General features: G+C 42.6%; 6 protein-coding genes and 1 non-coding gene across 7 annotated transcripts; 4 read left to right on the top strand and 3 right to left on the bottom strand.

Annotated features, from left to right (window-relative positions):
* Positions 1-14,115: 14,115 nt before the first annotated feature.
* LOC148725171 (protein CFDP2-like) lies at positions 14,116-14,880 on the bottom strand. Its single transcript, XM_088731461.1, has one exon. It carries the CDS (start codon positions 14,878-14,880, stop codon positions 14,116-14,118), a length of 765 nt encoding a protein of 254 aa, XP_088587587.1.
* A 4,820-nt stretch (positions 14,881-19,700) lies between these two features.
* LOC148725170 (uncharacterized) lies at positions 19,701-20,726 on the top strand. The gene has a single exon (XM_088731460.1). It carries the CDS (start codon positions 19,701-19,703, stop codon positions 20,724-20,726), a length of 1,026 nt encoding a protein of 341 aa, XP_088587586.1.
* A 118-nt stretch (positions 20,727-20,844) lies between these two features.
* LOC148725169 (uncharacterized) lies at positions 20,845-21,852 on the top strand. The gene is made up of 2 exons (XM_088731459.1): positions 20,845-21,202; positions 21,527-21,852. The coding sequence occupies exons 1-2, from the start codon at positions 20,845-20,847 to the stop codon at positions 21,850-21,852; spliced, it is 684 nt and encodes a 227-aa protein (XP_088587585.1).
* Positions 21,853-26,216: 4,364 nt separating this feature from the next.
* LOC148725168 (uncharacterized) lies at positions 26,217-26,816 on the bottom strand. The gene has a single exon (XM_088731458.1). The coding sequence runs from the start codon at positions 26,814-26,816 to the stop codon at positions 26,217-26,219; it is 600 nt and encodes a 199-aa protein (XP_088587584.1).
* A 5,386-nt stretch (positions 26,817-32,202) lies between these two features.
* Positions 32,203-32,864, bottom strand: LOC148725167 (uncharacterized). Its single transcript, XM_088731457.1, has 2 exons — positions 32,822-32,864; positions 32,203-32,699 (listed from the first exon to the last, which is right to left on the bottom strand). Exons 1-2 carry the CDS (start codon positions 32,862-32,864, stop codon positions 32,203-32,205), a joined length of 540 nt encoding a protein of 179 aa, XP_088587583.1.
* Positions 32,865-35,669: 2,805 nt separating this feature from the next.
* LOC148725166 (uncharacterized) lies at positions 35,670-38,549 on the top strand. The gene is given in 3 exon segments (XM_088731455.1): positions 35,670-35,837; positions 35,964-36,140; positions 38,265-38,549. Coding segments are annotated over 3 exon segments (576 nt in total). The 3' UTR covers positions 38,496-38,549.
* A 17,437-nt stretch (positions 38,550-55,986) lies between these two features.
* Trnaa-ggc (transfer RNA alanine (anticodon GGC)) lies at positions 55,987-56,059 on the top strand. The gene has a single exon. It is a non-coding gene; the product is annotated as a tRNA-Ala (tRNA).
* Positions 56,060-71,895: the final 15,836 nt, after the last annotated feature.

Below are 71,895 nucleotides of genomic sequence, written 5' to 3'. Positions count from 1 at the left end.
TGCAAAACTAGAAAGTTTTGTGTGAATCTTACAAAAGAATAGAGAATTAAAAAAAGAGGTTAGTTTTTCGAAGCCTTCCAGGGTTCAATTTGGGATTAGAACACAAAGTGAAGGTAACAGTTTTTAGATTATCACGCCAGTAAAAAATAGTTTGGGCTCAGCAAGACCAGTGCCATCTGGCCACTTGCTCCAGGGTGCTAGGGGTGAATGAGAATGCTTCTCACTTGACTTGTGCTAACCCTAATGGTAACCCAAGTGTACCCCTAGCCCTAACCTGTAGCCCTAATATCAAAATACTGCAGAAAAGGTCCGTGAAACTAAAGTGATTTCTGCAACCCCAACCCTAACCATAGGTTTAAGTCAAGACTCACAATGGCTATGCCCTGAGGGTGTCCAATACCTTAGTCATGTGTTTAAATTTTTTTTTTAAGGAATTAATTTATAAGATTTTCCTTTTCTTACTATATTCCTATCTCATGTCTCTAACTATGGAAGCTGTTAACTAGTTATGGTATTAGTAAAACTAGAAAGTGTTCTGTGAATCTTACAAAAGAATAAGGATTTAGAAGGGGAGGGTACTTGTCAAAAGTCTTGCAGTGCTGACAAAGTGCAGGTAACAGCTTTTAAATTATCAAGCTAGTGAAAACTTTTTTCGGTTTAGCTTCACCAGTGCCATCTGGCCACTTGCCACAGGGTGTTGAAGGGCAACTAGAATGCTTCTCACTCTACTTGTGCTAACGCCAACCCTCATCCAACTGTAACCGTAATCCTTACCAGTGAACCTAACATCAAACTACTGGATAAAGGTAAATGGAACTGAAGTGATTTCTGCAACCCCAACCCTAACCAAAGGATTAAGTCGAGACTCGCCATAGCTGTCTCCTGATAGTGTGAAATACCTTACAGTACTCGAAAAAATGGATTTTCGCCATATTTGCTCAGTGCAAATCTAAATAAATTTGGTGCAAACACATAGTAAATATAAGGCAAGGGTGGTAAATGCCACATTTACTCATAAATTGGACTAGGAAGCAAATGTATGAGAAAATATGTCATTTACCACTATTGCTCACTATTTGCTATATGTTTCCCTCAAATTGTCTTAGATTTGCACTTCGCAGATATGTTGTAAATCCATTTTTTCGTGCGGTGTTAGTCACCTGATTATAGTTTTTTTGTTAATGAATGAATTAATAAAATCTTCGTTTTCTCCTTATATTGCTATTTCATGTCTCTAACTATACAAGTTGTTAAATTGTTATGCTATATGTAAAACTAGAGACTTTTGTGTGAATATTACAAAAGATTAGGAATTTAGAAAGGGAATTTACTTGAAAAAAGTCTTGCAGGGCTGAATTTAGGGTTAGAACACAAAGTGAAGGTAACCGTTTTTAAATTATCACCTTAGTAAAAAAACGTTTTCAAATTGGCAAGACCAGTGCAATCTGGCCACTTGCCCCAGGGTGCTGGAGGGCAATGACAATGCTTCTCACTTGACTTCTCCTAACCCTAACCCTAACCGAACAGCAACCCTAACCCTAACATGTAACCCTAACATCAAAATACCGCAAAAAGGTCAATGGAACTGAAGTCATTTCTGTAAAACCCAAATCTAACCATAGGTTTAAGTCGACACTCACCATAGCTGTCTCTTTAGGGTGCTAAATACCTTAGTCAGGTGATTGTAGCTATTTTCTTTAGGAACTCATTAATAAAATCCTCCTTTCGTCACTATATTGCTATTTCATGACCCTAACTATGCAAGCTGTTAACTAGTTATGGTATTTGTAAAAGTAGAAAGTTTTGTGTAAATCTTAGAAAAGAATAAGGATGTAGAAGGGGAGGGTAGTTGTCAAAAGCCTTGCAGGGCTGAATTTAGGATTAGAATACTAAGTCCAGGTAACAGTTCTTAAATTATCAGGTTAGTGAAAAATATTTCGGGATCAGCAAGACCAGTGCCATCTGCGCACTTGCCCCAGAGTGCTGAAGGGCAATGACAATGCTTCTCACTTGACTTGTGCTAACCCTAACCTTAATCCTAAAACCTGTAACCCTAACATCATAATACTAGAAAAAGGTCAATGGAACTGAAGTGATATCTGTAACCCCAACCCTAACTATAGGTTTAAGTCGAGACTCACCACAGCTGTCTCCTGAGGGTGTGAAATACCTTACACCAGTGATTATAATTTTTTTCTGAAGAAAATAATTAATAAAATCTTCCCTTTGTTACTCTTTTGCTATTTCATGAAGTGATTCCTGCAACCCCAACCGTAACCATAGTTTTAAGTCGAGGTTAGCAATAGCTGTTTCCTTAGGGTATCAAATAACTTAGTCAGGTGATTAAGAGGGTAGTTGTCAAATTCCTTGTAGTACTGAATTGAGGATTAGAACAGAAAGTGCAGGTAACAGGTTTTAAATTATCAGTTTAGTAAAAAATCTTTTCGGCTCAGCAACACCAGTGCTAGTTACATTACTGAGTATTTGACACACTCAGGATACAGCTATGACTAATCTCAACTTAAATCTATGGTTAGGGTTAAGGTTGAAAAAATAAGCTCTGTTCCATTCACCTTTTGGCAGTGTTTTGCTATTATGGTTAAGGGTTAGGGTTAGGGTTACAGTCGGGTTACGGGGAAGGTTATCAAAAGCCAAGTGAGAATTATTCTCGTTACCCTCCAGCACCCTGGGGTAAGTGGCCAGATCGCACTGGTCTTCCTCAACCCTAAACATTTTTCACTAACCTGAGAATTTAAAGACTGTTAGCTGCACTTTGTGTTCTAGTCCCAAGTTTAGCCCTGCACGTCTTTTGACAACTACCCTCCCCTTCTAAACCCCCTTCTTTTCTGAGATTCACACAAAACTTTCTAGTTTTACTAATACCATAACTAGTTCTTGGCTTCCATAGTTAGAGTTATAAAATAGCAATATAGTGACAAAATGAAGAATTTATTGCTTAATTCTTTAAGAAAAAAGTTATAATCACCTGAAGAAGGTATTTGACACCCTCAGGACACAGCTATGGCCAGTCTACGATTTCAACCTATGGTTAGAGTTGGTGTTGCAGAAATCACTTCAGTTCCATTGACCTTTTGACAGTTCTCTTCTGTTAGGGTTAAAGGTTAGGATTAGGGTTACAGTTGGGTTAGGGTTAGGGCTAGCAAAAGTCAAGTGAGAAGCATTCTCGTTGCCCTCCTGCACCCTGGGGCAAGTGGCCAGATGGAACTTGTCTTGCTAAACCAAAAACATTTCCCACTAACCTTAGAATTTAACGACTGTTACCTCCACTTTGTCTTCTAGTCTTAAATCTACCCCTGCAAGGTTTTTGAGAAGTACCCTCCTCTTCTAAATCCCTATTGTTTTCTAAGATTTACACAAAACTTTCTAGTTGTATTAATACCATAACTAGTTAAGAGCTTGCATAGATAGAGACATGAACAAGCAATATAGTGACAAAAGGTAGATTTTATTCATTAATTGATTAAGAAAGAAATTATAATCACCTGACTAAGTTATTTGACACCCTAAGGAGACAGCTATGGCCGACCTTGACTTAAACCTTTGGTTACGGTTGGGGTTGCAGGAATCACTTCAGTTCCTTTGACCTTTTTGCTGTCTTTTGATATGCAAGTTACAGGTTAGGGTTAGGGTTACGGTTGGGGTTACAGGTTAGGGTTAGCACAGGTCAAGTAAGAAGCCTTCTTATTGCCCTCCCGCACCCTGGGGCGAGTGGCCAGGTGGTACTGGTCATGCTGAGCCCAAAACATTTTTCACTAACGTGATAATTTAAAACCTTTTACCTGCACTTAGTGTTCTATTCCCAAGTTCACCTCTGCAAGACTTTTGAGAACTACTCTGCACTTCTAAATCCCTATTCGTTTCTAAGATTCAGAGAAAACTTTGTAGTTCTCCTAACATCATAACTCGTGAACAGCTTCCATTATTAGGAACATGAAATAGTAGTATAGTAATAAAAAGAAACTTTTATAACTTAATTCCCTAAAAAAATTTTAAACACGTCACTAAGGTATCGGACACCCTCAGGGCATAGCCATTGTGAGTCTTGACTTAAACCTATGGTTAGGGTTGGGGTTGCAGAAATCACTTTAGTTCCACGGATCTTTTTGCATTATTTTGATATTAGGGTTACTGGTTAGGGTTAGGGTTACACTTGGGTTACCATTAGGGTTAGCACAAGTCAAGTGAGAAGTATTCTCATTCCCGCCCAGCACCCTGGAGCAAGTGGCCAGATGGTACTGGTCTTTCTGAGCCCAAAACATTTTTTACTGGCGTGATAATCTAAAAACTGTTACCTTCACTGTGTGTTTTAATCTCAAATTCAATCCTGGAATGCTTCTAAAAGCTAACCTCTTTTTTTAATTCCCTATTCTTTTGTAAGATTCACACAAAGCTTTCTAGTTTTGCTAAGACTATACCAAGTTAACAACTTACATAGTTAGAGACATGAAATAGCAATATAGTAAGAAAACGAAGATTTTATTGATTAATTCCTGAAGAAAAAATTATAATCACCTGACTAAAACTGCACGAAAAATTAGTTTACAAGATATTTGCGTAGTGCAAATCTATGCAAATTTGATGGAAAGATATAAGAAATACAGAGCAATAGTCGTAAATGCCACATTTGCTTATAAATTTGCTATTCGGTGGAAATTTGTGAGTAAATTTGGCATTTACCACCCTTGCTCTATATTTACTACAGGTTTGCAGCAAATTTATGTAGATTTACACTGAGCAAATATGTCGAAAATACATTTTCTCCAGCACTGCAAGGTATTTGACACCATTAGGATACAGCTATGGCGAGTCTCCAGTTAAACCTATGGTTAGGGTTGGGATTATAGAAATCAATTCAGTTGCATTGACCTTTTTGCAGTATTGTGATGTTACGGTCACTGGTAGGGGTTAAGGTTACAGGTTAAGGTTATGGTTAGGGTTAGCACAAGTCAAGTGAGAAGTATTTCCACTGCCCTCCAGCTCCCTGGGGGAAATGGCTTTATGGCACTGGTCTTCCTCAGCCCAAAAAATGTTTCACTAGCCTGATAATTTACAAAATGTTACTTGTACTTTGCAGTATTGTGATGTTACGGTCACTGGTAGGGGTTAAGGTTACAGTTGGGTTATGGTTAGGGTTAGCACAAGTCAAGTGAGAAGCATTTTCACTGCCCTCCAGCACCCTGGGGAAATGGCTTTATGGCACTGGTCTTCCTGAACCCAAAAAAGTTTCACTAGCCTGATAATTTACAAAATGTTACTTGTACTTTGCAAGGCCTTTAACAACTACCCTCCCTTTCTAAATCCGTATTTTTTCCTAAGATTCATACAAATCTTTTTAGTTGTATTAAGACTTTAACTAGTTAACAGCTTGCATAGTTCGGGACATGAAATAGCAATATAGTAGCAAAGGCAAGACGTTAATAATTGTTTCTTTTCCGAAAAAGTCAGAATCACCGGTCTAAGGTATTTCACACCCTAAGGAGACTGGTATGGTGAGTGTCGATTTAAACGTATAGTTAGGGTTGGGGTTGTACAAATCACTTCAGTTCCATTGACCTTTATCCAGTATTTTGATGTTAGTTTTACAGGTTTTAGGATTATGGTTACAGTTAGGTTGGGGTTAGAGTTAGCACAAGTCAAGTGAGAAGCATTGTCATTGCCCTGCAGCACCCTGGAGCAAGTGCCCAGCTGGCCCTGGTCCCGCTGAGCCTAAAATATTTTTCAATAACCTGAGAATTTAAGAACTCTTACCTCGACTTTGTGTTATAATCCCGAACTCAGCCCTGCAAGGCTTTTGACAACTACCCTCCCCTTCTAAATCCCTATTCTTTTCTAAGATTCACACAGAACTTTCTAGTTTTACAAATACCAGAACTAGTCAACATCTTGCATAGTTGGGGTCATGAAAGAGCAATATAGTGACAAAAGGAGGATTTTATTCATGAATTCCTAAAGAAAATAGCTACAATCACCTGATTAAGGTATTTAACGCCCTCAAGAGACAGCTATGGTTAGTCTCGACTTAAACCTATGGTTAGGGTTGGGTTTGCAGAAATGACTTCAGTTCCATTGATCTTTTTGCAGTATTTTGATGTTAGGGTTACAGGTTAGGGTTAGGGTTAGCCCAACTCAAGTGAGAAGCATTGTCATTGCCCTCCAGGACTTTGGGGCAAGTGGCCAGAGGGCACTTGGGTTGCTGAGCCGAAAATAATTTTTACAACGACTGGTGCCTGACTAGATGACAGAGTGGTGACTGAGTGGCTAACCGACTGGTCGACTTTATCGGTCGTACTTGACCAGCTGACTGATTAGTTGACTGACTTAATAATTCTTGACGGTTTTCTGATTGGTTTACTAACTGGTTGACTGACAATGTAACTAAGTTGCTGATCGACTCGAGACTGACTGGCTTACCAATTGACTAACTGACAGAAGACTGCTTGAGTGAATGACTAGTTGACTGACTCATATACTACCTGACCAGCTGACTGACTGGGTGCTTGACCGTTTGAGTGACTGGTTGACTTACTGACTTATTCATTAGTGACTCGCCTTTGAAGGGGCTGACTGACTGGTTGACTAGCTGACTGTACGCATTTCACTGTTGCCAGATTTCGGAGGAAACATCGAGTGTTAACTGGATTTTAGCGTCTCTTCACAGATTTCAATACAATCTCTTCCAGAAAATTGGTCTTTGGTTTTTTGCATATACTTTTATAGTTGAAAACGAGTTGATCCAATTTACTCTTTGGCCAAATTTCGAGGGAAACAGAAGATAGCAAGCAAAATTTAGTGCTTCCTTAAAGATTTCGTCACATCTTGAAATAAATTGGGTTTTTGCTTCTTTTGCAGATACGTTTTGAAATTCCGCTTTATCAGCTTGCTAGGTTAGACTTCACACATTTTACTCTCTGGCCAAATTTCCAAGGAAAAATTCGGTATCAAGCAAATTTCAGTTTTCCCTCACAGATTTCAAACCAATCTATTGAAACTACTGGGTTTGGGCTGTTTGCAGATAGATTTTGCAAGACCGTGTTTTCAGTGCTAGTTGAGCAAGACCTCACCAAATTTACTCTCTCGCCAAATTTTGATGGAAACATCGCGTGTCAAACAGATTTTAGTGTTTTCTTTTAGATTCCATTACAATCAAATCAAGAAATTGGTTTTGGCTTCTCTGTGGATACTTTTTGCAAAACCGTGTTTTTAGCCTGAGTTCAGCAAGACTTGACCCAAGTCATTCTCTGGCAAAATTTGGCAGGAAGCAGCGGGTGTCAAGCAAAGTTTAGTGTTTTCTTACAGGTTTCAACACAATCCATTGAAAAAAATTGGATTTGGGTTGTTTCCAGATGGGTTTTACAAAACCGTGTTTTCAGCGAGAGTTGAGCAAGATTTGACCCAATTCAGTCTCGCCAAATTTCGCAGAAAACATCGGGTCTCAAGCAAATTTTAGTGTTTCCTTACACATTTGAACACAATCTATTGAAAAAATTGGTTTTGGAATGTTTGCAGAAAACTTTTGGAAAACCCTGATTTCAGCACGAGTTAAACATGAATTCAGACTGGCTATCTTACACGTTAACTGAAGTGCTGAGTAAGTGGTGACCGAGTGGTTAGTTGACTGCTGACGGAGTGCCAGGTGGATTGACTGGCTGGCTGAAAGATTGATTGACGAAATTGTACTTGACTGGCTATCTGACTGGTTAACTGACTTGCTGACCGACTGATGACTGCGTAGCTTCTCGACTGCCCAATTAGAGGCTAATTGACTGGTTGAGTGGCTGGATGACCAAGTGGTTGACTGACCCAGTTGTACTTGACTAGGTATCTTACTGGTTAAATGACTTGCTGACTAACTGTTGACTGATTGCCTAATTGACTGGTGACTGACTCCCTAACTGACTGGCTGAAAGGCTGTGTCCCACTGGTACTTACTAACTTTCTGATTGACTGCTGAATGAGTGACTAATTGAATGGTGACTCGTTGACTTTCTGACTAATTGAATGCTTGAGTGTCTCAGTAATACTGAACTGGCTATCTGATTGGTTCACTGACTTGCTGGCCGACTGGTGACAAAGGGGGTAATTGACTGGTGACTGACTGGCGGACTGCTAGGTTGACTGACTGGCTGCATGAAACGTCGACTGACTAAAAAGAACTTGACTGGCTATCTGACGGTTAACTGAGTTGCTGACCGAGTTGTTACTGACTGGAAGACTGGCTGCTTAACGTACTGGATGACTGAATCGTTAGGTGATTCAGTTATATTTGACTGGCTATCTGACTGGTTAATAGAATTGCTGACAGAGTGGCTTATTGACAGCTGACTGACAAGCTGACTGTCTGGTTGGTTGAATACCTGACTAAATGGTTGACTGACTTAATGGTACTTGACTGGCTACTTAACTGGATAACTGACTGGCTAACCAACTTTTGACTGAGATGCTTGACTAACTGGATGACTGGCTGTTTGACTTACTGGACGACTAAATGGTTGACTGACACAGTGACACTTGACTGCGTATCTGACTGGTTAAATAGCTTCCTGAGCAACTAGGGACCGAGTACCTAATTGACTGGTTACTGACTGGCTGCCTGGCTCGTTGCCTGACCGGGTGGCTGAGAGAATGACTGACCCAGCGCTGCTTGACTGGGTATCTGACTGATTAACTGACCTTCCGACATACTGGTAAAAGATTGAGTAAATGATTAGTCACTGACTGGCTGAGTATCTGATTGACTTTCTGGCTGACTGAAGGGATGAGTGACCCAGTGATACTTGACTGGCTATCTAACCGATTAACTGACTTGCACCGCGACTGGTGACTGAGTGGCTAACTTACAGGTGACTGACTGGTTGACTGACTCACTGGTACATGTCAGGCTGACTGACTAAGTCTTCTTCACTGACTCAGTGATTGACTGTATGGTTGACTGACAGGTTGACTTACTGGCTAACTGACGTGTTGGCCGAGAGGTGACTGACTGGATATCTGACTGGCTAACTTAGTGATGACTGACTAAATAACGGATTGGTTGACCGACTCGCTGGTACCTGACTGGCTGAATGACTGGTTCAGCGCTTTGCTGAGTGGCTGCTGCTTCACTCCACAACTTACCAGTAGCTGAGTGTCTTACTACCTGAGTGACTTACTGGCTAACTCACTGGCTAACTGCGTGATTGACTGACTGGTTGACTGACTAGTCGAATGACTGGCTGAATGAATTGCTGAATCTTTGATGACATACTGACTTACTCATTGGTGACTGTCTGCCTGCCTGACTGATTGATCAGTTGACTGCTGACCTACTCGTGACTGACTTGATAACTGACTAAGTTACATTCTTGCTGACCGACTGGTTGATTGACAGGTGGACTGTCTTAATTGTACCTGACTGCCTGTGAAACTGCCTGACTGACTGGCTGAGTGATTGACGGAATTACTGCTTACTGACTTGTGCCTGACTATTGGCTGATGGATTCGCTGGTGCCTTATTGCCTATTTGACTTGTTTGTTGACTTGTTGACCGACTGGTGACAGAGTGGCTAACATACTGGCCAACCTACTGGTTGACTGACTCACTGGTACTTGACAGGCTGAGTGACTGGTTAACTAACCGCCTGACTGAACGGTTGATTGACTATATTAATAGCTACTGAATGAAGAATGACTGGCTGACAGACTGGCTGACTAATCGACTAACTCTTTGACTGACTTGTGACTAAGTAGCTATTGGATTGGTGACTGACTAACTGACTGACTGGTTGACTGACTCATTCGTACCTGACCAGCTGAGTGACTGATTGACTAACTGGGTGAGTGAACAGTTGATTGATTGATTTAATAGCTACTGTATGAAGAGTGACTGGCTTATCGACTGGCTGACTGGTCGACTAACTCCTTGACTGACTTGTGACTAAGTGGCTGTTTGACTGGTGACTAACTGACTGACAGGCTTCTCGACTGATTCACTGCTACCTGACTCGCTGACTTCCTGGACGATAAGCTGGCTGACTGACGGGTTGACTGACTGGTTGACTGTGTGGGTGATTGACTTGGTGACAGACTTATTATTTGCTGTCTAGTTTCTGACTGTCTGAAAGATTGACTGAATTACTGGTACCTGACCTACTGACTGACAGGTTGACTGACTTACTGACCGATCGGTAATGGACTGACTAACTCAGTGGTTATTGACTGGTTGACTGGCTTATTGACTGAGTGGCTGAGTGACTGACTGACAGAATTCCTGGTACTTGCAAGGCTAACTATCTGGTACGCCACCTGGCTGACCCAATAATGCTTAGTGACTAGTTGACTGAGGGGTGGGGTGAATGCGGATTGACTGGCTAACTGACTAATAACTGAGAGTATGAGTAACTGGGTGATTTAATGGCTAACTCACTTGTTGACTGCGTAGTTTCCTGACTTTCTGACTAACTAGTTGACTGATTAGTTAACTGACTATTTGACTGACTGGTGGACTGAAATCCTGACTGTTGGATGAGTTACTGACTTAGAAATTGATCACTGTCTGCGGGACTGATCGAGCAGTTTACTGCTGAGCAACTGGTTCCTGACCTTGGGACTGATTGGTTGAGAGACTTCCAGACCAACTGCTGACTAACTTGATAGCTGACTAGGTGACTTTCTTGCAACTACCTGGTCGACTGACTTATTGACTGACTTAATGTTACGTGACCGCCTGGCTAACTGGCTGACTGACCCGTTGACTTATTGACAGAATTACTGGTTACTGACTTGTAAGAGACTATGTTATTGATTGGTGAACAGACTTACTGGTGACTGATTAGCTAGTTGACTTGTTTACTGACTTCTTGGCCGACTGGTGACTGAGTGGCTCACTCATTGGTGACTGACTGGCCAACGTACTGGTTGACTGACTTACTGGTACTGACCGGCTAAGTGACTGATTGATTGAACGCTTGATCAATCAAGCGTTCAATCAATCAACCTCTAAGCTACTGAATGAAGAGTAACTGCTTGACCGACTACCCGACTGGTTGACTAACTCCTTGACTCACTTGTAACTATGTGGCTATTTGACTGGTGACTGACTAACTCACTTACTATTTGAATGATTCACTGGTACTTGACTCGCGGACGCCCTGGATGATCGGATGGTTGACTGACTGGTTGACTGATTGGTTGACTGGCTGGGTGATTGACTTGGTAATAGACTGGTTGACTACTGTCTGACTGTCTGAATGGTTGACTGAATCACTGGTACCTGATCTGTTGACTGACTGGTTGACTGCCTTACTTACCGACTGGTAATGGACTGAATAACTGAGTGGTTATTGACCGTCTGACTGGCTTTTTGAGTGAGTGGCTGAGGGACTGAGTGACTCACAGACTTGCTGGTACTTGGCAGGCTAACTATCTGGAACGCTACCTGCCTGACCCATAGTGCTTGACTGGCATAGTGGCTAGTTCACTATTTGAGTGCAATACTTGTATCTGACTGTGTATCTGAATGGTTGACTGACTTGCCGACCCATTGGTGAACAACGGAGTTTTCGACTGACAGAAAAGTGACCACCTCATTAATTGGATTACCATATTTTTAACCAACTGGTGACTGACTTGACAAGGGACTGTTGACTGACAAGCTAACAGAGTGGTGTCTGACTGGCTCACTGACTGGTCGACTTTCTCTATGGTACCTGACCAGCTGACTGACTAGTTGACTGAGTCACTGGTTCTTGACGGCTGGTTGAGTTGCTAACTGACAGGTTGACTGAACGGTTGATTGAGTGACTTAATAGCTACTGAAGGAAGAGTGATTGGCTTACCGACTGGCTGACTGGTCGACTAACTCCTTGACTGACTTGTGACTAAGTAGCTATTTGACTGATCTACTGAGTTGTCGATTGATGCACTGGTAATTGACTCGCTGACCTCCTGGTCAAAAGCTGGCTGACTGACGGGTTCACTGACTGGTTGACTGACTGGTTGACTACCTGGGTGATTGACTTTGTAAGAGACTTATTACTGGCTGTGTAGTTTCTGACTGTTTGAATGGTTGACTGAATTACTGGTACCTGACCTGCTGACTGACTGGTTGACTGCCTTAGTCACCGACTGGTAATGGACTGACTAACTGAGTGGTTGTTGACTGGCTGACTGGCTGACTGGCTTGTTGACTGAGTGGCTGAGTTACGGACTGACTGACAGACTTGCTGGTACTTGATAGGCTAACTATCTGGTAGGCTACCTGGTTGACCCTTTAGTACCTGACTGGCATAGTGGTTAGTTGACTAGTTGAGTGCATTACTGGTACTTGACTCGCTGATGCCCTGGTTGGCCGGCTGGGTGACTGACCGGTTGACTGACTGGTTGACTGGTTGGGTGATTGACTAGGTGATAGAGTTAATCCTGGGTGACTACTGTCTTACTGTCTAAATGGTTGAATGAATCACTGGTACATGATCTGCTGACTGACTGGTTGAATGCCTTACTGACCGACTGGTAATGGACTGACTAACTGAGTGGTTATTTACCGACTGGCTGGCTTTTTGACTCAGTGGCTAAGAGACTGACTCACTCACAGACTTGCTTGTACTTGACTGGTACGTTACCTGGTTGACCCATTAGTGCTTGACTGGCATAGTGGCTACTTGTTTAGTTGAGTGCATTACTGGTATTTGACTGTGTATGTGAATGGTTGACTGACTTGCCGACCCATTGGTGAATAACTTAGTTTTCGACTGACAGACGAGTGACCCCGTGACTAATTGGATTACCACCTTGTTAACCAGCTGTTAACTGACTTGAACAGCGACAGTTGACTGAACAGCTAATGCAGTGGTGCCTGACTCGCTGACTCACTGGTAGACTTTCTCTGTGGTACCTGACCAGCTGACTGACTAGTTAACTGACATCACTGGTTGCTGACGGCTGGTTGACTTGTTGACTCACTGGTTGACTGAACGGTCAAATAAGTGACTTAATAGCTACTGAATGAAGAGTGACTGGCTTACGGACTGGCTGACTGGTCGACTAACTCCTTGACTGACTTGTGACTAAGTGGCTATTTGACTAGTGACTGACTAACCAACTGATTAGTTGACTGATCCACTGGTTTTTCACTCGCTCACTTCCTAATTGGCCAGCTGGTTTACTGACCGGTTAACCGACTGGTTCACTGGCTGGGTGATTCACTTGGTGAGAGAGTTATTACTGGCTGACTAGTGTCTGACTATGTGAATGGTTGACTGAATCACTAGTACCTGACCTGTTGACTGACTGGTTCACTGCCTTACTCACAGACTGGTAATGGACTGACTAACTGATTAACTGGCTTGACAGGTTGCGCACTAGATAGTTAGCCTGTCAAGTATCAGCAAGTCTGTCAGTCAGTCAGTCACTCAGCCAATCTGAGTGGTATAATGCTACTCGGGCAAACAGCTTTCCAGCAATGTACAGAATTGAGATGCCACGGTAATGGTTGCGATCACTGCGGTCTCCCTTGTTCTAGTATAGGGTTGAGATAATAGAATCCCTCATCTCCCGGGGAACGTATCCGGCTTCCCAGCATTTGCAGATTAGCTGGTGGAGATTGTCGAACAATTGGTTTCCACTGCATTTGAAGACTTCAGACGGGATACCGTGAAGCCCAGGGGTCTTTCCAGACGATATGTGACTGATTGCATTTAAGAGATCTTCCTTAGTGGGGGACTCATCTAGTTCAAACATGATGGGAAGCCTTTCAATGCAGTCAAGGACAGAGGGTAATATAGAGCTCGATCTACCATACAGCTCGCTATAGTATTCCACCCGGCACTCCATTAGTCTTGATTTATCAGTAATGATTTCACCAGTTGATGTTTTGAGTGGTGAGGACTTGGACTGTGTAGGTCCGACCGCCTTCTTGATACCCTAAAACATGCCCCTAGAATTTCCAGTGTCAGCAGCTGACTGGATTTCAGCACAGAGATTCATCCAAGAGTTGTTAGCACAGATCTTACATTTTTCATTCGCACGACGCCTGGCCTCCCGAAGTGCTTCCAAACAGCTAGGTGATGGACTACGCTGGTAGTTCTGCAGGGCATTCCTCTTTGCTTCGATGAGCGGCTAAAGAGTCGCGATGTTTCTATTGAACCAATCCTTGCCTTTGCGTACATTCTTGCCAAAGGCCTTTAATGCTGCAGCAAGGGTGGTGTCCTTAATATGGCTCCAGTGGTCCTCTGTGTTAAGTTCCAGGCAGTCTCCGAGTTTCAAGCTCAGGATGTCTTTGAATATAGAGACAATTTCAGGGATGGTGGTGGCTGAAGCATTAATGCGAAGTGTAGCAGAATGTTTGACACGATGGAACTTCTTTGGACGTTGCTGGATCTTCGTGCAGACAAGGGAGTGATCCCTGTCACAATCAGCACTGTGGTATACCCTTGTAGTACGAATGTTACTAAGGTGTTCCCGTCTTGAGATGATGAGGTCGAGTTGGTGCCAGTTTTTAGATCTGGGGTACATGCACGAGAACCTATGGTGCAGCTTCAAACCAAAGAATTTGTTTGTAATACAGAGGTGATGATAGGTGCAGAGCTCCAGAAGGCGTTCACCAGTTTCATTGCATTTGTCAACACCAAACTGACCAAGACAATCAGGCCAGGAGCCTTGATCGCTGCCCACTCTAGTGTTGAGGTCGCCGAGTAGAATCAGTACTTCGTTATTTGGGATATGTTTGATAGCATCATCCACTTGGCTGTAAAAGGTATCCTTGGCATCAGTACTCGAAGTCAGGGTTGGAGCGTAGACAGAAAGCAAATTGGTGGGACCTAGATCGGTATTGAGTTTTATATGCATGATCCGCTCAGACTTGGTTGAGCCCGGCACCACCATCTGTACTAGTTTGTTGCCGAAAGCAAAACCAACTCCATGTACTCTAGGCTCATCTTCATCTCTACCCTGCCAGAAAAATGTGTATTCCTTTTCTGTTAGGCTTCCGCAACCAGCTATGTGCGTTTCCTGCAAAGCAGTGAGACCAACTTTGAGCCTTACCAATTCTCTGTTGATGACAGCTGTTTTGCGTACCCATCAATGTCGCGTATCTCCTTGGTAAGTCCGTTCAGCATCGTTCGGACGCTCCAGTAGTAATTGACTGGCTCTCTGACTGGTTAACTGACTGCGTGACCGCCTGGTGACTGAGTGGTTAATTGACTGGTGAGTCAGTGGCTGACTACGGGGTTGACTAACTGGTTGACTGACTGGTTAACTGACTCGTTGACCGACTGGTGACTGACTGTCTTACGGATTGGCTAGCTGACAGAAAACTGCTGGACTGAATGACTACTTGACTGACTCACTGGGTACCTGACCTGCTGACTGACTGGGTTACTGCCTTACTCACGGTTTGGTGACTGACTGGCTAACTCACTGCTACCTGACCGACTGAGTGACTGGTTGACTTACTGACTTATTAATTACTCACTGGCCTTTGAAGGGGATGACTGACTGGTGGACTGGTTGACTTGGCCCATTTCACTCTGGCCAAATTTTGCAGGAAACAGCGGATATCATCTGGAGTTTAGCGGTTTCTTACAGCTTTCAAGACAACCTACTCAAAAGAATCGCCTTTGTCTTGTTTGCAGATACTTTTTTCAAAACCATGTTTTCTGCGCGAGTTGAGCAATACTTGACCCATTTCATTCTCTGGCGAAATTTCGTAGGAAACATCGGGTATCAACCGAACTTTAGTGTTTTCATACAAATTTCAAAACAATCCATTGAAAAAAGGTGGTTTTGGGTTCTTTCCTGATACTTTTTCCAAAACCGTGTTTTCCGCGCGAGTTGAGCAAGACTTGACCCATTTCACTCTGTGGCCCACTTTGGAAGGCAACAATAGGTATCACTCAAATTTTAGTGTTTTCTTAGAAATTTCAACACAATCTATTGAAAACGATTGGTTTTGGGTTGTTTGCGGATGATTTTTGCAAAATCGTGTCTTCACCACCAGTTGAGCGAGACTTGACCCATTTAACTCTCTGGCCAAATTTTGCAGGAAACATCGAGCATCAAGCAAATTTTCATGTTTTCTTACAGATTTCAACACAATCTATTCAAAAAAATTGGTTTGGGGCTGTTTCCAGATACTTTTTACTAAACCGTGTTTTCAGCGCGAGTTGAGCAAGACTTGACCCATTTTACAATGTGGCCAAATTTGGCAGGAAACATCGCGCATCGACCAAAAGTTAGTGTTTTTTTACACATTTCAATACAATCTATCCAAAAAGTTGGTTTTCTCTTTTTTGCTGATACTTTTTGTAAAACCGTGTGTTCAGTAATTAAATAGACAGTAAGTCAACCAGTCACTCACTCGGTCAGATACCAGTGAGGTAGCTAGTCAGTCACCAAACCGTAAACAAGGCAGTAACCCAGTCAGTCAGCAGGTCAGGTACCCGGTGAGTCAGTCAACTTGTCATTCAGTCAAGCGCTCTTCTGTTAACGAATCAGTAAGCCAATCAGTCACCAGTCGGTCGGCAAGTCAGTTAACCAGTCATTCAAGCAGTTAGTCAACCAATCAGATATCCGTCAGGAGCCAATGAGTCAGTCAACTAGTCAGTCAGCTGCTCAGGTACCACCGAGAAAGTTGGCCAGTCAGTCACCAGTCGCTTGTCAAGTCAGTCACCAGTCGGTTAGCAAGGTTGTAAACCAATCAGTCAGCTGCTCACTCGTCGTCAGTCAGACAGTCACTTAGCCAGTCATTCACCAATGGCTCAGCAACTAAGTCAACCATTCAGATACACAGTCACATACCAGTAATTCACTCAACCATTTAGTCAACCAGTCACTCAGCCGGTCAAGTACCAGTGAATCAGTCAGCCAGTACGTTGACCAGTAATTAAGTCACCAGTTAGTTAGCCACTCAGTCGCCAGTCGGTCAACAAGTCAGTAAACAAGTCAAATAGCCAATCAGGCAACAGTGAATCACTAAGCCAATCAACCACATAGTCACGCGCCAGTCAGTAACCAGTAATTCTGTCAGTCAGTCAACCAGTTAGACAACCAGTTTGTCGGTCAGGTAGCACTGAGTTAGCCAGTCCGTCACCAAACCATGAGTAAAGCAGTAACCCAGTCAGTTAGCAGGTCAGGTACCCAGTTAGTCAGTCAGCTGGTCATTCAGTCCAGCAGTTTTCTTTCAGTTAGCCAATCAGTAAGACAGTCAGTCACCAGTTGGTCAGCAATTGAGTTAATCAGAAAAAAGACTTTTGCAAAAACTATCTGCAAGCAAGCCAAAACCAAATATTTTTACTACATTGTGTTTAGAGCCGTAAGAAAGCGCGAAAATTTGATTGACCCGATGTTTTCCGCGAAACTTGGCCAGAGAGTGAAATGCGCCAAGTCTTTCTCAACTCGCGCTGAAAACACGGTTTTCCGAAAAGTATCTGCAAACAACCAGGAACCAATTTTTTTGAATAGACTGTGTTGCAATCTGTAAGAAAACACTAAAATTTCCTTGATACCCGATGTTTCCAGCGAAATTTGGCCAGATAGAGATTTGGGTCAAGTCTTGCTCAACTCGCGCTGAAAACACGGTTTTGCAAAAAGTATCAGCAAACAAGCGAAAACCAACTTTTTTGGATAGATTGTATTGAAATGTGTAAGAAAACACTAAGTTTTGGTTAATGCGCGATGTTTCCTGCCAAATTTGGCCACACAGTAAAATGGGTCAAGTCCTGCTCAACTTGCGCTGAAAAGACGGTTTTGTAAAAACTATATGGAAACAGCCCCTAACAAATCTTTTTGAATAGATTGTGCTGAAATCTGTAAGAAAACACTAAAATTTGGTTGATACCCGATGCTTCCTGCGAAATCTGGCCAGATAGAGATTTGGGTCGAGTCTTGCTGATCTCGCGCTCAAAACACGGTTGTGCAAAAAGTATCAGCAAACAAGCGAAAACCAACTTTTTTGAATAGATTGTTTTGAATAGGTTGTCTTGAAAGCTGTGAGAAAACGCTAAAATCCAGATGATATCCGCTGTTTCCTGCGAAATTTGGCCAGAGTGAAATGCGCCAGGTCAACTAGTCCACCAGTCAGTCAGCCCCTTCAAAGGCCAGTGAGTAATTAATAAGTCAGTAAGTCAACCAGTCACTCAGTCGGTCAGGTAGCAGTGAGTTAGCCAGTCCGTCATAAAACCATGAGTAAAGCAGTAACCCAGTCAGTCAGCAGGTGAGGTACCCAGTGAGTCAGTCAACTGGTCATTCAGTCCAGCAGTTTTCTGTCAGTTAGCCAATCAGTAAGACAGTCAGTCACCAGTCGGTCAGCGAGTCAGTTAACCAGTTAGTCAACCAGTTAGTCAACCAATCAGATAGTCGTCAGGAGCTACTGAGTCAGTTAACTCGTCATTCAGCTGCTCAGGCGCCACTGAGGAAATTGACCAGTCAGTCAGACAGTCAGTGGGTCAGGAAGTCGGCTGACCAGACAGATAGCCACTCAAGTACCATCGAGTCAATCACTCTTCAAGTCAGCCAGTCAGTCAACCAGTGACTTACGCATCGGTCAACCAGCCACTCGTTCACCAGTCGGTCACCAAGTCAGCTAACTAGTCAGATACCCAGTCAAGTACCATTCAATCAGTCAACCCTTTCGTCATCCAGTCGGCCGACCATGCAGTCAGCCAGTCAGTCACCAATCATTAAGCCACTCAGTCTCCAGTCGTTCAGCCAGTGAGTTAACCAGTCATATAGCCAGTCACGTACCACTGGGTCAGTGAACCATTTAGTTAAGAGGACGGTAAATCCGCCACTCGGCCAGTCAATCACCAATTAATTAGTCACTCTTCACCAGTCGGTCAGGAGCTCAGTTAACCAGTCAATCAAGTACAAGTCGGTCAGCCAGTCAGTTAACCAGTCACATAGCCAGTTGATTACCACTGCGTCGGTCAACCATTCAGTCAACCAGCTACTCAACCAGTCAGTCACCAGTTAACTAGTCACTCACTCACTAGGCGATCAGCAAGTCAGTTAACCGGTGAGATAACTAATCAAGTACCATTGAGTTAGTCAACCACGCAGTCAGCCAGTAAGTCACAGGTCAATTAGCCACTTAGTCACCAATCGGTCAGCAAGTCAGTTAACCTGACTTCCTGAGTACATATCGGTCAGCCAGTCCGCTACCCAACCAGTCACATAGCCAGTCAAGTACCACTAGGTCAGTCATTCACTCAGTCAGGCAAACAGTCAACCAGTTACTCAGCGAAACAGTCACCAGTCAATTAGTGACTCATTCACCAGTCGTTCAGCAAGCCAGTTAACCAGTCAGATAGCCAATCAAGGACCATTGAGTTAGTCAACCTATTATTGTGCCAGTCAGTCAACCACGTAGTCAGCCACTGACTCACCAGTCAATTAACCACTCAGTCACCAGCCGGTCACCCAGTCAGTTAACCAGTCAGAGAGCCAGTCAATTACCACTTGAACGTCCGAACAATGCTGACCGGACTTACCACGGACATACGCGATATTGATGGGGTACGCAAAGCAGCTGTCATGAGCAGAGAATTGGTTAGGCTCAAAGTTGATATCGCTGCTTTACAGGAAACGCGCATAGCTGGTTGCAAAGCCTAACGGAGAAGGAATACACATTTTTCTGGCAGGGTAGAGATGAAGATGAGCCTAGAGTATATGGAGTTGGTTTTGCTTTCAGCAACAAGCTAGTACAGATGGTGGAGCCGGGCTCAACTAAGTCTGAGCGCATCATGCACATAAAACTCATTACCGATCTAGGTCCCACCAATTTGCTTTCTGTCTACGCTCCAACCCTGACTTCGAGTACCGATGCCAAGGATACCTTTTACAGCCAAGTGGATGATGCTATTAAACATATCCCAAACAACGAAGGGCTGATTCTACTTGGCGACCTCAACGCTAGAGTGGGCAGCGATCAAGGCTCCTGGCCTGATTGTCTTGGTCACTTTGGTGTTGGCAAATGCAATGAAAATTGTCAACGCCTTCTGGAGCCTTGCACCTATCCTCACCTCTGTATTACGAACACATTCTTTGGCATGAAGCTGCACCATAGGTTATCGTGCATTTACCCCAGATCTAAAAACTGGCACCAACTCGACCTCATCATCTCAAGATGGGAACACCTTAATGACATTCGCACTACAAGGGCATACCACAGTGCTGATTGTGACAGTGATCACTCCCTTGTCTGCACGAAGATCCAGTTACGTCCAAAGAAGTTTCATCGTGTCAAACAATCTCCTACACTTCGCATTAATGCTTCTGCCACCGACATCCCTGAAAATGTCTCTATATTCAACGACATCCTGAGCTCGAAACTCGGAGACTGCCTGGAACTTAACACAGAGGATCACAGGAGCCATATCAAGGACACCACCATTGCTGCAGCATTAAAGGCCTTTGGCAAGAATGTACGCAAAGGCCAGGATTGGTTCAATGCAAACATCGCGACTCTCCAGCCGCTCATCGAAGCAAAGAGGAATGCCCTGCAGAACTGCCAGCGTAGTCCATCACCTAGTTCTTGGGAAGCACTTCGGGAGGCCAGGCGTCGTGCGAATGAAAAATGTAAGATCTGTGCTAACAACTTTTGGATGAATCTCTGTGCTGAAATCCAGTCAGCTGCTGACACTGGAGATTCCAGGGGCATATTTGAGGGTATCAAGAAGGCGATTGGGACCCACACAGTCCAAGTCCTCACCACTCAAAACATCAACTGGTGAAATCATTACTGATAAATCAAGACTGATGGAGTGCTGGGTGGAATACTATATAGAGCCCTATGGTAGATCGAGGTCTGTCTTACCCTCTGTCCTTGACTGCATTGAAAGGCTTCCCATCATGTTTGAACCAGATGAGCCCCCCACCAAGGAAGATCTCTCAAAGTCAATCAGTCACATATCGTCTGGAAAGACCCCTGGGCTTGACGGTATCCCGGCTGAAGTCTTCAAATGCAATGGAAACCAATTGTTCGACAATCTCCACCAGCTAATCTGCAAATGCTGGGAAGAGGGATACGTTCCCCAGGAGATGGGGGATTCTATTATCTCAACCCTATACAAGAACAAGGGAGACCGCAGTGATCGTAACAATTACCGTGGCATGTCACTTCTGTGCATTGCTGGAAAGCTGTTTGCCCGAGTAGCATTATACCGCCTTCAAAAGATCGCTGAAAGGGTGTACCCTGAATCGCAGTGTGGTTTCCGCTCTAATTGGTCGACTGTGGACATGATTGTCTCTTTTGAGACAACTCCAGGAGAAGTGCAAAGAGCAACAACAGCCACTCTACATTGCATTCATCGACTTGACAAAGGCGTTTGACCTTGTCAGTAGAGACGCCTTTTCAAGATTCTACCCTTACTTGGCTATCTTCCTAAACTCCTGAGCTTCATCAAATCGTTCCATGATGGGTCTCGGGGTACAGTGCAGTATGACGAAAACAGGTCTGAGGCATTCGATATAAACAGCGGCGTAAAACAAGGAAGTGTGCTAGCCCCAACTCTCTTCAACATCTTCTTTTCAGTTTTACTGAATCATGCTTTCAAGTCCTCTGAAGAAGGCATCCTGATAAGATCTCGTTCTGATGGTAAACTCTTCAACCCTACACGCCTTAGAGCCAAGACCAAAGTGCGCAAGGTAGCCATCCGTGACCTTCTCTTTGCCGATGATGTTGCCCTCGTTGCTCACAGCGCTGAAAAACTCCAACTCCTCCTCAGACAGTTTTCTGATGCATGTGAGGCCTTCAGACTTACAAGCAGCCTAACGAAGACGAAAGTCATGTCCCAGGACAATGCAGCCATACCTGGCGTAGCGATCAAAGATTACATCTTGGAAGCCATTCTAACATGAAACACAACAATAATTGATCTGAAAAAAGTATTCATTTGACCATGTTCTAAGACCTTCACCGGTTCACTATGACAAAATTTTAACATGAAAGTTAATGAAAAGACTTGGATATTTGTTTAAATTGGATAACTACTGTAACAACTCAAGTTATACATTAAATACACAGCTATGTTTTCCATTTTTCCACTTATGCTGTAACAAGCTGGTAAATCTTTGTAATATATATTTCAACCCAACCATTTTGTTCACCCGTCCCCCTAAACACTGATGGGAGAAGGCAGTAAAAACATGAATTAAAAGAGGAGGGTGCCCATTAAATTCAGTTCTAATTGTGGATGGATCCTTGCTTCTCCAGATTCCCAACCTTTAAAACTCACACAATTAGTGATCAATTCCTTACATGTATCTCAATGCATAGTCTGGATATCAGCATTCGTAAGAAGACCATGCACTATTGAGAGCTTGAGCCTGAGTAATCAATGCCATCCAAATAACATTACATGTTGTAACATCGGTAACGACAATCTTGCCATTTACATTAAAACTTTATGCAGGTCATCACACAGTTGTAGAAGAAAAAAGTCATGTTACAGACTCCCCCGCTACAATTTTTGAGGCCTTAAGGTACAAGGAATAAGCTGGAAGATGGGCATGGTGACTCCTTCGTATAAAAATACGATGAGTTTTGTAAGATCAACTATAGGCCCGTAACTGTGCTCCCTGCTCTTAGCACTTTTGAAAGGCTTTTCTCTGAGCAGATGTACGAATGCTAGATGGACTCTTATGAGATTTCATAACCGCCTGTAGATAGTTCATAGCTGCGAGACTCCTTTGCTATGATTGATGGAGGACTGGAGAAGATGCGTGACAGAAGGGAGCTCGTTGCGTTAGTTTCTATGGATTTCTCCAAAGCGTTTGATGTAATTCAGTATCCACTCCCCCTTTCGAAACTAAGGGCCTAGGGTATAGACGACAAAATTTGTGCCCTAATTAGGAACTCTCTCTCTGAAGGAACTCAGAGAGTTAAAGTTAGAGGCACCTTTTCGACCCGGGAAAGCGTCAAGCGTGGGGTTCCGCAGGAGAGTTTGCTAGATCCTATACTATTTAACATTTTTACTAACGATCTTTTCTTCCATATCAAGAAGGCCAAGTTTAACACTTATGCGAATGATCATCAGGTCTACTACTCCCACGTCGATCCGGCAGCTCTAGAAGCATTCGTATTTCTTGATGTTGGGCGGCCAATCATTGGTACCATGAAAATGGGATGTTAGTTAATGAGACCAAGCACCTGGGTCTAGTCCTCGGTGATACGGAGTATGGTTTTTCCTTCCTGGTAAAGGACATGTGAGACATCAAATGTATGAAAAAAAGATTAATAATCAATTTAATGTCATGTTGCACTGTCGAAGACTCATACGCAGGGAAATCTTAAGCTTATACTTGACTTCATTTTATCATTTCTCTTCTGTCTGGCACTTATGTGGAGCACACGATGCGGATAAGCTTGAAGCACTAAATAAAAGTATACTTAGATCTATACTTGGAGATTACTTGTCTCTACAAACCACTCCTCTTTCAAAAGTCAATTCTACGTCGTTGTGCAGCATGCGCGTTCAGAATTTCCTCATACTGCTATATAAGAGTTTGTTTATCACTCATTTTCCTGCTTATATGAAGAATATGTTTTCGCTCTGGTCCTCGTCCTATAATCTTCGTGGCAACTACATTATGCTCTTAACTCCTTTTCTTACTTTTCATGCGATCAGCTAAGCAGTGAAATGCACTGCCGGACTTTTTTCGTTATCTCTTTGCTTATGACAGTGCAGGTCATATGGAAGGTACATTCCTGTATAGGAACGGACATTTTAATCATCTCAGTAGACTGTAATTGTCAGAGTATCAGACCAGGATGTAATTACTAGGTGCTCAAGTTTCCCAGTTAGTCACCTTTGGTACTGTCAAGTTCATTCCTTTTAGGTTGTCTTTAGCTGGACCATTCTGTTTCATGAGAAAACATCAAATGTTACTCACAAACTCAAATAGTTAACTGAATCAAAATTTTTTATAATCTACTTCCTTTGATTGTGCTCCAGAAACAGTAATTGATGTTGAAGAGAAAGGAATAAAGTTGTATGAAGGTGTTCCTTGCAGTAACAACCCTAGTTATCTAGTGGGTGGAAATAAGGCCTGAAAAAAGAATTCAGGCCCGTATGGGATTTGAACCCATGACCTTTGCTCTACCAACTGAGCTAACAAGCCAACTAGGTGCTGGCCAAAGTGATATCAGTAAATGGATTTTGAATATATGAAAATCATATATCTGTACTGCAGTTTCATGAAATACCAATCAACAGTAATGACCAGCTTCCAGATAATGCAGATGATTTGAGTGAAGAAGACATTCCCGGTGCGTCTTCAGAGGGAAGAAACCCATTAGAACTCAACGACGACGGCCTGAGGTCTTGGCTAAAATGCAAGGGACACAAATGCAAAGGGCTGAAAACAACCGGACTTAATCAACCTACAACTTCTCTAAAGGGTGAATATCTTAAGGGTCACGCTTAACCAGGATGCATTGCGTGAGTAGTTGTCTTCCTCGGTATTTTCTGTATTACAGAAAAGGGAAGCCTACCGTGTGTGTAATATCATTCGACTAAATCTTTACAATCTTGATCGGTGAGAATCTAAACGGCGCGGGTCGTGGGTAAACTGTCGCGGGTTCCGAAAATTGTCGCTGTCGATGTGTTTTCCTAAATGCAACGCTTCTCCCCACAAACGGCTGCTTTGATACGAACCACATTCCTTGTGCAAATACATTTTGTCACTAGCAATATCCCAACTACCTCTCTAAACTTTTCGCTCTTAGAAGTTCCCTGGCTCTGAAATTCTCGTCGATTTCTCGGTGAACATAATGAAATTGCTTTCAACATCATTTGTTAAGGTTTGTATGCTTTTTGCTAACCTGCCGTCAGTGGGCTTCTAAAAATAAAAATAGTTTTTAAGTTCAGTTCATAACTGCTCTAAGTTCATTTGAGGTATTCCGGTTTGACGTTCATAGCCGGCGGAAAAAAAACAGTGGCACACTTTTTCCAAAAATATAGGCTGTATCGCATAATAAATCAAGCTACGTAATCGGAAATGTGAACGGAAACCACAGCATCTTGTACCGTATTCATTGGAAACCCCGGCGATTTTCGTGCTGACACTGGCGTCATTGTTGATTTACTGCTACCTAATTGGTAGGCATGCGGTTCGGATGAAAGCAGCCGTTTTTGGGGAGGAGACTTAAAACGGTTTGTAGTCATTGACTTGTACGAACTGCTTGCAAGACGTCAGGCAGGATTTAAATCATGCAAGTACGGTACCCTTACCTCCAAAACGATCTTTCAGTCTTGATAGCAATATCGAGTGGTCTACTCAGTGTGTCGAATTCTGCAGACAGATCCAATAAGAGAAGTAAGATAGACTCGTTATTGTCCATTGCGCGCAAGGCGTCGCTCTGAACCTTCATTAAAGCTGTTTCCATGGAAAAGAAGTTCTTGTATGCCGACTGGAACACCTCGTCCAGGTAAGGTGACATGACGTGATCTGTGAGTTGTATGGCAACTGCCTTTTCAACAAGCTTTGATACTAATTTGAAGTTCGAAATCGGACGAAAATTTTGAAACTGTTCAGAGTCAGCGTCAGATCTCTTCAGCATGGGGGATAAAGACCAGTCGATAAGGACAAGGTGATATTCTTCGTAATAGTAGCGAGTTATACCGTGAAATAGCCTTTCAAAACTGCTGCAGGTAGAGGATCAAGTTCACAAGATTTAGATAACGGTTTCTCAGAAAACGTTTAAACCTCATCCCGGGTAACCTCAGAAAACTTGGAAAATAAAAATAGCGACTATAAAATGGATATTCTGGCTCATTTTTGGAGACAACCTTGACTAATGTGGTGGAACATATTTAACTTAGAGTACATTTGGGTTGACGCCGTAGAACATGGTTAACATAGGGTAAATGATTATGATGGTTTATTAAAAAGTACACACGGTGGCATAAAATTATGAATTATAGTATATTACGGGAATAGATAAAATTACACTTGTGTGTGAGGGACTGGGATTACAGGCTATTATAAATAATTTACAATTCAGAGGGAAATAAAATACTATAATAGAGATAACTAGACCTTATGATTAGTTAATTTTCGCCATTGCTGGGAAAAAACTAGAACCAAAGCGTTTTGTTCTATACTGGAAACGGCTACAACTGCTACTGCTCCTAAGGTGGTAAGAGTGGCACTCGGATCGCATGGGAGGGAGGAGATGGTGCAGCTGGCGGGCCGGATTATTTTTCATATTGTGCCACACTTTAAGACATGTGTCTATCCTCTAAACTGGTAATGTTGGCTTGAGCAAGAGCCTGTTGATAGTGGAGGTCAGGATATATGATTCGCATAGCCCTCTTCTGGATAGCTTCAAGCTGGTCAATGAGGAAGCGAGGAAGGCAAGAAGCCCAAACAACAGAAGAGTATTCTGCGACAGAGCGAACCAGGGCACTATAGATGGTGACAAGATCCGCCGGAGGGACTCCAATGCGCTTCAAGACCCCGAGAATGTGCAGTCGCTTGGACGCTTTGGAAACAGTATCGCTGGTGTTATCGTTCCACTTCAGTGTGTTACTCAGGGTCAGACCGAGTACTTTGTGAGATGATACAACCTCTAGAGGTAAGCTATTGATAGAGGGGATTGGGGAGACAGGTTTGGTTCTGAGTGGACAAATAGTCATGGTCTTACATTTTTTAGGGTTAAGATTCATGTTGTTCTTCTGGGCCCATTGCGAAATGCAGTCAATGTCGTTCTGCAGAGATGACACCTCCCCTAAACTGGTAACCTCAAATATTATTACGTCGTCGACATACCTCCAGTGGTTTGAGCGGAGGGCGAAGTGGGTAGCCAGATCGTTAATCATTATCAAAACAAGGATTGGACCTAGTTTGGTACCCTGGGGGACACCGGCAAATGTAGGTTAACATGTAATACTGAGTTTACTTCTTATCTCCAACGTATCTTTTTCCCTTTGGCGAAAACGTCCACCCGTTACCAATTGTGTTTAAGGATTCCCTGAAACAAAAACTCAAAATACCGCTGTCTCAAGGAGTTTTGATATCTTCGTCGCGTGTTTGACAAGACGCCATTTCATCTCTCCGATACTTCGAAAAGGGTTCACTTCTTCGAGAATAAATTACTACCCTAATTCTGTCGCAAGCTATCAAGTTACTCTACTCCTGAAGATTGCCGATGTAGAACCAAATCTTGGTACTTGTGTCGCCGACCTACATAATCCCAGTGAACAGAGAAACTTAAATTAAAGTTTAATGGCCTCTCGACATTTTATGCTAATCCGCAAAGCACCGCGAACTAAAAAAAAGGAGCAAACTTAACTTGACATTGCCGCCTCGCGCTATGATATCATCGCTTTAACCGAAACACTCTTGGACAACTCTTTCTCTGGCAGCGAAATCCTCCCTAACAACTATCTGGTATTAAGACGGGACCGCAAGTTTAATGGACGCCATGGAGGTGTGCTATCGCTGTGCGGGACCATATCAAAGCCATTCCACGCGAGTCCCTCCAGAGTGAATCTGAATTCATTTTTATTGATATTTTGTTTTCCAACAATCGTAAAATTACCTTTGGTGTCTTTTACCGATCTCCATACAACGAAATCAAATCCCTCGAAGATTTGCCAACTGCCCTTCAAGAAATCGCCCTGAGGGATGACCTGATTCTAGTCGGAGATCTCAACCTCAGTGCGTTTGACTAGTAAAACACCCGTGCGCTAAATAATTCAGCAAATTAATCTCTGCTGTTGGACATTGTTCCCTTTTTTGACTCAGTTAATGTTTTCTGCGAATGTTTTTCTTTCTCAGCCAATGTTTTCTGCAAAATCTGGCCAGCGAGTAACATGCGTCTTGCTGAACTTACGCTAGAAATACGGTTTTGCAAAAAGAATCTGCAAACAAGCCAAAACCACATTTTTCATTAAATTGGGTTGAAATTTGTAGAAAAACACTAAAATCCAGTGGATACCCCATGTTTTCTGCGAAAGCTGACCAAAGAGTTAAACGCGTTAAGTCTTACTCAACTCACGCTGAAAATACAGTTTTGCAAAAAGTATCTACAAACAATCCAAAACCACATTTTTTCATTAAATTGGGTTGAAATTTACAAGAAACACTAAAATTCAGTCCATACCCGATGTTTTCTGGGAAAATTGACCAGAGTTAAATGGGCCAAGTCTTTCTAAACTCACGCTGGAAATACGGTTTTGCAAAAAGCATCTGCAAACAAGCCAAAACCACATTTTTTCATTAACTTGGGTTGAAATTTGTAAGAAAACACTAAAATCCATTGGATACCCGATGTTTCTAAGAGGTTTTGCCAGAGAGTTAAACGCGCCAAGTCTTGCTTAACTCACACTGGAAATACGATTTTTGCAAAAAGTATTTGCAAACAAGCCAAAACCAATTTCTTCGTGAAAGTGGGTTGAAATTTGTACGAAAACACTGAAATCCAGTCGATACCCGGTGTTTTCTGAAAAATTTAGTCAAAGAGTGAAATGCGTCAAGTCTTGCTCTACTCACGCTGAAAACACAGTTTTGCAAAAGGTATCTGCAAACGAGCCAAAACCACATTTTTTCATTAAACTGGGTTGAAATTTGTGAGAAAGCACTAAAATCCAGTGGATACTCCATGCTTTTCTGCAAAATTTGGCCAGATAGTGAAATGTGCCAAGCCTTACTCGACTCACTGTAACGATAGGATTTTAAGTTATCGAGTTTTTATGCTAGCACTAAAAATATATAAAAATTCAACGTAGAAACTGTGAGATCTTGCTAAGCTCAGCAAAGCATAAATACAACCAGTTCCCATTCAGTCAACCGTAAACAGTCATTATTAGATCAACTGTAATTAGCGTTAAACTGTAACCGTCGCCTGTTATGGCCTATTGTGCAGTTGTTATCTACAAGAGCTTTTCGAAAGTGATTAATCTTGTAAAACGCGAAATTCCTGCCTAGCCAATCGTTATAGTAGACTACTTGATCTTTTAGATAATTCATACCATTACCTGATCCTTTGTACATTAGGCTTAAGTAGAGCGGTTTTGTAAAGCTTTCTTTGGTCGAGCCAGCTGTGCTCTAACTCAGTCAACCATCCAGATAGACAGTCAGGTACCAGTAACTCACTAAACAACTCAGTCAACTAGTCAGTCATCAGTGGGTCAATCAGTCACTAGTGGGTCAGCCAGACAGTGTACCAGATAGTCAGCCGGTCAAATACCAGCAAGTCAGTCAGTAACTCACTCAACAAGTCAGTCAGCCAATCAAGTACCAGTGATTCAGTCAGCCAGACAGACAGCCAGACACTAGTCAGCCACTAATAAGTCTGTCAGCAAGTCAATCACCCTGCCAGTCAACCAGTCAGTCGAGCAGTCGGTCAACCAGACAGTCAGCGAGTCAAGTACCAATGAATCAGTCAACCATTCAGTGAGCCAGTCAGTCGCCAGTCGAATAGCCACTTAGTCACAGGTCAGTCAAGACATCAGTTAAACGTTCAGTTAGCTAGTCAGTCAGCCAGTTACTCTTCAGTCACTAGCCATTAAGCCTGTCACTCAACCATTCAGTGGACCAGTCAGTCAACCAGTCACCAAGCCGATCAGGTAATTGTGAGTCAGTTAACAAGTCCGTTGGACTGTCAGTCAATAGTCACTTTGTCACTCAGTCACCAGTCGGTCATCAAGTCAGTAAACAAGTCAAATAGCCAATCAGGCACAAGTGAGTCAGTCAACCAATCTGCCACACAGCCACTCGCCAGTCAACTTATTAATTTATTTATTTAAGGATTTGTACCAAGTACTGGAGCAGAAACAATAGGACATGGGTCCCCTACGAGGTTTGAGCTCCAACAAACCCACCCATCCCACCCCAGGGAGGGGAATCTAACCATTTCTTTATGTTATAGAAAGGTAGCATATTCTTCTCAGTTTTTTTAAGACCTTGAGTGTTGGTCTGGCCGGGATTCGAACCCTTGACCTCCCGCACAACAGTCCAGAGCTCTATGCATTGAGCTAACCGGGAGGCGGTTAGCTCGATAGATAATCATTAACCAGTAATTCTGTCAATCAGCCAAACAGTCAGTCAACCAGTCAGTACGGCAGTCAGGTATCATTAAGTCAGTCAACCAGTCAGTCAGTAAGACAGTAGCTCGTCCGTTACCAAGTCGGTCACCAGTTGGTGTGCGAGGAAGTCAAGTAGTCAGTCACCAGGTCAGGTACCAGTAAGTCAGTCAACTAGTCAGTCAGTCAGGCAGACAGTCATCAATCAGTAAGTCACTCAGTCAGTGAAAGGATATTAAGCCAGTAAGCCGATCAGGTACCAGTGAGTCAGTTACCAGTCACTGTGCCAGTCTATCAGCTAGTCAGTTAGCAGGTCAAGTACCATCGAGCAAGTAAAGCAGTCAGTCAGGCAGTCAATCCTCAGTGATCCAGTCAGTCATTCATCAGTCTGACAGTCAGTTGGCCAGTTATTCAACAATCCGTCAGCAAGACAGTAAACTAGTCAGATAGCCAGTCAGGTACCAGTGAGTCGATCAACCAGTCAGTCATCCAGTGAGGTACCAGTGAGTCAGCCAGTGAGGTATCAGTGAGTCAATCAACTCGTCAGTTAGCCAGTCAGTCACTAGTTATTTAACAAGTTAGTCAACAAGTCAGTCAGTCGGTCACATACCAGTGAGTCAGTCAACCAGTCATTGAGCCAGACAGTCACCAGTAGGTTAGCCAGTTAGTCACTAGTTGGTAAGCAAGGCAGTCGACCGATCAGTCAGCTAGTCAGCCATTAGTCAGTCAGAGGCAAATAACTCAGTGGCGCCGGTTTGCCAAAAATATCTGGATACAAGCCAAAACGCACTTTTTTGATTAGAATGCATTGAAATCTATAAAAACAAAATTAAAAAAACCACCAAGTCTAGGTCAAAAGCAATGTTTTCAGCGAAATACGACCCAAGAGTGAAAAACACTTATTTTGCTCTAGCTCAAATTGGGCTTAAAAACACGGTTTTAATAAAAATAAAAAAAAAAGGCTCTGCAAAAAAGCCAATACGCTCTTTTTTCACTAAATTGCGTTGAAATATATAAAGAAAACACTAACTCCAGGTCAAAAGCAATTTTTTTTCAACGAAACTAGGTCCAATAGCTAAAAGTCGCTTACTTTGCTCTAACCCTAATCGGGCTCAAAAACACGCAATAAGTTTTTGCAAACAAGCAAAAAGTTCCTTTTTGCATTATTTTCCGTTCACACCCGTAAGAAAACACAAAAACCAGGTGAGGTGCAATGTTTTCAACCAAGTTTGGCCAAAGTGAAAATATCGCTTATTTTGCTCTTGCTCAAATCGGGCTCAAAACATGGTTTTGCAAAAATTCTCTGCGAAGAAGCCAAAACGTACTTTTTTCGTTAGATTAGGATAAAATCTGTAACAAAACACCAAAGCCAGGCGAGTGCAACGTTTTTGGTGAAATATTCCACTGCCTAGCCGGCTGACTATTTTGCTTACTGACTAGTGACTGACTGGCTGACTGCCTGTTTGAATGATTAACTAAATAACTGGTTGACTACCTGGTTGATTCATTGTTTGACTGTTTGACTTAATAGTGACTGACAGGCCGAGTGACTGGTTGACTTACTTTACTTACTGAATGGCTGTCGAAGTAATATCTCGGTATGCGAACACTGTTCAGCGTTTGAAGTTCGGCGATGAGTGAATTCCATTTCATCAAGTGTTCTTCGTTCAGTTGTTCATCCCAATCGGTGCGCTCATTACAAAGTGCTTGAAATAAAGCCTTCCACCATATAGTGAATGAGCTTAACATTCCAAGCGGGTCAACTATTTTAGCCGAGATCCTCAGCAATGACCGCTCAGTAGTCGGAGGCAGCTTGGATTGTTCTGGAAGATCAGATAAGTCGAACGTGAATTCATCGGTTGTAATATTTCAAATTGAGCCCAACACCTTGACAATATTACGCTTGGCGTTCTTGTCGTCATTGACTGGTGGTCGTGTTGTGGTCTTTGCATAGAATTCGTCTTCTTCTGTGACGGACTTCGCGGCTTCAGATACAGATGGGGCGTCACTCTCTCAGTTGATCGGTTGATTGCCTCTCGTACAACGGTCGAGTTAGTGTTCCACCTTCGCAAATTCAATCCACCTCGCTGCATAATTGATTTGGACTTCAAGTACAAATCTAACACCTCATCGTCGTTCGCTCCTGCGGTAACGAGATCATCTAAATACAGGGAATTCTTTAACGCTCGATCAATTCCATATTAAACTCCTCTGATAGTTGCGCATCTAAGCGGTGTCGAATCGTCGATCCTAAGGTGGCTGGCGATGGTCTCAGTCCAAACACTAGTCTATTAAATCTCAAATCTTCAATTTCGGAATTCAGGTCGCCAGGATCTTTAAACCACAAGAACCTCAGCATGTACTTGTCGGTTTCGCCAATTCCAACCATCAGAAAGGCATTCTCGATATCGGCTGTCAGACCAAATCTGTGCCAGCGAAATTTAACAAGAGTGTCAAACAGCTGTGGTGTATGATTAGGACTAGCTTGAAGACAATCGTTGAAGGAGTGGTTGCGTCCAGGTGGTTTAGCTGATCCGTCATATACAACTCTCAGCTTAGTCGTCTCTCGATCTCTTCGAATCACACCATGGTGTGGTAAATAATGCACAGTTCCGCTTTCGTTGGATTCGCTTTGTTCTGCGGGAACCCTTTCCACGATTCCCTGGCCAATTTGATCTTCAATGATTCGATGGTATTCGTAAATTAAGTTTGGTTACTTCAAGAATCTTCGTTGCAGAGATTTGAGACTTTCAACACTTAGTTTGTAATCACTCGATATGACAGGGCGATTCTCCTACCATAGGAGTTCCACTTCGTAACTTTCTCCATTAAATTGCACATTGTCGTTCAAACAATCACTTGACTGCTCGCAGTCCAATTCTCCCCTTATTCCGATGGATTCAGTTTCCCAGAACCGCTTCAAAGTACCCACAAGGGGGTCTTGGGTGTGGTCGAACAAACCATTGCTGTTGCCCGATATGATCAGGTTTGTCACAGTTGTTCAGTTCAGAATTAGTAGCGAAATCCGTTGGACCTAAGAGCAGCCATCCGAATTTACTGTTGATTGCGGTAGGACCAAGGTCTCTACGCACGATTTCATTGGTTACGAAGTCCCAGTAGTCGTCAGATCCAATAAGGGAATCTCAACACCTTTCTCCAAAGGTGTTGAGATGAAGGTTTTCCGTCCTTGTTGGTTTCAGGCCAAGCCTAGACTTAAGACTATCCATTAAATACGAACGTTGGCTTCCACAGTCGAACAATATTTTCACCCTGGTAGATTTTGAACCATCTTGATTTGTTGCGAGTGCAGTTGCGGTTTGCAATAAAACGTGTCCCTCCGTTTTTATTGTGAGGCGTGAGTAGTCCAGTGGTCAGTGCGCTGGACTCTGGGTCAGACGGCCCGGGTTCAAGTCCTGGCTGGGGCTTGACGTTGTGTCCTTAAGCAAGACGCTTCACTCACATTGCTTAGTCTTCTCGAATAGGACGTAAAGCCGGAGGTCCCATCTCCTGCATCTGTCAATTAGTTAATTTGGTTAGGCAGGGGACGTTAAAGAACCCACATCACGAGACTACTGTGAGGTGGTCTGGCCTGTATACTAGGAATCTGGGGGAGGGGGCATCTGTAAAATTTCTTCTTTATTAATTGTAAACTGCAGTTGGCAGTCTGGAAAAGTCCCCCACACAGTGTGGTAAAGCGCATTAGAACATTGCATGGTAATGCGCTATAGAAATTGATATTATTATTATTATTATTATTATTATTATTATTGTTGTTTCAGAACTGGCGGCCGTTGTGATTCTCTGAGTTTGTGTGTTCGCTACATGACCATTCGTTGTGTGACTATTTGTTACGTCACTCACAAGAGTCTGCGTGTTCTGCGAATACTCACTTGGGCCGGATGACTCTCTCGGTGAATTCATTTGGCGACACAAGGACTGATGATGTTTTCCGTGGCAACGCCGACAGTCCAAACTACAGGAACTGCTTCGATGACCGTATCGCAAGCAAACAAAACATCTTCGTTCTCTTCGGAGGATTTCCAGACGAGCTTGCAGGCCAATAACACGATCACAAGAAGCTGAATAATGACCGCCACGACAATAAGCACATTTAATTTGGATTCCATCTGACGAGGGTCGAGTGCCTTCATTAACGTTAGCGATAAGAGCTGCAGAAGACGGTGTTTTCATCTGATTGTATGTTGGGTTAGGCGTGGGTCGCACTTGGCAAAGTTTGGTGTGAATGTGGTCACTTTGGTGTAAAAACCTGTCATCGGGGCACATTGCCTAGTGCGACCCTAACTTTTCCAGTTCGCAAAAACTTTGAAAACCGGCCAAAACATCAAAGACGCCGTAGTGCTTGGGTGGGGCAGGTAGATTTCGGAAAACTCGGGCTAAACAATAGCTATCACAGCGGTAACTGTCATCGCTTGTCAGTAAACAGCAAACGACTCGACTGGTCGCAGAACTGATCAGGCATATGGCGCTCGAAGTAATCTTCGCTGACGTCGATTTCTCACTCTCATCATAGCGGCAGTCAAAACAGTTAAACAGGCGCTAACCCATCTTTCATAGATCATACGAAAGACAAAAAAGTGCTCGTGATTTAACTGAATAAGAAGAATAAGCATCACCGTGATCGTTATCAACAATGCTTCAACGGGACGCATTTTTTTAACGTTTATTGTCCTTTTTCAGCTCACTGCTCTCTCCCTATAGCACGTCGATAAACGTGTATCTGGTTTATCAAAGTGTCATCACTGACATTTTTTTCACCTAGTGCGACCCTGATAGTTGAAACCAAAAGTTTGCTTTCCGATTGCAGTTTCAAATTTTCTGTGTTTTTTTTTGCCGGCAAAGTTGAAAACTTCGCCCAAGTGCGACCCATATCTTGGGTTTGTCAGCGTTCAACTTTACACCTTCGCTAATCTCTCGAGCCTCAACTTGTCATGATTTCACCCCATACTCGGAGTGTTAAGAATCTTCTTTCTCCTGACATCATAATGAACTCGGGGATTTTAATCTGATTTAAAACTCTCAGAACTAACCTTCCAAGAAATGAATGCTAGTGAGTAGGGAGATTTAGCATATTGATGTAGGAACTCCGTAGAGGGTTCTTGTTTTTACACCACTTTGATTGACTTAAAGTCTGCACATGCCTTGTCAAGGATATTTCCGTTTACAGAGTGTCTTCCTCCGTTCCTGGTTTGATATCAGTGTCGACGAGAAAACAGGTGCTCTTGCCACTTGTGCCTTTTTTTACCAATTTTGGTGGATTAACTCCTTATTTCCAGGTTTGTTTGTAATTGTTGTAACTTGTACTTGCCATTAGTCTTAGGAAATTATTCGCTACCTGTGTCTTCGATCTTTGAAGTTAGTGCACGATCTGTCGGCAGCATGGCTTGCAATATACATTTATTTCAAAATTTCGTTCGACTTGCTCTATCTCGTTTAACACCTATGGTTTTGGCACTTTTTGTCTTATATAGGTACTGAATAGTTAGAAACAAGAAAGACAACGAGCCAACCCACTGGTTTCCGAAGTTTAGGCTTAAGACACAAAACGACCTTTGTAAGATTATTTCTTCAGTTTACATTTTCTACATTTTCTTTACAATCTTTGTCTTTTGGTTTATTTAGATAAAAATGAATAAACAACTGACGTTCAGAATTCAAGAAGCTGGATTTCAAGTATGCTACGATCCTCCTAGGGATGGGGGCTGTTTTTATCATGCAGCTGCTCGTCAGTTGGGTTCTAGCTGCGAGGCTGCCAAGAACGAAGTGTTTGAATACTTGAAAAGTAATCGTTTAAATGTGAGTCGTGATTAATTTATTGATCCCAATACTGAACATGTGTTTAAATCATTGAGAATGTATATATGTATATTAGGTATTTCTTCGATTGACATACAGCTGCAATTATTGATTGCTTTTATGTAGGCGCGAGGAGACGGCCGCATTGATTTTATGTGTGAAGTGGACCTGGGAAATCAAAAGGTACCTTCTGATTGGCATAAGGCCTTGGCTGTTCTCAGGAAAAATTAAGTCACCTCCATGGTGATCTAGGCATTTGCTGACTGTATGCGACACAAAATAGCTATTTTCACCGAAAACGGAGTAGGAAAAACTTAAATACATAAAAGACATTCAGCAACATGATTTCTCATTTGTTAATAACAGTTGACAGTCTGCATCAATGCTTCTCAGAAATTTACAAGCATACAGGTCATACAGGTCATACAGATAAATAAGGATAAGGGAGACGGGATGATATGACTTTTTAGAACGGGATACAGGATGAAATTGGTGTGTAGCTTTACAAAGTCCACGTTTTGTTTTTAAATTAAACCTCAAAAAACTGGAGAAAACAAAAAAAACCACAGAAGAGACATTCTCATAAAAATATATTGCGACATGATTTCTTTGTCTCAAGCTACAAGTGGCTCCTTTTTACCACATCATCTATTATTATTATTATTATTAATCAAGAAAATGATAAATATAGCTATTACATCAGCATGTTTGGGGACATCCCAATAAGCTTTAACATTCTCTGACTCATACACGGGCTTGGGCTTGTCGGGTGAGTACCAGGGTGGTATCTCGTCTATAACTCCCTCATCATACAACAGTTCGTAAAACAGTACCTTCAGTGCTGCGTCGTGTCTAGAGAGATACTTGTTCTGGGCTGGCGCACTGCATCCTAACAGGATATGAGCCGCGCTCTCTGGAGCCTTACCTTATTAATATTATTATTATTATTATTATCATTATTATTATTGTTATTATCATTATTAACGCTTAACTCATACTGTCATTGGGCATATCGACTGGACCGGACTATTTTTTGGACGATTTTTTTGGACGATTTTATAAGGGGGGAGGCACATCTTTAGTACTCAGGGAGGGGTAGGTACAGTCGACAAGTACTGAGGGAGGGATGGGGGAAGAGTGTTACTACTCAGGGAGGGGTCGTAGGTTGTTATGGAGCTTGTACTCCAACGTAATTATTTTAATCGGTTTTTCGACTGACTTCTCCTACATCAACATTTTGCGCTGGGCCGCGGCGTTTCTTTAATTTTTTAGCCATACGAAAGAGAAACTGCCATGTAAATTCTGGACTTTAATTATTATTGAAAATATCGTGTTTACGATCCTCCACTGTTGAGTTACCAGTCTGGCATAGGTTATGCGTGTGCCTTTTGAGTCGACTCAAAGTCGACTCACCATCAGTTTTCCTTTGTGTAATTACCAGGTTTATCTCTCTTTCTTTTGTCATTGACGTTATCAGACGAGATCACAGAATTTCCATTCCGTTCCTTCCTTCCTTCCTTCCTTCTTCGTTCCTGCGACTTGAGCCGCAAATATAGAATTCACAAGCGCTATCGCAATTTTGTTTGTACGTTCACTATATGAAATCATTTTTGGTACAATCATACAAAGCAATATTCTCTCAGGTGTCTCGTTAAAACAGACCTCGAAAACGCAGACCGCAGAGCGCACAACTCGAAAACGCACATCTCGAAACACGTGTATGCATTGTGTAACTACCAGATTTATCTCTCTTCCTCTTGCTATTGATGTTATCAGACGAGATCTCGGAATTTCCGTTATGCGAAGGCGAAACTGCCAAGTAAACACTGGACTTTAATTTATATTTAAAATGCTGCGTTTACGATCCTCCACTGTTGAGTTATCCGTGTGCCTTTTGAGTCGACTTGTGTGTGCACTATCAGTTGCTTCACGTTTTCCTTTGTGTGTATACAGTATATTACTGAATTTATCTATCTTCTTTTTGTCAGTGATCTTATCAGACGAGATCACAGAATTTCGCACTACACCGAAATACCTAGTTAAACAATAGAGTGTTTCTGTCGAGGAACTGTCGACTGATAGTTGCCCCGCGGAAATTTGTGTTCTAAAAACAAATATGCTGGTTTTAAGAACATCAAATTTCCAAGGGGCAACTATCAGATTGATAGTTCCGAGAAATAAAAATTCTATTGTCTTTATTATTAACCACTAAATTTTCTTCCTCGCACCAATCAATAATTATCACGGTCGAGTAAAAGCTCCATTAACAAGTAGTGCTTACAATTACAACCACCAACCACCCCTCCCTGAGTAATAGCACTCTTCCCCCAGCCCTCCCTTAGTACTTGTTGACTACACCCACCCCTCCCTCCTGAGTACTAAAGGTGTGCCTCCCCCTTATAAAATCGTCCAAAAAATCGTCCAAAACATCGTCCAAAAATAGTCCAGTCCAGTCCATATTTTACACTAAGTGCTGTCATTGTAAGTGGTTCCAAAACACATTTTTCTTCCTTGCAGGATGAAGATTACGTCAAGATCATAGAGCCGGAGGGGATATCGGTGGGAACATTGTACTTTGGGCATGGTGGGCGTTATAGTATGGAGATGTCCTGTATTGACTGTCCGTTTGTTGTGAGCCCTCGAAGTATGCAGCGGTAATGTTACCATGTGCTCTTATCAATATAATCTTGCTGTTGACCCGCCATCTTGTGTGTGTGTGTGTGTGTATACTCTTCTGCAACCCCAAAACATAACATATCTGGCGACGAATACGGGATCATGCGAAACTTAGGCAAAATAGAAGAGTTCGATCCAACCTCCACCAATATCAATCGTTATTTGGAGCGTTTGGAGCAGTATTTTATCGCGAACGGCGTTCCAGCGGATACAGGCGAACGATTAAAACGCAGAGCAGCCCTGATCTCTGTCGTCGGTTCCAAAGCTTACGACGTCCTTTCGGACCTGTGCTCCCCAGAGGCTCCTTCGGAGAGAACTTACGGTAATCTCGCAACCATTCTCAAGAACTACTTTGCCCCGAAGAAACTTCTTATCGCAGAACGATACCGATTTCACAACTGCATTCAACTCCAACGAGAAAGCGTTTCCACTTTCGCCGCTACGCTCAAACACCTCGCTTCTACCTGCAACTTCGGCACACATCTAAATGAAGCTCTACGTGATCGCTTGGTCTGTGGACTTCGCAACAAGGAAATACAGAAAAAGTTGTTAACCGAGTAACACAACTTTGACGAAGCTCTCAAAAAAGCGCTCGGCGCTGAGGCTGCTGAGACAGATGTCGCTGCATTCTCTCGAGAAGACGCCACTCCGATAAACAAGCTCGATTCTGTTGGCCGTCAGACATATCGTCCGCGCAGAACACGCAGGCCTACATGTGAGGGCCGAGGCAAAAAGCCACTTAACCAGAATCAAAACAACAGCACTTCTGAATGTCTTAGTTGCGGCAAAACAGGCCACGCACGTTCACAGTGCAAATACAGGAACTATACCTGCCATTCCTGTGGGCGATCGGGTCATATCACAGATGCATGCAAGTCTAATTCTCAGAAGATCCGTATGGTTGAAGAGCCAGAAGCGTCACAACTCGACCCCCCTTCAAATCCATTTTCTTTCTATCTTCAGCACAGAACAATGACATAGAAGTCCCCGTCGAATTGAGCGGAACCCAAATCTTAATGGAATTGGACACCGACGCTGTATTTTCAATTATCTCCCAGAAGACTTACAACAGGCATTTCAAGGAGACCCCACTCCAACCCTCTGATACACGCCTGCACACCTACACAGGGGACCCAGTCCAAGTCTCTGGTCAGTTCCTAGTAGAACTCAAGTATCAAAATCAGCGTGTCAGTGTGCCACTCCTTATAGTTAAAGGCTCTGGACCATCACTCTTTGGAAGAAATTGGCTCTCTCGTGTCAACCTGGATTGGAAGAAAAATTTAGCATCCATGTCTCAGACCCAGGTCTCGCACCAGAGGTCGAGTCACAATTGCACAACACAGTCCAGCGCCACTCTAATGTCTTCAAGCCTGGCCTTGGTACTATTCAGGGAATTACAGCTAAACTGGAGATGAAACCGGATGCCCAGCCAAAGCTCTGGAAGGCCCGCCCAGTACCTTACGCTCTCCAGGAAGCGGTACATGCAGAGTACCACCGACTCGAATTCGAAGGTATTGTGGAAAAGGTCGAATTCAGTGAATGGGCAACACCCATGGTTCATGTTCTCAAGGCGGATGGCACCACACGGTCATGTGGAGACTATGCTGTTACTGTCAATCACCAACTCAATGTCCCTCAGTATCCAATTCCCCTGCCTGAGGATGTATTTGTCAAGTTGCGAGGCGGAAAACGATTCACCAAGCTTGATTTAAAGAATGTTTATCAGCAACTCCCATTGGATCTTGACAGCCAGCAGTTCGTAACCATCAACACACATCATGCATGGTCTAAATCGTTACAAAAGGCTACCGTTTGCATATTGCCTCATCCCCAGCAATTTTTCAGCGGACCATGGACATCATTCTTCAAGGTCTTGAGCATGTCGCAGCCATTTAAGATGACATTCTGATCACGGGCAAGGATGATGAACAGCATATCCAGAATCTGAACACTGTTCTCAGTCGCTTAGACAGTTACGGCTTGCGACTCCAGCTCAACAAGTGCAAGTTCATGCAGCGGTCATTAGCCTATATGGGCTGCGTCATTTCTGCTGAAGGAATCTCCCCAACGGAGGATAAAGTTGAAGCCATAAAGAAAGCACTACGCCCTGAAAACTGCACCCAATTAAGGGCTTTCCTTGGAATGATAAACTACCGCGGGAAGTTCATCCGCAATATGAGCTCAATTCTTCAGCCACTCAATCAGCTCCTTCAAAAAGATCAAGAGCTCCTGTGGTCCCCCCAGTGCGAGGAGGCCTTCAACAATGCAAAAGAATCTCTCTCTTCCTCCCATGTGCTGGTGCATTACAATCTAGACTCCCGGTGATTCTTGAAAGCGACGCAAGCCAATATGGTATAGGGGCTGTCGTACATCACCGTTTCCCCAACGGAGACGAGAGACCAATCGCATATGCCTCAAGGTCCTTAAATTCATCTGAGAAGAATTACAGTCAAATAGAGAAGGAAGGCCTAGCCATCCTTTTTGGTTTGACCAAGTACTGCTATTTGGGCGCAATTTCACACTTCGAACTGATCACAAACCTTTGCTAAAGATCTTTGCACCCGACTCTGCCACACCTGTCTTGGCAGCAACGCGTCTTCAGCTTTGGTCCCTGCTCCTTTTGTCGTACCAGTACGAAATTGAGTTCAAGCCTTCTGCTGAAGCAGCCAGCTCTGATGCCCTGTTTAGACTACCCCTGGAGTACAGGAAGGATGCCAGTGTCGAGGACAAAATCTTCCAGATCTCGGCAGTGCAATTACGCAAACACCCTGTTTCTGTCTTAGAAACTGCCAAACTGCTAGAAATCCAGTCCTAGCTAAGGCTCTTGCAATGACCCAAAATGGTTGGTCTGCCTTTTTCAAAGAAAACTCCACTCCTGAGCTCAGGCCATTCTTCCTCCACAGGATGAGCTATCTGTCGAGCAAGGCTGTCTGATATGGGGCCTGCGAACCGTCATACCTCCCTCCTTACAGAAGCAGATTTTAAGTGAGCTACACAAGGCGCACCCAGGAGTCGCACGCATGAAGGCAGTTGCCCGCAGTCATGTATGGTGGCCTGGGATAGACAGCAACATCGAGGAGAGAGCACGTGGGTGCAAGCAGTGTTTCCAAATCAGAAGGGCGCCTCAAGCAGCACCACTTTCCCCTTGGTCATGGCCTACAGCTCCTTGGCAGCGCATCCATGTAGACTTTGCCACCCACCAGTCCAACCACTATCTCATTATGGTTGATGCTCACTCAAAGTGGCCAGAAGTGATTAGTCCCATGAAAACCACCACCGCTGAAGCAACAGCCAATGCTATGCGCAACATTTTTGCAGGATACGGCTTTCCAAAGCAAATCGTTAGTGACAACGGTCCACCTTTTCGGTCTGCTGAGTACGAGGAATTCTTCAGACAAAATGGCATCCACAAGATATTGGTTTCCCCGTATCATCCATCTTCAAATGGTCTAGCTGAGCGGTTTGTGCAAACCTTCAAGCGCTCTCTAGAATCCTCAGCATCTGATCCATCCTGCACACTGCAGCAGAGAATTCAGAACTTCCTTTCGTCTTACAGAAGCACCCAGCATGCCACACCCGGCTCGTCCCCAGCCATACTGTTTCTTCAAAGAGAATTGCGCACAGGTCTCTCTCTAGTGAGACCGAACCTCGTCACTCATATCTCCCACCAGCAAGTAAAGACAAAGTATGCTAAATTGCGAGAAATTGCTGTTGGCTACACAGTCCTTGCGCGCGACCACTTGTCAGGGAAAAAGTGGCAACCTGGAACCGTGGTACAACGCCCCTCTTCACACTATTGCCAAGTTCACCTTGATGATGGGCGAGTTTGGAGGCGACATGTGGATGACGTCTTGCAGAACAACTCCCACTCTACAAGAGCTGAATCTGGTGTACCATCCTTGGAGACGGCAACCCCAATTGTTCTAGAACCCAAACCGGTTAGCTCACCTGAAACCAGTTCACATCCACCAGATAACTCAGCTCAATCGGAGACAACTCCTGCCTCCACAAGTCCTATGCTGCGTCGATCGTCCCGCTCTCACAGACATCCCTAGAGATTGATTGAGGAGATGTGAACTGAACATTATTAATGAACACTTGTTGTTGTTGTTACTGACTGATCGTTAGTTAGCTGATGAATTCACAGAATACTTAGTTCCAAGGACACTCAAATGGAGACTCGTTAGTACTTAGTATCTGTTTATTTTGCTTATAAGAGAGTTATTCTTAACAAATCTCCAGGGGTAGGTGTTATAGTATGGAGATGTTCTGTATTTACTGTCCGTTTGTTGTGAGCCCGCGTAGTATGCAGCGGTAATGTTACCATGTGCCCTTATCAATATAATCTTGCTGTTGACCCGCCATCTTGTGTGTGTGTGTGTATACTCTTCTGCAACCCCAAAACATAACAGTGGGGACCGTTATGTGGCTCTCAGACCTATGCAAAAAAGAGAGAAATTTATAATAATTTTTTAGCAATTTGTCTTACGTTACCCCTTTCGTGTATTCTTTCCAATAGCGTAACACGTTATCGAAGTATTTCAAACCATCAGTCAACTCAGTTGACAACATTTATAGTCTTCTAGCAAGGTAGTGAAAATCACACCACTCATTTTCTGCATGTGTATGGGTTGTATGCCTCGATTTACAGTTGCCATCAGCTGATTCAATGTTTGTAATTTTAAGTTATTATCTAACATCATCACATTGTTACTCGAGTTATTTCCATAAAATAGTTTATCTTTTTAAATTACTTGATAAAATTAATGCGCACTGTTAAAATCTTAGAGCCCTGATTTGGACTTTCCGATTATGGAGTACAAGAAAGTTACTGTCCTGGAGTGAGTGTCGTAAGAGGGAAGAAAATTGTTTTGGATGTGGACGATGGCTGAAAATACCGCCGTTTCAGAGGAACAGGTGCCAGTCTCTTATCAGGTATTTACAGTGCAGCGACAATCTCAATATTTAGATAGATAGATAGATAATAATCTTTAGACAGGGTGCATTCTCACAGAAGTGGTTTTCAGATACGGCCCTGTAAGCACCCACCCAACCCACCCCAGGGGAGGACATCCATCACACAGTATACTCGTGCGTGGGAAATTAACGTCTCCTACCCCTAACCCTACAGGACGGGACCTCCATTTATTCGTCCCTATCCGAGAAGACTAGAATATCTAACCATTTCTTGATATTACAGAAAGGAAGAATATTCTTCTCAGTTATTTTAAGACCTTGCGTGTTGGTCCGGCCTGCGAAGAGACGCTAAAAAATAAAAATAAAAAGTTTCAACGTTAACGAAAAAATATATCCCTCAAGAGCTTAACATGTGCAATCTCTTGCAGAGGTACAACTGTGATCATTGTGATCAGCTTGTTTTCATAATCAAGTGTGCCCTCTGGCTTAAATAATACCAAAGAGAAACGTTTGGCAAAACATCTGTCAACCTCAAGCGCTTATTAGAGAAGTAAACTACAAACACAAATCCTCAAACACACCGACGATAAAAAGCACAAATTCAAACATTTGTTTTTCTTGTCAATCTTTTGTCAGACGTTGCTAAAAGCCTCTCCATTAGCGCACGACAGGAACATATCTTTTCGATGTTATGTCATGTTTGAGAAACTTTTATTCCAGCTCATACACTTAGTATTGTAAACGTTAACTCACAAACGAAAATTGTTTATTCAGAAAATTTTGATTTTGTCGCATTCCGAGATAAAAAATCTTGAAACATACCATCGATAAAAATAATAAAAAAAATACTGAATCAACAAAAATTTATACGTTTTTCTTGTCAATCTTTTGTCAGATGTTGCTGAAAGCCCCTCCATTAGCGCATCTCTGGTTGCGAAATTATTTTTTATTTGCTGTTCCTCAGTTCGGGTTTTTTTTGCTTAGGACTTCACGGTGGATGGAAACCCAGAAACTGCGAGATTTAGGTGCTTAAGAGAAAATGATATTTCGATGGACGAATTGCTTAGTCACGCTTTCCACAAAGTTAACCTTGACCTCGATCAGCCGGCATCTATTTATTTGCGATTGCGGGTGCATTTGTGGAAGCTGTGTAAATGAAGCGTGAAAGTATATTAAAACAAAAAGTCACAACATGTCTGGAATCTATTCATATGTAATTTCTGAGTTTCCTCTGACATTTCATGACATTTAATTTTTTTTAAAGTTTACAATTTGTACTTTTTTTATGGACCCTCGACACTTTTCTCCGACCCTCGACACTTTACCCTCGACACTCGACATTTTACCCTCGACCCTCGACCAAAACTCAAACTCTCTTGCGGTAATCTGGACATAATTACGGAAATTAACAAGCTTCCATACTGGCTAGAACTGACACCAAGGGACTCCAAACCGGCTCGTTTACGATAATCTTGTCATACACAAATTGGAGCTGTGAAGCCTTGTCGCTAGTACACCAAGGAAATTTTAGCAACTCATCCATGTGTGTTGAAATTATCTTCTGGAGCCTACCGAAACAATTCTGCAAAAATTCGATAGCCGATTGATAATTCGCGTCCGTTCGAGTCAGTCATTGTATAGCGCGGGGTGCTTGTCCTTCCAACAACGAGTGCAAATGGTTAAATTTATCGATCGGGCTTAGATGAGGATTTATTGGAATGGAGCTGTTAAAGCTATCCCAGAAAGTCTGTCATTGAGTAACTACACCTCTAAACTTCGGTAGTACGAGTTTAGGTAACTTTGCCTTTGGATTAGCTAACGAGCTAAAGTTAGTTTGTTCAACCATACCTGCATGATCAGTGCTCTCCGACAATTGCGTGTTTCCAGCGTGTAGTGTGTTCGCCTTCGAGCTCCCCGACGCCTGAATTGAAGGAACTCCAGAATCCAAATTTAACGTTGCATTTGCGTGTTGATCTCCAGAAATAGGAGGCACCTTAATTCCACCAATTTTCGTGATGTCGGACTTGTTGGCGCCCGTCTCGACAGCGGCTGACGTATCCATGATCCTTCGTCGTGTTTTCAACGCTCTTTCGTTAATCTCGTACGATTCTTCTATCTCGGATTCGATATCTTCGACCTTACACGTTTCGAGAATCGCTTCGTCGAGGGATTTCACAATTTCCAACTTCTCTAATGACTATTCCATCAGAGTTTTCAATCGTGGTCGATTCAAGACCTCATCCTTCAGCAAATCATGTGCTTCGTCCGCAAGCTTCGATTACCACCACGTTTAGCGCGAGACCACACTAATTCCTCGCTCATTTCGTCGTTTGTGTGTTGACAGCCCCACGTTGGGCGCCATCTCAAATATTTCGAGTTCGTCCACAACCAAATTCAAATTGTTTACGTATGATGCACGATCCTCGCAGTAGATAGCGCTATTTAAGCAATAGCGAAAATCAGGCCTGAAAAAAATCAGGCCTGTACGGGATTCGAACCACTGACCTCTGCGATACTAGTGCAGCGCTCTACCAATTGAGCTAACAAGCCAACTGGGAGCAGGCCGTTAAGTTGATTCGTAATAAACCCGTGAAAGTGATAAATCAGATACAATGAAATATATGAAGTTCATATATTTTGAACTGCGGTATTAGATACGTATGATGCACGATCTTCGCAGTAGATAGCGCTATAGCGCTATCTCTATAGCATGACTATAACATATATCTAACATATATCTATAACATATATCTCTATCGCTATAGCGCTATCTCTAAGGACCAACAGGCAGCTAAAAGTTCTCTTTCAATGTTGCTGTAATGGGATTCTGTATCGCTGAGTGATCGGCTTGCATAGCACACCGGCTTACCGTCTTGTATGAATACACACCCAAGTCCTTTTAAGCTTGCATCTGACTGAATCACATTGTCTTTTTCTGGATCATAATAGGCCAGCACTGGTGCTTCGGTGATTATTTGTTTGAGACTTTGAAATGCTTTGTGATACTCTGGTTGCCATTCAAAGGGTGTGCCTTTCTTCATCAGTTGCCTCAGGGGCTCTGAGGTCTGGGCCATGATCGGGGAGAATCTGTTCAGGTAGTTGACCATCCCCATGAAGGTCTGCAATTCGGCTAGATTCTGTGGGGAAGGCATGTCTCTGATAGCCTTAATCTTGAGATCATCAGCTGTTAGACCATCTGGAGTCCACGTAAACCCAAAAAGGATGTTTGGTCTACTTTAAACTGAAACTTATCCGGGTTGAATCGTATGTTGTTCTCCCGTGCTGTGTCAAGGACATTCAGTATGTGCTGATCGTGCTCTGCTTCGCTCTTGCCGTAATGAAAGGTATCGTCTGCAATACCACTCAGGCCATCGAGGTTTCCAAACACATTGTCCATTTTTGGAACACGTCTCCGCTGCAGGTAAGTCCGAAAGGCAGCCTCTTCCATCTGTATTTGCGCCATGGAGTATTGAAAGTGCAAAGTTTGCTTCGGGCATCGAGGATACTAAAGTGGGAGGCGCCACTGACCTTGGGTATCACATCATCTATGGTTCTCACACAGTAAGGGGTGCGCTGAATGGTTTTATTGAGGTCACGGGGGTCTAGGCATAAGCGGATCGTGCCGTTGGGCTTTCTTATGACCACGGTTGAATTGACCCATGGTGTATACTCATCATGTATTTCTACTAAAATGCCTGCCTGTGTTAGCCGTAGAAGTTCTTCTCGGTAGACACTTTGCAGGTGAACTGGAATCTGCCGTGGGGGGTGTTGTACTGGGGGAATATCCGACTTAGTTTCTCTATGGTATAGGGAGCCAGGGAAACAGCCAAGTCCAGTAAAGACATCTTTATTCTCTTTCAGAAGGTATTCTTTCGTCAGTGGGAAGGGATGTGGCTTACCACGTGCGTCGAATAGTTTAAAGGACTGACTGGTAGATTTGCTGCTACTTTCAACGGCGACGGCCCAATTAAGTTTCAGAAGATTGAGACTTTGGGCTGATATGTTACCAATGATGGGAGGCCCATCGACATCTACAACTTCCGCCTGGACTACTTTGGGTTTTGGGTTGTTAGGGCCCTTTACGTAAACTCGGCAGGAGCCCAAGTTCGGGATCTCAGTTCCACCATATGCTGTTAGCTTGGCAGAGTCTATCTTACATAGGACGGGTGTCTGTTTTCCTGCTTGGCTCAATGTTGGGGAGACTTCCAGGAGGGCTTTCTCTTTAGAGGAGATGGCATGGACACTACTGGTTAAGGGTGTTACACCAACTGGGCCCAGAAATATGTGATCATTAGGGTCTGGTACAGACTCGCCTGCATCATTACTTGTAGCTTCAATGTCATGCACATCTTTCTTTTTTAACTTTGATAGGCACACCTTAGCTAGGTGTCCTACTTCATGACAACAATGGCATGTGGCATTCTTCGCTGGGCACTGATCTCTGGAATGAGGACCCCGGCCGCAATTCTTGCAAGCCTGGGATCTACCTGAACCAGTGTTTTGTCGCTGATTTTTGGGGCCTTGGTATCCTTTAGGTGCATTGATGGAGTGTACCTCGGTATTCATTAGCTGAAGCTGTTTTTCTGCTGACTCTTCTGACTTCGCCATCTCGCGTGCTGTGTTTAACGTGAGAGCATTTCCAACCTTGAGACAATCCTTACGTAGACGGTCAGATTTCATACCCAACACAAGAAAATCTCTAAGGAAACGATCGTTGTGTTCGGCTGGATAGTTGGCTTCCTTCACAAGAATTCTTAGTTTCGCAATAAATTCCTCAAGAGAGAGAGTACCTTTTCGAAGGCTATAAAGCTCCCACGCTGCTATTAACTCATTCGAGTGTGGTTTCACGAGGTGCTCAGATCTTTCCCATTAGTGGTCCAGCTTTTTCTGCTCGTCTGCAGAAAGATCCCAGCTGTTGAACAGTTCGATACCTTGCTCTCCTGACCAGTACATCAAATGTTTACACTTGATTTCCTCGTCAATTTTAGCCATCGGCCCGGTGAATAGCAATTCGTATCTTTGTTTCCACATTTTGAACCGCCTGTATAGGGTTTCGTTTGTACTCCAGTCAATTGACGGGCCTTTGTCGATGAAGGACGCAGTCGCCATGTTGTCTGTTTCACTCGTTCGCTGAAGCTTTTAAGACTTACGCCAGTCACCTGAGCTAAATTGTTGTCAACATCAACAGTGAGAATTCTTTCTTTTCCAATCCCACTCCTGACACCATGTAAGAGGATATGCTGCTTTTGGCAATTTTATTTAGTTATCTTAGATGAAGGAATTTAAACTTAGTGTCCCGAACATGTGCTTAGTCTCCTTGCTGCGCATGCCCTAGACCATTGCGTAAGCTTAGCTTATGCAATATGTAGCTTACGCAATATGTAACACTTATGACGATTTTTTCCAAATGCGATGGCTGCTAAAAAAGCTGTTTATTAGTTCTTTGAAGTTGATGTAATTCTGTAGCCGCCAAAGCTGTACAGATGAAAGCCTTGGAATTTCAAGGCGTGGAACAAATCCATTGCGGTAACGGTCTTTTGTTTGGCAAGAAACCTTTAAGAACTCTTCGGATGTCTTCGTAAAACAAGCCAAGAAATGCAGTTAACACTTCCCTGCTCCGTCGGTTTGCTGGCCTCGTGACTCCCTGGATGTTGTCTCGTAGAGTGTTTTCAGGACACATCATTACGCTCTTGACCAGTTAAATCTAAATCAAGTCCATTCAAACAAATAAAATAAATATAGTTGGAATCGGCTTGGTTTCCCGGGAATTTTATTGACACTTCAGGAATAAAAGAAACATCGCTGTTATTTTCATTTCCCTCTCCTTTGTTCGACGATGGAACTTGTGAAATTGCTTATGTCTCTAACAAAGAAAAGCTCCCCGACACATTTGTAGCTTTTTATGGTTTCGCTGTCAGATATTTAACTATGAAGAATGCAAATTGCATATATTTCACTCTTACGTGTCAAGACGCGTGGTAGTAGTATGTCCCCTGATAATAGATTTTTCAAACACGAAGGCGCGCTATATACATACATATATACATACGTTTATTTCAACTCCCAAGCTGGGTTTTTCAGTTACAAAGCCTACATTAAATTATTGTAACATTATAGTAACATTTATTTAGTAACATTATATTTATATATATAAGTAAATCTAAAGCTAATACAATATAAATACAAAAGGCCAGTACACGTTAAAAACACTAGTGAACTAATACAAAAATTACACAAGAATAGAAGATAGAAACGATTCATCTTTGCGCAACATTTCCATTAAGGAGCGCATTCAGTAGGCGGAACTTAAAGGCGTTTGCATTCTTAGCTGCTTTTAAGTCCTTTGGGAGGTGATTCCATAATTTGCATCCACCATACGTGGATGCACGTTGCCCAGAGGACAGGCGGCATCGTAGGATGTGGAGCAGATTACATGATCTTGTTACCCTACTGTGAATACGAGATCGTGGGACAAACGTGTTAGCCAGATATTTAGGAACTAGATTATTTACACATTTAAATACCATTACAGCATCTCCTTAACAGTGAGCCAATTAAGAGATTTTATGCCTTGAGAGATGTGGTCGAATTTCTTAAGACCTAATACAATACGGGCAGCGAAGTTTTGCACTAGCTGAAGCTTCTTTATATTTCTTTGACAAGTGTTGGCCCATACAGTTGAACAATAATACATTGTACTAAAAACAAAAGCGTTCATGAAAAGTAAGAGAGTTTTCCTGTCCAAAAGGTGTTTGATCCTGCTGATCTGTACTAGTTTGAAAATACAGTTACAAGTAGTTTTAGTAATATGATCGTTATATGTCAAGGACTGGTCGATGTAGACTCCAAGGTCCTTTGCTACAGGGACTGGTGTTATTTCCTTTCCCAAGAGTGAAATTGACGTTGGAGGCAATTTCCGCAGTAGTTGAGGAACACCAACTAGTAAGATTTTAGTTTTAGCTGGGTTTATTAGAAGGGAATTCTGACAGCACCATCGGCAGATTTCATTCAAGTCTTCGTTCAGATAGCCAAATACGCGAGCGATGTCAGTTGAGCGAAAGGATAGGTATAATTTACAGTCATCGATGTAGCACACAGACTTGCAGTGGGTTGGAACGGACAAGAGATCATTTACATAGATGGTAATCAACACGGGCCCAAGAATAGAACCCTGAGGAACTCCATATTTAAGAGGGAGAGGGTCTGAGATAGCATCCCCAATGCGCACTCTCTGGCTACGACCAGACAGGAAATTATGAAACCACTCCAAGCTCGAAGAGGCAGCACCTATACTCTGTAACTTCTGAAAGAGAATATCATGTCTGATACTATCGAATGCCTTAGACATATCTAGTAGCACGAAAACGGACACTTCACTCTTATCAATAGCCATGAGAAAATCATTTGTTACGTGTAAGAGAGCAGTTTCCGTCGAGTGACATTTTCGATTACCGCTCTGATTTTTAGATAACTTCTTGTTGGTAGTTATGTAGTCAACGAACTGACGGTGAGCTAATCTCGCAGACACCTTAGATAGTATTGGTAGTAATGAGATGGGCCGGTGATTACAGGGATGAGTTATTCATAATGCTTGTAATAATTGGTACTATGACTGGCAAACAGTCCTTGAGGACGCGGGTAGTAATCTTGTCACGACCTGATGCTTTGTTGGAAGAGAAGCCCTTAATTACATCTTCAACATCCTTCTCCATTACGGGGTGAAATCGAAATAAGTCAGGGCAATCATCAGGCGTTCGTAAGAGGGTTGGTATAGTGGGATTGATATGATAACTATGTACACAAGCAAGATCGTAAGCTTCCTGAGCTGCTGAACCTCCAACAGATGTAAAATATTCATTGAATCTTTCAGCCAAGGAAACTGGGTTGTCAGGAATAATAGGGCGGCCTTTGCACTTCTTTGGCAGGCAGTTGTTAATCATCTTTCATATTGCATTAGTGTTTCGTTTGTTTTGTAATAGCTGAGATCTATATAAGGAAGATCTATATAAGGAAGTCTTCCCTGGGAAGACCTAGGCTCATTTGTCACTGACCGTTGACGTGAGCGGGTCAAATTTAAATGCTGGTAGACGAACAAAAGGAGCTAATGAGATATGTATTGTTTACTTCCACCAGCATGGTGGCATGAGGTAACGTGCGAACCACCTACTTTGATCTCAAATTTACCGCCCCAAATAAAGACAGTTTCCATTGGAGAAAGGAAATACAAATCTCAAAAATTTTTGCATTGTGATGAAGACATAGAAAAATTTTGAGGAATGCGCCCGCTGTTCACTGATTCAGAGTAGCTGTAGCTCAGGCTAAATTGACTCTAAGAGTTCTACTGCTGTCATTAACCACCTCAAGTCAATATTTGCAGAAAATGGGGTACCAGAAACCTTGATATCTGATAATGGCCCACAGTACAACAGTCAAGAATTTGCAGTCTTTTGTAAGCAGTGGGGCATTGACCATGTGACAAGCTCACCGCTGTATCCACAAAGCAACGGCTTCGTAGAGCGGTCAGTCCAGAGAGTAAAGAACCTTCTACGAAAAGCAGAAGCCTCGGGACAAGACCCATACTTAGCATTGCTGACATACCGGACCACGCCTGTAGACAGCAACTTACCGTCACCTTCTCAGCTGTTGAACCGTAAAGCTTACCGCACACAACTGCCATGCAGTGGCCACCTCCAACGTTCACAAGCTTTTGATAACCACAGAGAGCAACTACAAAATCTACAGGACACCCAGAGAAACAAGTACGACCGCCAAGGGACACATACGCTTCGACGACTAAGTCAAGGCGAGCAAGTAGTCGTGTTCCAACCACAGACCAAGGAATGGATTCCCGCAGAGGTAAAGGAAGAGAACAGTTAACCAAGGTCCTGCATAGTCAAGACAACGAGTGGGTCTGAGCTAAGACGCAACAGAGTCCAGCTAAAGCCTTTACCTTTCCAGAAAACACCAACAACCTGTGGAGAACAAGTTATTAGCAACCAGGAGAGTACACTGCCGGACAGCCATGAGACAAAGCCCTTACCTCTTCAGACGTCATCATCAGAATTATCTAAGGCGCCTGCCAAGTCACAGTTACCTTCCAACCAAGGCAGTGACAAGTTGCCTATGACAACTAGGAGTGGCCGCATTGTAAAGGAGCTATCTAAACTAGACTTATAAGCTTCTTTTTGCTGTCCGAACGCTGATGAAGAAACACTCAGAGAAACACTTATAAACTCTGTTTTTATTGTTATTTTTGTTGTTTCTGTTTTCTTTTTTCCCTTTTTTTTTTGTCTGCCTATTACTTTTTGTTAGAAACTTAAATTTCCGTTTTTAGCCTTTCTTATGGTGGAGATGTTACATTAGCTAAGCTTACGCAATGGTCTAGCGTATGGGCAGCGAAGAGACTATGCACATGTTCGGGACACTAAGTTTAAATTCCTTCATCTAAGATAACTAAATAAAATTACCAAAAGCAGCATATCCTTTTACAATAAGCAGCAATGATAGCGAAACCTTCAAGTCCAATGGTGTTTATACGTATAAAAGAAGTCAAGAAGATATTTTATTTTGTTTGAAACAACAAGCATTTACACTGTTGTCAAGCTTAGTCAAAATCTTTATATCAGCACTAACGCAAAATGTTTTCAGTCGTCTGTCTCACAATAAACTATATATGGACACCAAACTAGTTTCTCGCTCTAGGAAACAGGGATTGTTAGGAATAGTAAAGGTCAGGGTGGATTTAGAAAATGTTTTTATCAGCGAACGTACTAAAGTCAAGTGCGTCTTGATACGTTGGAGCGAAATATATGCAATTGGCAATTTTCACACTTAAACAAAGTGACAGCGAAACAATAAAAGGCTGCAAATATGTCAGACACGAATGCAATCTCACAATTTTTACCGTCGAACAAAGGAGAGAGAAATAAGATAACGGCAATGTTTTTGATATCGTTACAGTTCCAATAAAATGCCTAGGAAACCAAGCCGACCCCAACTACATTTAATTTATTTGTTTAAATGGACTTGTTTTAGATATATTTCACTGATCAGGAGCCTAAATTCGGGATGTAATCTTGTTTCAGGAAATTATGAAGTAATATACTGAAGTATAATGGTGTTTATATGTCTAAAATACATCGAGAAGAGATCTTACTTTGTTTGAAACACACGTTTATACTGTTTTCAAGCTTTGTCCTAACCTTCATGTTAGCCCCAACACAAAGTGCTTTGAGTCGCCTGTCTTAAAATGAGCTCTATCTGAAAACCAAACTACTTTGTTGCCCTAAGGAACAAGGATGGCTAGGAATAATAAGGTTTGGAGCGGGTTTAAAAAGGTTCTTATCAACGAACATAGTATTCAAAGTCAAATGCGACTTGATACGTAAGAGTGAAATATACGCAATTTGGAATTTTCACACCTAAAAATGTGATAGCGGAACAATAAAAGGCTGCAAATATGTCGGGATGCTTTTGTTCGTTAGAGAGATATACAATCTCACAATTTCCACCGTCCAACTAAAGGAAAAGCAAATGAGACTAACGGAAATGATTTTTGTATCCTTAAAGATTCCATAAAATGCTCAGGAAACCAAGCCGAACCCAACTATATCAATATCATTTGGTTGAATGGACTTGCTTTAAATTTGTTTCATTTAGGAAGATCCTCAACAAGGGATGTAATCGACTGGCGCAGATTACGCATAGCTATCTCATTCGGCGAATGACTGATGAGAGGTGTACCGTGACAAACTCTCTCCTAAAGGTGATTTGCTACGAAACTTCAGTAGCGTTAAAGGCTTCCCTTTTTTTTTCCGAAGCTGGAGAAGAAGGAGGAGTGAATGCTCAGGCTGTTAACTGTCATTGTTGAAACATTTTCTTCAATGTCATGCTTCCCGAGAGAGCTCAAGCCACACATCATAGGATTTTTCCAGAGCCACCAAGTTTTCTGTATCTGCTGCATTATCCACATTCCAAAGCTTAGTTGCAAAGTAAAAAATAAGAACGACAAGGGTAACAAGAAAAGAAATGTCTGGATGCGGTAAACGAGGTAAACATTAGGAAAGGGAGGCACCAAGCGTCATGGAAACCTTCTACGGGACTCCAGGGAATCACCAAGCCAGCAGTCCGACGGGGCAGGGGGTGTTAACTGCATTTCTGGGAATTTTTACGAACAGATCCAACTAGTTCTTAAAATTTCTCAGTAAAAACACATTTGTGACGGCGACCTACGCCCAACATGCCAAACGAAAGGTTGATTCCGCAATGGATGAGGGTCTCAAAGAGGTTAACTATTAACCGTCAAATGGCAAAAATATTAACCGTCACTGTCAAAAACGCAGTAGTTTACCATCAACTGTCAAATAAGCAAACCGATGTTAGCCGTCAAATGTCTTAGATATCCTTAATTATGAACTGAACGATTACCTTAATTGGGGTCAAGTTCGGGTGTTTATAAATAGAAGTTTTGATACATCACAAAAGTACAGTTATGTAAGTTCTTTAACTTCTAGTCGCGAGTAAAACTGGTTAATGAAAGAACTGAATTCCAGTGTAGAAACACGTGCAATGTCGTAAAACTCTGGTCACTTATTTATAAAAGGTGTTACAAGTTAACAGTTCTTTATAAATGCGTGATTCCGAAAAAATACAGCCAAACTCCGGCTTTTAGTTCGTTTCATGAACGACATTCCAAAACATTAGCCGTCAACCGTCAAATGACTTGAAATTTAATCGTCAACCGTCAAAAGGGCTTATTTCTAACCATTAACCCTCAACGTGACCCCCCCCCCCCATTTAGACCCTTATGGATGTGCTCTACGCCTTTAAACGCCAAGGCTGTATCCTTTATGGCACCGGTGACTAAAGAATTAAATCACGGCTCTTAACAAGAACAGGCTGCAAGTATGTCGGGGTACCTTTGTTTCTTAGAGACAGCAATTTCACAATTTCTACCGTCGAACAAAGAAGAGGTAAATCAAATTAACGGCAATGTTTTTTATATTCTTGAAGCTTCAGAGAAATGCAAGGAAAGCAAGCCGACCCCACCTTAATTTATTTCATTTGTTGAAATAGACTCTCTTTTAATTTCTATAATTGATCAGGATCCTAGTTGCGGGATGTAATCTTAGGTCTTAGAAACATTCTACGACACAACATCAATGTAATCACCAAGCCAGCAATCTTGCAGAACAGGGCGGGGTTAAATGCATTTCAGGGCACTTGTACGAAAACATCCGAGGAGTCCCTACTATTTTGTCGGAAAAAGATGTCCGTGACGGTGTGATCTATGCCCATCATGCCCTACAAAAGACCGTCACCACAATGGACGTGCTTTACGTCTTGAAACGCCAAGGCTGTATACTTGACAGCTCTGGCGGCTACAGAATCACAGAAACCTCGAATAACCGATTAACGGCTCTTTTAGAAGCCATTGCATTTGGTAAAAGTCGAAGTAATCAACTATGAGAGTGAAACCTTCGAGTCTAAAGTCTTAAGTCAGAAGAGGTTTTATTTTGTTTTCAAACAACACCATTTATACTCCCAGCTACCAGTTGGCTTGATAGCTCAGTTGGTAGAGCACTGCACTGGCATCGCAGAGATTATGGGTTCGAATCCCGTACAGGCCAGAATTTTTGTCAGGTCATAATTTCACTCTTGCTTAAATAGTGCTCTTCACTGCGAAGATCGTTCTCATATGGGTTACCATTTATACTTTTCTCAAGCTTAATGCTAGTCCTTATGTTTACGCTAACTCAAAGTGTTTTGAGTCGCCTGTCTCAAAATGAACTCTGTCTGGAAACCAAACTAGTTTCTCACTCCAAGGATCAAGGATGGGTGGGAATAATGCAGACTGTGGCAGATTTTAAAAAGGTTCTTTTCAGCGAGCGACCGTTCAAAGTCAAATGCGTCTTGATAAGTAGCAGTGAGATATATGCAATTTGCAAACTTGACTCAGCGAAACAATAAAAGGCTGCAAATGCGTCGGGGGGCTTTTGTTTGTTAGAGACGTGTGCAACCTCACAATTTCCACAGTCGAGCAAAGATGAAGCAATAACATTAACGGCAATGTTTTGATCTTCTTGAAATAGATTTAACGGCAATGTTTTTTATGTCCTTGAAGTTTCAATAAATTGCCCTGGAAACCAGGCCGATCCCATTATTAATTTAGTCCATTTTCACTGCCTTAAGTTTTGCAGTGGGGAAGGACTAGAAAGGAGCATAGGAACCATTCGTGCTAGTCCACCCTCCCAGCCATGGATGTCCTCCCCAGGGGAGGACATCCATCACACAGTAATCACACAGTAATCACATCCATCACACAGTAATCTCGTGTGTGGGAAATTAACGTCTCCTACCCCAACCCTGCAGGAGACGGGACCTCCATTTATTCGTCCCTATCCGAGAAGACTAGAATATCTAACCATTTGTTGATGTTATAGAAAGGTAGCAAATTCTTTTCAATTATTTTAAGACCCTGAGTGTTGGTCTGGCCGGGGCTCGAGCCCTCGACCTCCCGCACAACGGTCCAGCGCTCTATCCATTGAGTTAACCGGGAGGCGGTTATATTATATTTATTATATTTATTATATTTATTTCATAATCTTGACTGGACTTGGTTTAAATTTTTTTAATTAAGCAAAGGCCCAAAGGATGTATCGACTGACGAACATTACGCATACCCATCTCGAATCACTGATTAAAGATGTACTGGGACAAAGTTTCCTAAAGTCGGTTTCTTACGAAACTTCAGTTAAAAGTCACCTTTAACTGGCCCATTGTATTGTAGCGTTAGGCGATTACTCATGGGTACCCCCTCAGTAACTATTGTAAGTCACGTGACGTATGGCGCAATAACCATGTGCTCGTTTGAGTTTTAGAGAAAAATTAGATATCTCGAAGTTGACATATTAAAAGTTCTGACACCGTGTTTTATTGTTAAATTGTGGTGTTACATTGGTGGCAGCGGTGAACAAAACAAACTTTACGCCTACCTGTGGCAAATGGAGATATTTTGATGGTTTGTTCGAAATTTTGGAAATTTTGCTTGTGTATTTGATCTCGTGGTTTCGCTAGTTGCAATGGCGGAAAACTCAATCGTGGAGGCCGCGGAATTCAAAGGGATGAGTTGATCGACGCCAGTTAATCTTTTTAAGCCGGGGAATTCATTTACCCCAGTCTGATTCATCTCTGGATCCACCAGAAAATTATCTCGGAAGTGTAAGTCGCCGATCTCACTCTACAAACCCGTTCACGCCAGAGAACGAATCGGATGATTATTCAGATGATTTCTTTATAAACCACCGGAAGTTTATGAAACCTTTTAAAAATCCTGTGGATTACGATGGTACACAGTCACTACGAGATTATTTGAAACACTTTGAGCGTTGCTGTGTTGTTAATAGCTGGAGCAAAGAAGAAGCCGCTGTATTCCTGGCTGCAAGCCTTCGCGGGGAAGCTCAAAAAGTGCTAAATGGCCCGTCTGTTACCGACTGTAGAAATTACGAGAAGATTGTTGGCAGATTGGAGCTTCGGTTTGGTGTTGAAAAGCAATGCGAGTTGCACCAGGCGCGTCTGCATAGCCGTACCCAACAGGAAAAGGAAAGTGTTTGAGCTCTCGCTGCAGATACCCGATCTATGTCCAGTCTAGCTTATCAGGATTTGTCTCCCGACACTCAGGAAAGATTTGCCGTCCAGCATTTCATTGATGCCATCAAGGATCAAGACGCCAGGCTCCGATTACGCAGAGATAAACCACGCACAATGGATTAAGCCCTGTCGTTGGCTTGTGAACTTGAAGCATTTCGTCTCTTGCATGGGAATTGGCGAGGAAGTTCTCCGAAGGTTCGCTCTGTCGATGAAGTTCAAAGGGAGCCTGATTTGCTTGAGGCCCAAATGTAAATGCTACGTTCTGACCCTCAAGCGCAACAACAACGTCAGGAGACTCAGGAAGATGCTCTTCGACAATTATTTCAACAGATAGAGCAACTTTCCAAGTCAATATCTCTGAACACTTCTGGAAACCAGCAATGCCCACCTGCTCCACGTTTTTTAGTCGGAGTGGTCCATGCTAGGATTGCAAAGAATATGGCCATTACCGTCGTAACTACCCAGCACGCAAGTTACCGGACCACAACAAACTGGGCTCGGGAAACGGCAGCGGGGTGCCACCCAAAGGCCAAGGGGATGCCTGAGTACGAGCGATGTTGGCCCCGCTGTTGGACAGGATGTGACCATTGCCATTCCACAACCATTGTCAAAACAGGACATGGTTTGTTCCGATGTGCCCATGGAAAGGTCGCAAGTTAGTAATAAATTACGTGACTTTTATTTGCCAGGCTTTATTGGCTGAAACTCGTGTTATAGGGTTGATAGACACTGTGCTGTTCGTTCTATTATTACCTAGAAGGTTTTTAATTCTTTACCTACCAGTGTCAAGTTCAGTTTAAGTTCAACAAATTCTACGATTACTCTAGCTTATGGTCAGCAAACAAAAACACATGGTCTGGGAGATGCTGTTGTGTGCCTGGGTACTAAAGAGTTTCAAATGCATGTAATTGTGGCCGAGATTGAGATGAGGGCATTCTGAATATGGAATTCCTGTCACAAGCTGATTCGCATATTGACATTGTAAAAAATCAAGTGTCGGCTAATGGAGCAATCAAGTGTCGGCTAATGTTGGATTGTTGTGATTTCAAGAACCAGCCCCTTAGTTCACGATGCATAGTGCGAAGGTCAACATGACAATTATTGAACCAAACACTGAGGTGATTGTCCCAGTCACTGTTCACAAGCGTTCCACTAACTTAAATTCAGAGGCATCTCAACTGGGCATGCGATTGTTAGAGCCTTGCCTCACCTCACATTTGCAACAAAAGGGCCTCTATGTTGCAAGGACTCTGGTGGATGTAAAAGAGGACAGAGTTGTTCCCTTACGTGTTTTCTAAGTTTCTGACGAAACTTACAGCTTGGCTGCAGAGACTTTAGTTGCTCTGGATAACCTGGTATTTGATGTCATTTCACTGGAGCCTTTTGAAGAGAATCAAGAGAGTGTTGAGGGCCAAGCTAGAGTAATCAATCAGCAGGTACCACACGAAGCTATTAAAAGGACTCTACCACCGCCTCCCGGTTAGCTCAATTGGTTAGAGCGCTGGATTGTTGCGCGGGAGGTCGAGGTCGATGGTTCGAGCCCCGGCCGGACCAACACTCAAGGTCTTAAAATAACTGAGGAGAATGCGCTACCTTTCTAGAATATCAAGAAATGGATAGACATTCTAGTCTTCTCGGATAAGGACGAATAAACCGTAGGTCCCGTCTCCTGCATCTATTAATTAGTTAATTTGGTTAGGCAGGGGACGTTAAAGAACCCACTCACGAGATTACTGTGATGTGGTCTGGCCTGTTTACTGGGAACTGGGGGGAGGGGCATCTTCAAATACGTTTCCTTCGATTGTTTGTAAACTGCTGATGCAGTCCGGCCAAAGTCCCCCGAAAAGTGCTGTGATGCGCATTTGATCATATCCACATGTTAATTTGCGCAATATAAATATCAAATTATTATTATTATTATTATTATTAGAACCCCTTCAAGAACTCCTACAAAGGAGCACACGGAAATTGACTGACCGTGAGACTGAGAGACTGCAAGAGTTGCTGTACAATTACCAACCTGTATTCTCCCTTTCCGACAAGGACCTGGGCACCACACATATGGTCCAGCACAGAATTGAAACAGGCAATGTGCCCCCAATTCGGCAACAACCCCGGCTCGCCTCTCCATGGAAACACGATCAAATCGAACGACAAGTAACTGACCTCTTGCAGCTAGTGAAGGTGACAGAATCGCCAAGCCCTTGGTCCTCCCCAGTTGTGCTGGTGACCAAAAAAGATGGTAGTCAAAGGCTGTGCGTTGGCTATCGCCAGTTGAATGCTGTTACGGTAAAGGATGCCTTTCCCTTGCCGAGAGTTGACGAATCACTAGCTGCTTTAAGTGGCTCAAGATGGTTTTCCACATTGGATCTTGCTTCTGGTTACTGGCAGGTAGCGATGGACGCGAACAACCAAGAAAAGGCAGCAATTGTGACTCCAAGTGACTTGTATGAATAACCCATTCCATTGGCCCTCGTAATGCACCAAGTACATTTACTCATTTACATGAACTCGTCTTGATGGGTTTTCATTGGAAAATCTGCTTTATTTACCTTCACGATGGGATTGTCAGGGGGCGCACATCGGAGGAAGAGTTGGAGCGGCTGAAACAGGTGTTTGAGCGACTGGCCTGGGCGGGGCTGAAGGTTAAGCCAAAAAAGTGTTTTCTCTTCCAGAAACGGGTTTCGTACCTAGGACATGTGGTCACAGAAGAAGGTATCAGCGCAGACCCTAGAAAAGTCGAACAAGTTCGCACTTGGCCTATCCCAGAAAACAGCACAGAGGTTAAAAGTTTCCTTGAACTTGCCTCTTATTACCGCCGGGTTATCTCTGATTTCTCAACCGCAGCTCAACCACTGTACGAGCTAACAGAAGCAAAGAGAGAATTTGTTTGTACAGGAGAATTTCAGCTGGCCTTTGACTGCCTGAAGTCTGCACTTGCATCTGCTAGAGTCCTGGCCTACCCGACTAGAGAGGGGAAGTTTCTGCTAGACACCGATGCATCAGACCACGGAATTGGTGCAGTGTTATCACAGCTTCAAGATGGGATGGAAAAACTTATTGCATTTGCGAGTCCAACACTGTCTAAGTCTGAAAAGAACTATTGTGTGACGCGTTGTGAGCTCTTGGAAATTCTTGAGTTTGTCAAACAACATCGGCATTACCTGCAAGGTACAAGATTGTGCATTCGAACTGATCGTGCTCCCCTACGTTCTGTCATTAAAGCAAAGGATACAGAAAGCCAACTGGCACGTTGGATTGAATTCTTGAGCACTTTTGACTTTGAGATCCAGTATCGACCGGGACAACGACACCACAATGCTGATGCGCTTTCCCGTCGACCCTGTGATGACCGTTGTAAGTGGTGTAAGGGTTGGAAGTTTAAGAAACAAGTGACTTTTGTTCATGTGGGTGTCCAAACTGCAAAGCATGTCCGTAACCAAGACATTGAGCAACCAGCAAACTGTCCAGAGCCTATTAGTGATCGTTGTGCCACAGTCAAGCTAGAACCAGCATGGACGTCCAACTTCTTGAGGGAGCAGCAGGAAGCGGATGTTCATCTCAAAGTCATTATTGGATGGAGGAAAGCCAGTGAAAGAAAGCCATCGTGGGAGGATGTGTCTCCTCGAAGTCGTGCTGTAAAGGCCTTTTGGTCGTAATGGGACCGGCTGCTCTTCAGAAACAGTGTACTTTGGCGCAGATAGGAAAATGACGTAGGAGATCTGATAACCGTGAACCAAGTTTTTTTTCCCGACACTCTCCGACAGACTGCATTTGAAGCTCATCATAATCACACGACTGCGAGTCATCGTGGTGTACGGAAGACCATAAGCGATCTGCAGTCTCGTTATTATTGGCCAGGACTTACATCAGAGGTGTGTCGATTAATCGCCAGTTGCCATGTCTGTGGATCAAATAAAATATGGGGGAAGAAACGTCGTTCTCCTTCAAAACAGTATGTGGTAGGAACTCCCATGGAACGGATTGCAGTTGACATTCAGGGCACCCTGCCAGAAACTCCGCGTAAGAACAAGTTTGTACTGGTAGTTAGTGATTATCTCACTACATGGACTGAGAACTACCCAATACCAAACCAGGAGGCAGCTACAGTTGCTGAGAAGTTACTGAGCGAGTTCATTTGTCGCTTTGGTGTACCCCGTGAACTCCATAGCGACCAAGGAGCCAACTTTGAGTCAAAGGTATTTGCTGAAATTTGCAAGCTGTTAGACATTGAGAAAACTCGCACTACCCCACTGCACCCCAAATCCGATGGACAGGTGGAGCGTTTCAACAGGACCCTCCTTGAAATGTTGCGTGGAAGGATAAAGGAAGACAAGAAGGACTGGGATCTTCAGCTTCCAGCCTGCATGATGGCCTATCGGGGTGCCGTTCATGAGTCAACAAGGGTTACGCCTAACCTTTTAATGCTAGGTAGAGAGCTGGAAGTCCCTTTGGATGCCATAACCGAGGCACCTCCTGATGCACCACCACTCAAGACGGACTACGCCCAGGCTGTTCAAAAGAGATTAGCCATTGCCCATAATCTGGGTAGACGCCATTCAAACAAGGCAGCCATACGACAGAAAAGGAACTATGATAAACGGCTTGCTGGTAGACCATTTACTGTTATTGATTCTGTTTGGCTGCACAATGTTCAGAGAAAGAAAGGGAGAAGTGCCAAACTTGACTCCCCTTGGGAGGGACCTTAGCTGGTAATATCAGTGCTGTCTGATGTTGTGTGCCGAATCCAGAAGAGCAATAAGGCCAAGCCAAAAGTCGTTCATTCAGACCGATTAAAGCCTTACCTGGGACCCCCACTGAAGAGATGGATTCCTAAAAGGCAGACGCAGTTATCGAAATCGAGAGAGGAGAGAGAGGCATCAGATGTGGATTCTCCAGTCTTTGTCGAAGATGCAATTTTCCCTTTCGTAAACGGCCCTTGACATTTGAAACAGTCGTTGCCATTTGTCGAAATAGACGTTGCAAGTTCAACAGTCGTTGCCATTTTCAATAACAGTTGTTACCATTCATTTCAGTCCATTTGAACGCGTGGATCGTGCTCGAGACGACAATTTCGCGCGGGAGTGAAAGCGGGAGTGTTGCTCCCAGGTACGTTGGCCTCAAGGGGAGATACAATTTCCTCTCTCTTTTTTCTTCACTTGCGACTTAGCTGCTACTTTCTTGCGACTTAGCTGCGACTTTCTTACTACTTTCTTGCGACTGAGCTGCCTGGCTACCTAGTTGGGCCGAGTGAGACGCATGCCAGGTTGCATTGCCGAGAAGCAACATGGATTATCTAGAATAGAAGAGCAGCTAGTTCCGGAGGCCGACCAGGTATTTTGACACTTTTTCCTGTCATTCGTACAAATTAGAAATGTTGAAGCTATAACAACTTATATTTGGCTTCCTTTTCTTTAGATTTTCAATTTTTTAAAGAAAAACGTGGGATTGAAGATGGCGTTTGCCAACAGTTTAAAAACGAAAAGGTAAGGATTCATTACAAACTGTTTCCTCTACTGGACGCGAGATTGTGGCGCACTTAAGTTTGATATCTCAGATTGTCTTTTTACACCTTCCTTACCTTCTTGTTACGTCTGGTTTACTTTCGAGAAAGCTTTAATTATCTAACTTCAAGATGGGACGGTTGCTTGTGCTTTATTGGGATTAGTTTTGAACCTTTTCATAAATGGCTGCCAATTAAAATTTTTTGTAAGTGTTAAAACTAAACAGACTAACCTTGGTTTTGAGTTAATAATTCGAAGAAATATTTACTCCCAAACGAGTTTAGTGAGGTTAATTTCATTGCATACAAAATGATTTTTAAATTGGCAGCTACTTATCATTCCCAGAGTCCAAAGTAATTGATTTGGAAATAATTGGATGAGAGAAAAAATCTTTTTTTAATTTAATTACTTCCAAATTGGACAAGCATGTAGCCCTTAACCTACTGATTTATGTAACATTCCAAAGTTGATGAACATGATGTATGTTAAATGTTGGGCCTGATATATGGCATGTACATGTACATGTTGAACATGATATACGGCAAATGTTGCTTCTACATATGGAATTTCTCTTCTTGTATTCAACTCAAGATCTTACTTGTTTGCTGCATGATATATTGAGTTGAACACTTGCAGAGAAATTCCATATAAACTCAAGATCTTATTTGTTTGCTATGTGATATATTGAGTTGAGCACTCGAAGAGAAATTCCAAATCTGTGTACATCCATGTATCATTCTATATGTACCTGTTGCCTTTTTTTCCTTATTGTGTTTCTACCTTGGGAAATATACCCATAGGACCCGCAAGTATTTTATGTATTTTTTTCATAGTTTACATATTCGTATTACACCTCAAGTGGCATATTTTACTGGACTGGTTTGACTCCATAGTATTCTATATGGTAAACTCATTTTTCCTTACTACAGATGGACTTTACAGCTATGAGGATGGCAGCAGATGGAGATTTCCAAGTCATGATAGTGCTGCACATCGCAATAGGGGATTAATTATTCTTTTCTTTTTTTACAAGTCATTCATGTCTACTCTAATAGGTTATGTTAACGTAACAGTTAAAAAAAGGAATGGAAAATAGTTCGTTACCTGATCTTTACGTTGCTGTTCTACCTAGTTGAGTTCAAAGATTTCGAATCACAGGCAAGATGATCTCTTAACAATATACTGTACTGTAAAGAGTGTGAATGGTGGGTTAGGCAATTTCTCTCTTAAAGGTGTGTAGTTTATGAATGAAAATAATCCGTTCTTAGTGTCAAGTGTTTAAGTTTATTTCCACATTCAGAAAACATATTGGAAACGAAGAAGAAATAAAGTTCATTTTAATTAGTATTTTCAATTGTCTTACTTGCGCGGCTCGGTATCCAGCTACGGAAAAAGAGAGCGGCATTAGATCTGACCAACAATAAATACCTTGCGATGTACATTTGACCACACTGAATATTTTCTAACACAGCCCAAAGGCCGCATAGAAAGCTTTCATGCTGGGTAGCCTGTGAACAAGAATGAAATTGAACCATTCTTCTAAGGTATGGTATTAATATGGTCCTGTAAATCTAAGTAGAGTTGGAGAGCTTCCTCTGCTGTTGTAGCTGGTTCTAGACCTTCATCCTCCATGATTAGATCGCAGAGCTCTTTAAAGTAAGGACATCCTATCGCTTGTGGTTGCCCGGCACACGTATCCTGTGCGATTTCGATTTCGTCGATGTCAACAGAAGTCGTATAATCTTGACTCCCAGCTGATGCTGGAACGAAGTAGAGTACATCTGGCTTTCCCGACGGAGATTCCACATTGCACGGCCGAATTCGATGAACATTCCACTCCAGTGCAGCTCTGTGTAGTTCACTTTGTATGACATCCATGAAACAGAACTTCAGGCATTCGCGGTGTATTATATCATCATCGTGGTATAAACCAGAATCTCTCAAGTCCTTAAAAAATGTAATCCACCATTCTGCACATCCTTGCCTTAAACGTCCCCACCATGCTTCAATTCTTTGGTTTGTTGTCGATTTCCCATACATGAAACTTTTATCACCTGCAAAGTCGTCCTTCATGGAACGGTGCTAAGTTCCGGTTCTCAGATCCCCTATCTCCACCTACAATCCTTGCCGTACCTCCTAACTGTCCTGCATAGTCTAAGAAATAGTTAGCTACTATACGAGGGTCGTTCTTCGAAGATACAACCTCCAGCCATAGGATCCTTCGACTAAGGCCATCAATTGTACCATGAATGCAGAATCCAAACGGTTTTAGTTGGTCGTAGCCGTCAATGTGCCATCACAGTTTTTCATGAATTTATATCTTGGCTTGAAACGTTCCACCCAGACATTGGCACAGGCAAAGATACCGTCATGGTCACTGACAATCGAACAAGGAAGCATGTCAGTGTGCGTGATCCTGTTAGGACAATTTGTTACAATGTGATCTATCAACGAGATGTAATGCCTTGATACTCTGGTCGGCTCTTGTATCACTTGCTGCAAATGGAAAACTTCGAGTACCTCATTATACTGCCTTGTGGTAGCACAATCTCGGTTCAATAAATCAATGTTCATGTCACCGGTTGCTATAACAGGCCATCCCCGTTATTATTAATGTGGCCGAGCATATCTTCTACGATGTTTAACCATTCTTTAACGGCTCCTTTAGGAGCCGCCACATACCTAAAAAGAAACAAGCAGCTTATCATATTCACTCGTTTTTTCTTTCGTTTAGCCGTCCTTTTTTTTCTTAAGAAAGAGAGAAAAACGCCCATCTTGTTCTCAAGCCAACAAAGACAACGAAGGAACACATCTATCTGCAACGGTAACCGATCTATGCTCAAATGTTGACAAAGGAGCGATACATATCATCACAATAATCAGGTAATCTTGGCCGTCTTGACAGAAGCTGAGCAGTGAGAGAGGTTAACCGTGATGTGTTTTTCGTTCTTTTTACATGTGGTAGCTCGTAAAAGAGTCGTTCATTTGTGTTTTTGGGTAGAGGCCCTGTGGAACCTGCATCTGCTGCTTGTATATTTGTTGACTGCATTTGTATCCTCGCTCACTGCATGTTTTTCGAGTTCGCCCAGTGCCAGCAACCTGATGGAGGTCTAATTCTCGCGAGAGCTGATGACGGACTTCTTGTCGTAGTGCAAGCCGGGATGATTCGTTGACAAACGAGTTCATGGCGCACATCGCTTTGCTAGAGATACCAGTGTCAGGGTACCCCTGGTTTAACACTTTGTATATGTAGATCGCATGGCTCTCCTTTCTCTCACTTCTCTTCTTTTCAATAAGGGACTAGAAGATAAACTAACTGGTGCTTCATCTTTAGGCTCGGGGTAGTCTATGCATAAAAGACATAAAACAGTTGAATCAGTTTATCTGGTTAGATCTGTTTCATCATTTTAACCAACTGGATCTTTTTTGTAGTGAGATCATTTCAGCTGGATAGGCCATTTTTCTACTTTGACCCCTCAACCGGTTGCTAAATTTAACCAGTTAGACCATTTTATGTGGTTAGACCATGTTATGACCATCATAAAAAACTAATACCATTTCAGGCGGTGGAAGCATTTCATGCAGTAAGATCATCTTATCTAATTGTATAATTTCTTTTAGTTAAACCATGTCTACCAGTCGGATCATTTTGTGTAGTGAGAATATTTTGATCGGCATTACCATTTCATTAAGCAATTCGGCCATTTTATCTAGTAAGATCATTAAACCAGTTGGACGATTTTAACGAGTTGAACCAATTTCTGTACTTTGAACATTTCTAATGGTTGGACCGTTTTCTCCAGTGAGAATATTTTAAACATTTGGACCATTTTCTCTAGCAAGACCAAGCTAAGCATCTTCTTATCCCCCTCTGATCACTTGGAACATTTCAACAAGTTGGACTATTTTATTTGGTAAGACCATTTCATCCGGTTTCACATAGCTTTTTAAAGTGACGAAACTAGTGTTGAAGTTGACGATACTTCATTCAAAAAGGTGATGTGAATTGTGGCTGAAAACAAACTGAGTTTCTGACTTAAACTAAGGCTATGCGACGTTCGGGACTCTTCATTGGAACGGTAAATATTAATTTGAAGGGTTGATATGTCCCAACAGAGTTGTTCAATAGACGATTCTGTTTTCAAGTCGTACGACTTTCAGAATTTTCAGTACAACGCTATACAATTTCTGGTCATAAATTGTAGTAAAGAAGGGTAAATCTTACACGTGGGTCTCGTAAATGTAACAAAGTGGCAGGTGTTTTTCTTCATTTGCAAATGGTTGATATTTTTAATTGTTAATGTTTCCCAAAAGTATAGTTCAATAGCAGATTTTAATTTCCAAAATTGAACAATTTCATAATTTTCGCAATTTTCTATCCGTGAATCGTAGTGAACAACACCAGATTCAAGCATACCGAATGTGCTTCGCGGTTTCGTACTTGCAAGAAATTCGTTGGTTTCTCGCTTTTAAGCAAAAAATGTACGTCTTTGAATGAAGATTTGTTCTCGAAATATTTCTTGATCGTTTTCGCCTTGTCATGTGTTTATAGTTTCGCGTAGAACACGATTAATAAATTAATGAAAGCTCCATTTAATTATAAACAAATACCTCACGTTTTAACTTTCTGGTTACTTTTTGTGAAGATTAAAGTTAATTACGAATGGCTCGTTGGCCGCGTATCATCCATTAATGACACATGCAACCAAAAATTCATTTTGGAAATTGTCTTTTTGCAAGCAAACAAAGTGATTTGAGAGAGGGGAAAGAGAGGATTCATAGGTTACAAATCGACTTGATTTGCTGAAAAATACTTTGCTAAAGAATACTGCAAGCCGGAAAAACCAAATGTATTTCATCATCATCATTATCATCATCTTTATTTGCGTTATTTTAACAATACAAAGATTTATTTACAGCGTTAACAGCTAGAAGGCAAGGAGACCCAGGGAGTCACCTCACTTACAATATAAAATCAAGTAAAGAAAAAGTGCTGCGAATGTACGGCTCGACCAGTTTAGTGATTGTTTAAGTAAAAACTCTTTTATTTTCGTCTTAAAGCTAAGAAAGTTTGACGAACGAGTGAGTGAAGTAGGGAGTGAGTTCCAAATTTTAGGGCCTTGGTAGAGAACTATAAATTGCTTGAAATTTGTAAGGCACAAATACGTTTCATAATTACTAACTGTTCGGGTACCTCAGTTGTGAATTTGGCTATTCGTTACAAAAAGATTGAGAAGCAATGGGAGCAATAAGTTATTTTTATAATGAAACATAAATTTGGCGATTTCAAACACATTCACTTAGAAAATATCCAAAAATTCCTAGTTTTGAGAATAAATGAGGGGAATGGGCTTCATGTTCTGAGTTGGTGGTAGCCGTACAGCTCGCTTTTGCAAATAATAAATTCTATTTAAGTAAGGTACGTACGTGGACGACCAAACGGAGTTGCAATAGACGATATAAGGATAAATTAAGGTGCAATACAAAGTGAATCTGGTTGTAGAGGATAGGAAGAAGAAAGACCCAAATATAATACCTATTGATTTAGCGATTTGTTTACATACATAGCTGATATGGTGTTTCCAGGGGAGATGATCGTTAACAAAGACCCCAAGGAATTTAGTTATATTGAGTTTTTGTACTGGTTTACATCCAAAGGAGAGAGAATGCTGGAGTTAAATTTCTTCTGTCCGGGTTTAAAAATGACGTGGTTGGTTTTCTTTATGTATTTTAGCCAAACATCAACATTTTAGAGTTCATCATTGGAAAGTCGTGGGTTGCTCCTTCTGGCAGCACCGGAGAAATTTGTTCTCCTTGATATCACTATATCAATGGACATTCATCCCAATCCTGGATGGGAGGATCGTGACAGAAATGCCGTTAATTCAACTAAACATGGAAAACTGGTGTCCACTGAAGAGAGACTACAAGCATGCTGGACCATTGTGATATTCTTAGGTTGCGTGAACCTTTGGCTTCAGTGCTTGGAAGTCTAAACGAGCTCGGAATACACAAGTACAAAGGACCAGGGAAACGGAGTGACGGTAGAGGAAGCAGCAAATTCGGATCTAAGATGTGTAGGTCGGAAAGAAAACAACCAATAGAGGTAGTAAAGAGTCGTCTCCCCACTAAACCTCCTCCTCGAGAGTTATGGCTAACACAAGATCTCACTTCGATTCCTCGTGAGAAACCTTGCAAACCTGACAACAAGTCTGAGTTTGCGGTGCCGAAATGTATGATCAAATAATATCGGCAGTCTCTCCAAAATGAAGAACAAGGTGAGAGCGTCTGTTACGCTGGAGGCAGATTTTAAAAACCATGATATTGATGTGTGCATTGTAATTGAGACCCAATTAAAGCTAGACCAGCCCGATGCTGTTGTGAATATTGCGGATTTTAATATATATATAGGAGGGATACGAACTGGTCAGGACTTGATATGAGGAACAAGGGAGGCGTGGCTGTTTACGTCAAGAAAAACCTATCTGTTGTGGATGGTCTTCATGAACATGAATGTGTAAATTAGATCAATAATAGTTAGATTAATTAAATTAATTAGATTAATCTGTAATTTGTCATTTGTCATTTCCTATTAAGCTTTCAACTTATTAAGCTTCAATAAACTTCGTTCCTACTTCGTTGTTTATCTCTAAAGGCTTTATGAAGTAGTTTCCATAACTCTCTACTACCTCCCCACGGGGCATAGATTTCTTGTGTGCGGAATTTATCACCCGCCTAAACATAGAACTATCTCATTGACTACACGGATAATGTACTTGACTCCCACCCGCAAACCGTCATTGTTCTGGGCGAAGATTTCAGTCAGATGGACATGGATGGCTTACAACAATTGTCTGGCTGGAATGTACTGGTTGATTTCCCGACGCGTGGCGATTCACACTTGGATAACTGTTTAACGAGCCGGCCCGATTTGTTTGGAAGGTGTTACCCTTTCCACGTGTCAACAAAATTAGATCATCGAGGTGTGATTTTGCCTATAGGATCTAAACTTCGCCCTGTGCGTCGTAAAGTTCACATCAGGGACAGACGACTACATAGGAAACAAGATTTCTACATGGCTTTGGTAGAAGAGGACTGGCGAGAGGTACTTGAAACCAAGAGTGTAAACGAGGCGGTGAACAAACTGGAGACAACTATACAGGATCACTTGGATAGGTGTATGCCAGTAAGGGTGGTCACTATGTCATCACGTGACCCTGCCTGGATGACCCCCCTTGTTAAAGCCATGTTGAGGTCGAAATCAAGGGTGCCCGATGAAGCTCGGCTGAAAGAGTTCAATAAGAGGATTTCGGAAGTGATCAGTGAGCGCTTTAAATCATATGTACATGGAAAAGGCGCGTTATAGATTTTTAACTATTATTATTATAATTATTATTATTATAATTATTACAGAAAGCGGTATAAACAGGGTGTGATCGGCTCGAAGCAATGGTGGAAAGGCGTTCATCTGGTATCGCAGCGAAGGAATGCAGCCCATATTACCTTAGATCGTGAGTCGCTTGACCAGTTAAACGGGTACTTCGGCAATCTATGCAGCGACAATAACTATATTCAACCTGTTGATGTTCACATTGATCCAGATGCCAAGGCTCCAACAATCCATGCGGGACTTGTCTGGAGTACTCTGTCTAATCTGAAGAAAACGGCAACCGGGCCGAACGAACTTCCTTTTTGGTTTTTGAAAGAGCACGCGGAACAACTACCCTCGGTTATCTCTTATGTGTGGAATCTTTCCCTGTCACTTCATTCTAGGCCTGAGTCTTGGAAAAGAGCGAACATCAGTCCATTACCTAATGTTGATGTGCCTAAGGAGAATGCTGATTTCCGGGCAATCAGTGTAACACCAGTGATTGCTAGAGCTCTTGAAAGGGCTATGTACAACACACATGTCAGACCCGTCGTGGAGGATCACCTGAGCATTAGCCAATTCACCTACAGAGAGGGTGGGAATTGCACATCTGCGCTCCTAGCTATTCAGCATCAGATTTGCAAATACCTAGATGATAATAACTGTAAAGCTTTGCGGCTTTTTACCATGGACTATTCCAAGGCATTTGGCTCGGTCAAACATAATCTCTTATCCACCAAGCTTAAACAATTACATGTGTACGTATGACGCACGATCCTCGCAGTAGATAGCGCTACTTATGCAATAGCGAAAATCAGACCTGAAAAAAAATCAGGCCTCTACGGGATTCGAACCACTCACCTCTGCGATACTAGTGCAACGCTCTACCAATTGAGCTAACAAGCCAACTGGGAGCAGGCCGTTAAGTTGATTCGTAATAAAC

Source organism: Stylophora pistillata, chromosome 8, assembly GCF_964205215.1.
Source record: "Stylophora pistillata chromosome 8, jaStyPist1.2, whole genome shotgun sequence".
Taxonomy (NCBI): Eukaryota; Metazoa; Cnidaria; class Anthozoa; order Scleractinia; family Pocilloporidae; genus Stylophora; species Stylophora pistillata.
The sequence above is the reverse complement of the archived record's forward strand: the minus strand, read 5'-3'. Positions and strand labels throughout refer to the sequence as shown.

Bases quoted from the DNA above. Each gene is read 5' to 3' on its own strand.
- LOC148725171 (XM_088731461.1), bottom strand. From the start codon at position 14,880: ATGGTGGTGCCGGGCTCAACCAAGTCTGAGCGGATCATGCATATAAAA.
- LOC148725170 (XM_088731460.1), top strand. From the start codon at position 19,701: ATGGTGGAGCCGGGCTCAACTAAGTCTGAGCGCATCATGCACATAAAA.
- LOC148725169 (XM_088731459.1), top strand. From the start codon at position 20,845: ATGTTTGAACCAGATGAGCCCCCCACCAAGGAAGATCTCTCAAAGTCA. The intron at 21,203-21,526 runs GTTTCCGCTCTA...TCTTCTTTTCAG, and splicing joins GTACCCTGAATCGCAGTGTG to TTTTACTGAATCATGCTTTC.
- LOC148725168 (XM_088731458.1), bottom strand. From the start codon at position 26,816: ATGATTAACGATCTGGCTACCCACTTCGCCCTCCGCTCAAACCACTGG.
- LOC148725167 (XM_088731457.1), bottom strand. From the start codon at position 32,864: ATGTGCAATTTAATGGAGAAAGTTACGAAGTGGAACTCCTATG. The intron at 32,700-32,821 runs GTAGGAGAATCG...GAATCATTGAAG, and splicing joins TACGAAGTGGAACTCCTATG to ATCAAATTGGCCAGGGAATC.